This window comes from Lutjanus erythropterus, chromosome 3, assembly GCF_056507025.1.
Source record: "Lutjanus erythropterus isolate fLutEry1 chromosome 3, fLutEry1.hap2, whole genome shotgun sequence".
NCBI lineage: Eukaryota > Metazoa > Chordata > Actinopteri > Lutjaniformes > Lutjanidae > Lutjanus > Lutjanus erythropterus.
Genome location: NC_139319.1, coordinates 22905524 through 22977248, shown reverse-complemented (window position 1 = coordinate 22977248; position 71725 = coordinate 22905524). Strand labels below are relative to the sequence as shown.

At 38.6% G+C, this 71725-nt stretch overlaps 5 protein-coding genes across 8 annotated transcripts; 3 read left to right on the top strand and 2 right to left on the bottom strand.

The window, feature by feature from the left end:
• The first annotated feature begins 28394 nt into the window (after positions 1–28394).
• On the top strand, positions 28395–43930 carry gtf2e2 (general transcription factor IIE, polypeptide 2, beta). 2 transcript variants are annotated; one of them, XM_084715460.1, is made up of 8 exons: positions 28395–28619; positions 30598–30758; positions 39350–39432; positions 40107–40214; positions 40757–40939; positions 41096–41189; positions 42877–42992; positions 43193–43930. In XM_084715460.1, exons 2-8 carry the CDS (start codon positions 30599–30601, stop codon positions 43310–43312), a joined length of 864 nt encoding a protein of 287 aa, XP_084571586.1. In that variant the 5' UTR covers positions 28395–28619; position 30598; the 3' UTR covers positions 43313–43930. The 2 variants fall into 2 exon arrangements, with proteins under 2 accessions (XP_084571586.1, XP_084571585.1); XM_084715459.1 differs by having other exon boundaries at positions 30594–30758.
• Positions 33794–35207, bottom strand: smim18 (small integral membrane protein 18). Its single transcript, XM_084713139.1, has one exon. The coding sequence runs from the start codon at positions 34280–34282 to the stop codon at positions 33959–33961; it is 324 nt and encodes a 107-aa protein (XP_084569265.1). The 5' UTR covers positions 34283–35207; the 3' UTR covers positions 33794–33958.
• Positions 43931–44309: 379 nt separating the features above from the next.
• LOC146330028 (dynactin subunit 6-like) lies at positions 44310–47441 on the bottom strand. The gene is made up of 7 exons (XM_084715458.1): positions 47007–47441; positions 46739–46803; positions 46497–46602; positions 46264–46349; positions 46105–46152; positions 45828–45970; positions 44310–44653 (listed from the first exon to the last, which is right to left on the bottom strand). Exons 1-7 carry the CDS (start codon positions 47033–47035, stop codon positions 44561–44563), a joined length of 570 nt encoding a protein of 189 aa, XP_084571584.1. The 5' UTR covers positions 47036–47441; the 3' UTR covers positions 44310–44560.
• A 148-nt stretch (positions 47442–47589) lies between these two features.
• hgsnat (heparan-alpha-glucosaminide N-acetyltransferase) lies at positions 47590–58961 on the top strand. Of its 3 annotated transcripts, XM_084715455.1 has the most exons (19): positions 47987–48005; positions 48482–48546; positions 48884–48999; positions 49122–49258; positions 50283–50401; positions 50501–50570; positions 50864–50933; positions 51511–51614; positions 51901–51977; positions 52068–52098; positions 52456–52616; positions 52915–53030; positions 53261–53382; positions 54395–54521; positions 54701–54787; positions 54946–55023; positions 55205–55275; positions 55870–55982; positions 57418–58961. In XM_084715455.1, exons 3-19 carry the CDS (start codon positions 48919–48921, stop codon positions 57597–57599), a joined length of 1746 nt encoding a protein of 581 aa, XP_084571581.1. In that variant the 5' UTR covers positions 47987–48005; positions 48482–48546; positions 48884–48918; the 3' UTR covers positions 57600–58961. The 3 variants fall into 3 exon arrangements, with proteins under 3 accessions (XP_084571579.1, XP_084571581.1, XP_084571580.1); XM_084715453.1 differs by lacking the exon at positions 48482–48546 and having other exon boundaries at positions 47590–48005; XM_084715454.1 differs by lacking the exon at positions 47987–48005 and having other exon boundaries at positions 48040–48546.
• Positions 58962–59956: 995 nt separating this feature from the next.
• On the top strand, positions 59957–70149 carry rbpja (recombination signal binding protein for immunoglobulin kappa J region a). The gene is made up of 11 exons (XM_084715452.1): positions 59957–60046; positions 61893–61931; positions 62206–62301; positions 62433–62598; positions 63962–64136; positions 64244–64381; positions 64899–65011; positions 65223–65363; positions 66984–67139; positions 67298–67401; positions 68072–70149. The coding sequence occupies exons 1-11, from the start codon at positions 60027–60029 to the stop codon at positions 68424–68426; spliced, it is 1503 nt and encodes a 500-aa protein (XP_084571578.1). The 5' UTR covers positions 59957–60026; the 3' UTR covers positions 68427–70149.
• Positions 70150–71725: the final 1576 nt, after the last annotated feature.

Below are 71725 nucleotides of genomic sequence, written 5' to 3'. Positions count from 1 at the left end.
GTACGGCGTGACAAAGGTCTCATGTGATTTCAGAGAAAGCACTAACAACTTGACCAGGAAGCCTGATTACTGTAATCTTTGTCATTTTGATTCTACAGAGAACCACAAAAAATAATTATGATTGCTTTAATTCTTTAACCATTATTTAAAAAAAAATCTTAAAAGTATAATAGTATTCATTTAATTAAAAAACAAGGAAAAACATGTATCTGCTTGTTGCATTTGGTCATCTGGTGGATGGGGTGTATTTTTCATGTATGTATGAAGCCTCTCTAGAGGCTAAATGTGAGTCCTCTGCTCCCAGATCATTTACTGACTTTACATTTACATTGATCATTATTGATTGCATAACAATTCACTAGCAGTATATATTTATCCTACCAAGAAGCAACACACTATTTCATCCTGCGATGGGATAGTGTCATCACGCCTTGGCTTGTGCAGCTAGACAACCTGATTTCTAAATTAATTTTAGAGTGTAATATTCCTTTTTTCCGCTGCTTTACTGGTTCTATAGGTTTTTGTAGATATACAGATAACGTTCTGAACACATTCTTCATCTTACATACAGTACAGTTATTACATAAATTAATCAATGTCATAATTGTTCCTCACGAAATGACAGTTCTTGCTCTGGTCTTTGCTGAAGATTAGTGTCTGCTACAAATTAAAGAAACAGGAAGCTGAATTCACTAGAACTGCAGGCAACAAAACAAAAACAAACAAACAAAAAAAAAAACCAAAACAGTTTTCATTTGCAGCAGCAGGCGCCACCAAAATGTTAAAGTAGCAATGACTGCAGAAAGGGATCCTTCATTAAAACTATCCAAATTGGAGAAACTTTGTAAACATCCTAACTCCTCGATAAAGACACAGAAGTCTTAAGAGTTTCCCACACCTTTAGTATGTGAAGTACTTTCCCAAACTCTGAAATAGCAGGAATAGCTGAAATAGTTGGATATGAGACAATGGAAATGTCACAAAGTGACAGAAATACACACCATACACACAGTCAGACATGACAAAAACTCAGTAGATTGATGCTGTTATTAGCCTGACTGTGTGTGCGCCTCTCTCTGCATTACTCTTTTGTTTTCTATATCCATCCTCACTTAATGTAACTGAACCACCTTGTGGGTGTCTGAGTGTAACCATGGAGATGAACTTGAATGACCCTATCAAAAAGAGCCCTAACCTTCGCCAGCCAAGCCCAGCTGGCAAAGAATAACAATATCAGCAATTCCGATCTTCTACCTTAACACACACCCAAACCCGCGTGCCCTGTGCACACAAACACACATGCCCTCAAATACACACACTGATAAATTGCATATGCAGAAAAGGAGGGAGAAAAAATGCTATATGTGTTTATTCATCTCCCATACCGCTGCGGCATAAAGAAATCACTCCCCAACACCCCTGCACCTGACCTTCAGTGTTATTAAGGAGGCTTCTTTATTCCTGACACTCTCACAGCTCTTCCCCGAAGAAAGCAATTCATCCATTTTCCAATAACTTACCACCCTAGGCAATTATGTCTGTTTTTCTGCCACCTCTCTGCTTCTCAATAAAGTGCTCATAAATGGGAGGGCAAAGATGTGAATCAAGGAAGTGATTTTGAAAAGATTGCTGGGTGTGTGAGGAAATGAGACAGTGAGTGAGTGTGTGTGTGAGGGAGAGTGCCAGAGAGATGGTTGCGTTAAAAGATTTGTGAAGATAGCAAAAAGTGAAAGTGATATTAAAAAGCAGGAGTTAAAAGGAGGGAGCGAGTGGAGGTTGGGTGGCAGAAGTTGTGAATTTGACATGTCTGAAGCAACGAGGCTGTGTTCAGTTCAGCTGGGTGCAGAAATTGCTTTAGCAATGCATGCAGTCACAGAAAAATTAAAGTCATAGCTACATTATGTCTCCCACATGGATCTTTTATTGGCTTGCCTGGCTGACAGATGCACATTACTGTTTCATTTTTAATGATTCAAGTCATTAATAACTCAAGCTACCTTAATTATAACAATAACTTGCATATTTTTCAGCAATACAATATCAAACAACATATTTGTATTCAATAAAACATGCAAACAAATAGACTGATAATGAATTAATTCAAACACAACTAATTCAGTTTTACTGGCTGTCAGTGATACATCATCATTGGTGAACATAACAGTAAATTTTGCTTTTTGTCTTTTGTTTGTCATTTCTAATTTAATAAACATGACAGAAAACAATTACCAAGAGCTGTATGTCAAAATGCATTTATAAGCCTAAATCAATTTACATATCATTAACAGGCGAGCTGTGCTCCAACAAATCAATTAATGATTGATTTTTTTTATTTTCTATTCTTAAAGAGAAACCTATAGTTTTGAATCCAACATGCATGGCACAATTTGTATAATAACATATAACACTTAAAAATATAATTTCAGTCATGGCCTATATAGGGTCTCTAATGCAGGAGCTTTATGTGAAAATGTGACAAAATAAGAGCCCTGACAAAAGCAAGTAGATTCTCAATTGAAGATGAAAAAAGCACTGAGCATTATCTGCGATAAAATTACACATGTATATGTCAGCATTTGGATACAGATATGTCAAGTCAAGTAAATTTTATTTAATAACATTAAATTATGACAGTTATCTCAGGGAACTTTTCATATAGAACAGGTCGAGACCCAACCCATAGTTCCCATCAAGAGCAAGCACTAGGTGACAGTGGTGAGGAAAAACTTCCTTTACACAGGCAGAAACCTCGAGCGGAAAAATAAGAAAAATAAACTGCGATTAAAACGGCCCCTGCTGAGGACCCACAGCCTCCATACATGGGGCGCACGCTCAACCGACTGATCTACTCAGGCATCCCCACTTCAATAAATTTTAATTTAACCACCATTCAAATGATGATGGCTACAGACACATTACATCTGTCAGATTTTACTGCAAGGGACTGAAAACCGAGCTCCTTTTGCACTTACTGCATTGTTCTACACCAAGCTGCTGAGGATGATTTGCAATAAATGCATGAATTATGAGACCACCTGTGGCGCATGAACAAACACATGCATACTTTTACCACATACAGTTTATTTCAGTTCTCTGTTCTCTCCGTGACCTGAAAAAATGGAAAAATCCTGTTCATTCCTACCTTTGTCTCTAACACCAGCTGCCACATGTTGTGACAGTGTTTCTTTAAGAGACCTGTTAGCCTCCCGGTGTTAAAGCTGACTGTGAAGACAGTGCTTTAAATGGCCAAGGTTAATTCCATTCAGTACAATTCAATATATCTTTTATATCCCTCAGGGTAATTTGTATAGAGGCTAAAGCGTGCCACTGAAATCACAACACACTCCTTCAGTGCTTAATTATAATTGATTCATTAATTGATACATTGAGACACGTTTTCAGTGATTAATTCAATTTGCATTTAAATGGTGCAATTAAAAAACAATTAGTAAAATATTTTTTTAAAACTACCTTCATAATGAATAATTTCACTTAATTGTTCTGTTTTTAAATAAATGATTGAATTTTAAATGGGTTTTAAAAAGTCTTAGAAATTCTACATTTTGACACTGTCATCTCTTTTTCAAAAAAGGCAAAAACCACCTCATGTGAGTGGAAAAAGCTTTTTTGCAAAATTGTGGTATTTCAGATTTTGCCATTTCCATCAACCTTCTCTAATGTGATATTTTATCTGAAATTAATTAGATGTAGGAAATAACTAAGTACAAATGCTTTGTTACTGTACCTCAGTAGAGTTTTCGGGTATCTGTATTTTACCTGACTATTTATTTATCTACTACACTTTAACACAAATATCTGTACTTTATACTTGTTACATTTTCTAAACAGGCCCATTACTGAAGTTTTAGTGCATTTGAAGGATGATTTTTTTTATTATCTTTATTTTGCATCAATGCACACCGCTTTATCAACACTGAGACTGATTTCAGCTTAAATGGACGGGACAGTCACACAGAAAATATGATTCCTTGGTGTATCTTTCAATGCATATCATGCACAACAGCCTGGATTCTGGCCCATGGAGAAAAGGTCGAGGTTCAGTTAGTTTTGCACAGACACAGTTAGTAGAATTGTCCTTCAGAGACTTTTATACTTTGAGTGCATTTCAGAACTTGTATATTTTCACCTTCATTTGAATAAAAAAGTTCATTCAGTTCAGTCTTTTTATTTTTTCATTTTTATTTTTCACAGATGTATCTGAACTTCTACATGATTAACGAATGTATATGCTCTTGCTGCCTCCAGCAATTACTGATGAAAAATTTGAACTCTAGAGAATAAAGCATCCAAACTCATTCAACTCATCAGCAGAAGCTTCTCAAAACACTTATTCAGCACATATTAACGTTTAATTCATTTGAAATATTGTACAACAGACCTATCAGCAAACAGCAGCCTTGTATCCTGCACAGCCATAATCAACTGACCATCAAAGATATTAACAGACTGAGTAAAACTTAGTTGAGCTGGATAGATTGAGATTTTGTCATTGAGTGGCGTCTACACCAACTTTGTAAGAAATGGCTTCTACTTTTGGAAACTGTTGGGGAAAACTTTTTCATCAAGCATTTCATTAAAGGAAAATGCTAATTGTGGGTGACATATTCCTTTAATATTTATCTCTTGCGTCTTCTCCATGGTTATTTTCTCATTAGTGTGCTGCTCCCACTGCATCTCCCTGCTGCCCATGTCTCACTGCCGGTTTCACCTCCCTCTCTGACAGTGGCTTGACTTGTTTACAGGTGGACCTCTCCAGAGAGACTAATAATACCCTCGACTGAAATATCACTGCTGCCTACACCAGCGCCACACAGCCACGCTCAGCCAGGGAGAGTGAGACGAAGAGAGCAAGACAGACTGAGGGAATAACATTTGTGGTGTTAACTTTGCAACCGGAGAGAGGAAGTAGGCAAGTGTGAGAGACACAAAGAATGAAGTTAAAGGGTGACTCCATCTGTGTTCTCTTCCGGATTTTTCGAGTGTGAACACCCACTCAGCCATGGGAAAATATTTTTAGAGGGGCGTGGGAAACCTACAGAATGATATAAAAACTTCAAAAAAAGGAATTAAGTGGGTGCACGTTCAATCATGGGGAACACTGAGGGGGGTCATGTGACTTCATGCCAGCTTTCAAAAATGTTTCATCATTTGTGTCAAAACTCCAAAATGGCAGCGTGCATAGATAGAGAGCATTGATTCAAGTGTCGCTATTTTGTGTTGTGTGTGATTTTAGAAAAAAAAAATCAATTTTAAAATTCAAATTTAAAATGTTCCTGTTGAACAATAAGAATTATATTTTCCCAACTTTGATAATCAGACACTGAATGTTTGTAACCTGGAGGATACATTATTGTCCAAATAAGGACATAAAATGGGGATAATCGATATGTTTTAGGTCTATACTTTACAGATGATCAATATTATAAAGGTGAGAAATATTGATTACTTTTTATTTTTCTCTTAAATGTGTATGGATTAAGTGTACACATATTTTTGCATTGTCACTGGTCAAAATGCTGGTTGAATAACTATTGTTAATTTTTTTTTTTACCTTTTAAAATGCTGTGAACAAAACACAAAGTTTAAATGTTTATTTTATAAAAGTTGGCACATTAACTTAACTAACACAAGGTAAAATGTTCAAGGTAAACACCAAAGAGGCAATGTATCCAGGGAGACAAGGAATTCCAGGGAGAATAAAGGTCATATTTTGAAAAAAATAATGAAGTTTTGTTATTCAAGCCCAGATACATTAGAAAATATAACGATTAATTAATTTCCCACAATATTTATATGTGCTTGCCCATGTCAGGCTTAATTTTCATCAGATTCATCAATCATCAGTTGCTTTATAGCTGCAATGGGGAGATCCAAACAAACTCATAGGCTTGACACATGTTATTACAAAACAGATTTTTTCGATTTGAAGGAAAATCATACAGCATTGCATTGTGTGGTTAACCATTCATATACATGTAGTGTTATATAAACAGTCACATAATGCAGTCATGAAATGAAGAGATTCACAGGAACAGAAGTGCTCAAATAAGTATTTTCATGTAACTTTCAGCTTTATTTTCAGTCTGTCTGCCTCTTCTTCTCACACACACAAACACACACTCACACATTCACACACACCACTTTCATGTTCCCTCCATCCTCTCATCCAAAGACACCAAAGTGCCTGGTGATAGCTGGGACTTAGCTGGATGGATATTTTAGACCCTGTGTGTAACCACGTATGTGTGTGTGTGTGTGTGTGTGTGTGTGTGTCTGTGTGTGCCTAAGTGTTTGTTTGTGGCTGTAGGTTCTCATACTTATACACACATATATACACACACACAAACACACATATAGGACAAAATATAGACAGCAGTGAATGAGTAGTTATGGCGGTGTCTTCTGAAGGATCTGCGGCTGCATGTGCTCGACGTGCTGCGGAAGCACCAATAAAGAGGGATGAAGGGGAGTGTGGGAGGAGGCAGGCATGCTGGACAGAAGCAATCATCTCCTCATAATGACTATTAAATCTCAGCCAGAATGGAAGAGAGCTTGATTCTCCACATTCAGCCTCCATGGCCTGAAAGCTAACTTTAGATGATTGTCTTCATTATGCAACAACACGCACTAAGTTCCTATTACCATTCTTCCTGATAATCTAAATATTGTGCAGTTTAGCCGACACTTTGCCCATGTTGCAATTAATATTCTCACAGCATAGACTACTTAAAGCTGCACTCAATCAATATTTTTAGCCACAGTAGCGGCGTGGCTCTAGGGACGGCAGTTGGATTGTCTTTTGGCCAGTCTGTCCACCACTTTTGTCCAGACAAAAATATCACAACAGTTATTCAATGGACTGGCATTAAATTTTATACAGATATTCATGGTCCTCAGACAATGAAATCAAACTTTGGTTACACCCCAACTTTTCTGCTCTTGCCACTGTTAGGTTTTGAGTGAACTTTCTTGGCTGGTATTAAATGGATTATCATTCTAGTTATTAAGGGCTGCTGGGGTGTCATGGGAGTTTGACCAACTGGTCTACAAGTGTTTCGTGGACTTGGAGAAGCCCTACAACTGTGTTCCCTGGGGGATCCTGTGGGGGGTAAAATCGGAGTATGGGGTACCAGTGTAGTTACTACAACCCATTTGGTCATTGTATAACCGAAGTGTATCTGTATTCTTGGTACAAAGTCAACATGTTTTGAGTGGCTTTTGAACTCTGTCAAGGTTGTCCCTTGTCTCCGATCCTGTTTGTGATCGTCATGGACACAATCTCAAGGTACAGCCAGGGTGAGAAGAGTCCAGTTTGGGAACCTCAGAATTCTGTCTTTGCTTTTTGGCAGTGTGAAGCAGCACTGATAAAAGTCAGCATCTCTGTGTCTGAGGCTATGGTTCTGTGAAGGAAAATGGTGGATTGGTCCTTCCAGGTAGGGAGTGAGTTGCTGCCACAAGCAAAGGAGTTCCACTACCTCGGGGTCTTGCTCTTGACTGATGATAAAATGCAACGTGAGGTTGACAGCAGCAGTGATGTGGGCATTGTACCAGTCGATTCACGTTCTGTTCCTCACCTACGGTCATGTGTTTTGGCTATTGACCAAAAAAAAAATCACAGATACAAGGAGCCGAAAACAAGAAATGACCTCAGTGTAGAATTGGTGGTCCTTTGCAAGTTTTCTGGGCCCATCCTACTGGAGGGAGGAGAGGTAGACCCAAAACTTGCTGGATAAGCAAAAGAAAATGGCTTGATGGACGGACTTTGGTTTATGACCAAATACCTGCAAAACTAATGATATTCCCACCAGCCTCAGTTGTACTTTAGTTGCTAATGATAAAGCTAAAGCTAAATTAAGATGGTAAACATGATGTTAGACAGCACCATGTTAGCATTGCAATTATGAGCAACTAGCATGGCTGTAGACTCTGAGTTCTGTTATTGTCATCACAATGGATCAGTGACGATGCTCTACAGATATAATGTTCAGGGTTCCACTTGTAGTGGCAAACTCACAGATAGACCTAATTATTATCACCCAAATTTGTAGCTCGCCTCATAATCTACTAGCCCACAAACTCCCATTTTATGTGTCCAGCAGCAGAAGGCACCTGTCTTGAACAAGAAAGCTTTAGCAACTAAAGCTAGTGAACAGAGTGGACCATCAAGCAAACTAGACACAGATGTTTTTCTCAGTCGGTGGTAAAAACAGCTAAAAGGAGAGTGAATATTGGACTTACATTCATCAAGTGGACAGAAGCACAACTCAGAATGAATGCTAATGTTGCTAACATGCCAACAACTTTATAGGGTGATAATGTCAGATGAGTTTACAGCTTGTTCTGCTGACCCCAGTTTGCCAAGACAATCAATTAATGCACCTTTCAGGACAGTAAGCCATCAATGATTATATTTTGTGATCAAAAAAATTTATGACAAAAGAAAAATTCTCATTCTCACTCATTTATTCTCATTTTGTTCTATTGGTACAGTCAACATGTTAGTTATTACACTCTCTAATTTAAACAAGCACAGAGACACATGGATAGAATATGAATCTGTCTTTTTTTCCCTCCTGTTTTCTAAAGGGACAGCCTGTAGATTACCAATAATGTCAAACCTAAACAGCCCATTAAGCTACCCTGTTTGCCTCATTACTGGAGATGATAAGAGGAGAAATATGTGAAGTATTGTATCAGATTGGACTTCATTTTTCAATTGGTTTTCCATTTTGGCCTGGGAAACACTTATAAAAGGGGAAGAGGATTATGAGAGAGGCTGGGAAAGTAATGTGCCAGCTGATATCACGGGAATTCCTGAATAAATTAAGTACAAACACATGCACGCGCACACACACACACACACACACACACACACACACACACACACACACACACACACACACACACACACACACAAATAGCTGACCCTTATGGTTCCCACGACACACAACACTCCACCCTAGAACATAAGGGGAATTTACAAATAAATATTAGTGAGTTGGCCCAGAATAGAAATACATAAGTGGATATGAGTGGTTTTAGTGAAACTGCTGTTTTAGTCATTTTATTAACAGGTGATTAGCAGTACTCCTAATGTAGTAATACTAAGAATAAAACAATGATGTGCCATGGATGACTCACTCATTCTTCTAGTGAGTCATTTAACACAGTAGTTGCCAGCCTTTTTCCTTAAGGGAACCTTTTTCTATCACTGAGTAAGACAACCTTTGACTGACATTTATTTGTGGATATTCGTATTATTTTCAGTGCATAACAATAACAGTACAGAACAACTGATAGACTGTACAAATAACCATGTACAGTTGATAGTTTCACACATACTAAATGTGCTTCTTTCTGACAAGTTCAGTGTTTTCTTCTTCCTGATGCTTTATGCTTTATATCCTGAAGTATAATCTAAAATTTTAAAATTAACAATTTAATTTAGTTTTCCCTGCAAAAATGAATGAAATTCTGAGATATAGGCATACGGTATATATTTTTTAAAAGTTTTCGTACACCTCCTGAAATCAAGAAGGCCTCATGGCCCCCTGAGAAGCTTTAGTGACCCCTAGTGGGGTTTGGGACCCCCAGGCTAGGAAGCAGTAATAAGCAGTTCAATCCATAGGAGTGGTCTTTCTCTAATTTCTTTTCTTATTGTCAACAAATCATATGAAAAGAACAAAACCAATCCTGTGCTAGTCTGTCTCTCAGTGCTTGCTGACTGCCCTATCCTGCTCGTGCCACTCAGGTCTGAGCCCATTCATTCCTGCACACAACCCTGCCTCTTGGAAATCATGTTTATATATTAATAAATTGGTTTCCCAATGATGTTGTGCTGGCAGTTGTAATCACTACAATTATGTTCAGAGTCAATTTTATTTAATTTAATAAAGTCCTACATTTATGTAGCACACAGGAATGGCAGGGAGGTGGTCAGGCTTTGACATCTGAGACTGGGATTCACATCCTGAATCTTGTGTGTTTCTAGGTTAAGGAAACATTGTGGCTTCCATTAAAAGTTAATATACACATTGTCTCGTACTTCAAGTCACTGCAGACTTGTATAAGGCCATGAATGATCCATGATCTTTCACTAACCTTAACCAAAGTACTTTTATTGCCTAAAGATTTTATAAAAACACACATTTGACTACTTTTATGCACAACACACAAACTTTTGAAAAATGCTACTAGTTTTTTGCTCTCTACATAGTGCTGGGGCTGCTCTGGTCAAGGTCACCGATGAATTAATGAGTATACCATCAGCATAGGCCTGTATTCCATATTAATTCTCAGCTGAGCTACAAAATTATTTTGGAATCAGTGATGCGATTCTGGATTGGTTCATCTCTTATCTGTCAAACAGGTCCTTCTGTTGAGTGAGGCGATGGGTCATCCAGGTGTCGGTTCTGGCCATAACATCGATTTTCATTGGTACATTGATGATATGCAGCTGTATGTCCTGATAAAGCCTGGTACTGTCAGTGTATCCTGTATTATGTCCCTCCTCGTGAATTGAGAATTGGCTGTCCAAATATTTCCTGCAGTTGAATGACTCCAAATCAGAAATAATTATAATTACCCCTTCTGGACCCAGCACCGGCAGTATTAACAATCTCTCACCTAATCTGGTTGCCTTATCTGATGATGTCAAAGGTGAGGCCTGTAACTTCAGCGTAACTTTGTGAGTCAGAGTTGTCTTCTGATTCTCAAGTGTCTAAAGTGGTGCAGTCCAGCTGAGACATTTAACCAAGTTCAGGTCACCCCTTTCCTCTGCAGGTCTAGAAAAGGGCATCCATGCTTTTATTTCCTTTGGACTTGACTGTTGCAATGCACTTTATTCTGGTTTCAGCAGGTGAAACATCCAAATACTGCAACATATATATATGTATATATATATATATATATATATATATATACAAAATGCTGCTGCTAGGCTTTTAAGAGCGACCCCGTCACACTGATGCCTGCTACCTGCCCATTTTGGAACTGATTTAAAGCTCTGAATGGACAGGCTATATGTCCTATATCTGAGATCTTCTATAAGCCTGATCACTGCTTGAGATCCTGTGGCAGGGCTCTCTAATGGTTCCAAAGTGTCAACTTGTCACTAAAGGTGACCAGGCATTTGCTGTCTGGGCCCTTCAGCCATGAAACTCCAGCAAACACGTCTCTCATATGGCTTGTAACTGATGGTATTTGTTGTAAATGTTTGAATTACTTTAGTTTGTATGATACTTTATGTTTTGGACTTTAAGCACTTTCAAACTTTTTTTTGAAAGATGTCATATAAATAAAGTTATTATTATTGTTGTTATTAAACACAAATATAACTAAAAATGTGTTTTTCTTGTGTTTGTGTCCTCCACAATGTCTGACCTTGACTATATTGACTTGTATCTATTTCATGTTTATCACTAGAGAGGTGTTTACACATCCTGAAGGGGGAGATGTCTGTGCACATCCCATCTGAATTTCAAAAGCTCCTGGATAGATATGGTATGTAACAAATTCTAAACCCAATTGCTGTCTAATATGCTTTATGCAAGCAAAAAAAAAAAACCCCAGAAACCTCCGGTTCAGAGCAGAATTGTCAGCACAGAGAGCGAGAGTTAGCATTAGCTGTGTTAGCCAACAAATGACATATATGATGCTAAGTGCACTACACACCATTATGATGTGTCTGCTGATATCCAGTGTGATTGTGTGTAGACTGATATAAGTCTACCACTGACCTTTTCTTTTGTGGCATTTTAGCCATTTGCACTACTTGCAATGCCCAACATTACTTTGCAGGGGCAACACTGCTGCAGCAAAACATGACTGTAATTGCTTTAAAGAAACAAAGACAAGCCACAGTGTTTTTTTGTCAGCTGTAGCAGAATGTTAGTGGGTGTCAGCACTGTGGAGATGGGCACAACAGACTCCTCATCTGAGTCTGCGTCTGACTGAGGCTCAAACACGCATGGCTGAATCTCACTGATGGTTCCTCTAACACTTGCCTTGTAGTGGTGGTGAGCAGGACACAAGGCCAGGTCAAGATTTTTATTTATTTTATTTTTTACTTTTTTATGTGGGAAAACCATGTTAAACAAAACATTAATCAGAGGATTTAAAACATTTTTGGAGGGGAACTTTAATAATACTGTAGTCGTCTCCATTAGCATTTCCTATTATGCTGCTAGAAAACATGATCTAGTCAGAATACAAAATTTAAACGCAATAATTCTAAAGCATTATTTGTTGTGTATTAACTGAGGTGTAATGTACAGTGAGCAGGTGGTTAATGACACACTCACTGGTTATGACACAGCTACTTCCTAAAAAAGTAAATAGTTTTACAAAAAATATTGATTTAAAAAGTGATTTAATTGCTTCCACAAAGTCCTCCAGAGTCTATGATCAGAACTGCATCCATAGCAACAGTCTGTGATTCATACCACCATTGAACAATATAAAGGCTAAAGGCAGTTTGCAGGAAACACAGTTTCTACTGAAGATGTTAATCTTTAAAAGCAGGTTGCAAAAATCTAGTTTAATTTAAACTACAGTAAATGTGTTTTGGACTACTTTCAGCAGGCTGGTGTGTGTAGGATTGACTCAAAATAAACTACAGTGTCCCATGGTCGTCATGATAATGGGACGTGTCACCCAGTGCAACAGTGTGTGTTTTTAATAGTTTTGGACAACAATAGGCCTTTTTCACAGCAGACATTTTTCCTTGTCTAATACAGGAAAAGCAGCAGTGTTTGTAATGTCATTAACATTAGCTTTGTTCTATCCAAGTGTCCCATAAGCCATGATAATGTGACATTGAGTCAGAATGAACAAAACCAGGAGCCTGAAACAAAATTGAATCCAGCCACCATTAATGTTATTATTCATACCTGCGCTTTTCCAGCTGTGACATGTCAAAATGTCCTCTGTGAAAAAGACCTCTGGACATCTATGGCACAGAGGACAGTATATCAGGCTTTGGGCCATACTTGTTAGTTGGATTTATTTGTTTCTGTCTTTTCATTACATTAGTTGACAATAAGAAAAATCTAGAATAAAACCAACCTTATCGTTTAATGATTCTGTTTCTTGCAGGAAAAGACAGATATTTTTAACATATACATATAAACCATTAGTTCCTTATCTGTTTCTTCAATGATGTAAAGTAATTATATTCCCATGGTAAACTTTAAAGTTGCTGTGCCTCTAATGTGGCATTTGCACAGTTCTGTTGCTCTAATAATGACAGTTTTTTGCAGTTTCTAAGAATTCAGACGCCATCATTATGGCTTCTGTCTATGAGTAAAACAAACCTTTCGTGTTATGATTGTCATAGAAACTGTTACATAAACTGCACTTTTGCTTTATTTGTGCGACCCCCTGCCTTCAGTACCACGACCACTCCCAGTCACCCACAGAGTTTGAGTCTAAAAGCTGTAAATATGCACATTTTTATCAGGGTGTACTAATGGAATATAGAAGCATTTGATGCATTTGAATTGTTTTTCATAATGTTTGTGCAAATGAAAGCTTATAAACACACCTCAGGTGCTTCTCAATATGAAACGTGTTGTTTGATCTGCTGTGCAACTCATATCACTCTATTATACTGGCTAAAATTTTTGTGAAAATTGTACTTTAGTGTGGTGGCTAAAGGGAAAATCAATCTTGTATTATACCTGTAATTCTGGACAGCTTAATCAGTGTTTGTAATACAAACAACTCTCTCTCAAGAGCCGACCAAATAAGGCAAGAGAAGGAACCGAAAACAAGGCAGTGAAAAGAGCAGAGAAGGAATACATCAAACATCGCCTGTTTGCAGTAGTTCATTGTCTCATGTTTTGCACACTCCCGGCGAGCAAATATAATGTGCTTCTGAAAAGTCCCCATGAAAAAACAAACATTAGCATAATAAAGCATTGCTCGACACATACGTTTTCTGTTTCATTTTGGCAATGATGGTCAGCATTCTCAAGCAAACACTGTGGCTCAGCTAATTGTTTTATTATGCCGTAAGGAATAGATTAGGACCGACTGGTGACAGACTGTAGGCGGACAATGCTAGCCTGGATCCAGCACCATGGATGGAGCACTCGTTTTTGTTTTCACCCACATTAGTCACATGGGTAAGGAATAAATTTGAATGAAAGCATAAATGGGGATTCATGTGGCTAAGCCAGGCTTGTTGATTGTTCATGCTGAATTTTAAAATGTTATTATACATGTGTGAACTAATTAGACCAACTAAAACACCTCTGCCCCACAAATCCAAAATATCTAACATTGCAGTATAAGGGCTTCTATTCAATTAAAGGGACAGTTTGGATTATTTGATGTGGGGTTGTATGAGGTACTTATTCATAGTCAGTGTATTAACTACAGTAAATGTCAGTCCACACATCCCCCAGTTTGGAGCAGCAAAGGGGAGTTCCTGAAAGGAAGCTAAGGAATGCACTGCTGTGGACAGGATCAGCAATGAAAGCTATTTTAGCCACTTAAAAAAGGCCCACTTAAAAAAAAATTAGAGCAGTTTAAGTGTGTGCTATATTTCTAATATTTTTACTGCTTTAGTTATTCATCAGACAGCCTTTTCTGATGGGAAATTGTTGTTTAGAAACCAAATATTGCTCTTTCCAAACCAACCAAACTCAGCAGGCAAAATCAGCTGTTTTACCTCACAGAACATGGGCGTTGCTGGAACACCACTGCTCTCTGAATGTTTGTGCCATTGTATGACTTTGGTGAATTGACCCTATCCTTTTAATAAGCCGAAGTCACACAATAACAGAAACAAGCTAAGAGATTGAGGCAGCAGTAGACCAGTAACTCCCATGTTCTGCGAGGTAAAATGACTGACTTCACCTATTGAGTTTGGTCAGTTTTAGCAGTATATTGGTTAGCTTCTTTGCTGGTGTTCCTCTTAGCTTCTCCAAAGCAGGGATGTGCCGATCGGCATCTATTGTTGCTAATACACTGACTGTGGATAAGTACGTCATACAACCCCATTTAAAATAATCCGAGCTATGCCTTTAATAAAGTGACACTAAAAGCCAGAGAGACGCTTTCTCATGTCCAACTTTAGGAGAGTTGTTCATGAATATAAATCAAGACTTAACCATAAAACACTTGGGAAAAATATATGAAAATCCATTTGAAATTTTGTGGTAAGCAGATGTTGTTTTGAAGACTTTGTTTGTGAACTTCACTGCACTGCGGACGATGATTATTAAAGATGCAATAAGAGAATAGAGAATGATGCAGAAGAGAGAGTTACATGCAAAGAGATTGTACACACAAACTTGTGCATCACACACTCACACACACACACACACAAACATCAGTAGAAATGATGCGTTTGAAGGGCTTAACAGTGGAGATTATCATGACACACACGCAAACACATACACACACATAAAGTGTGGGCCCGCTCCTCAGGAGTTGGCCCTTCTGTGACATTTGGAAAGGGCAGGAGGAGCATCACTCACACACACACACACACACACACACACACACACACACACACACACACAGCTTTGACCTCCACGCCATCAGGTGTCAGCATGGCCCCCCCATACAGAAGCTCAATACTCAGATTAACATCAGGAACCGGGATTAGCTTGCTCCTGCAGGGTTTGGACAGCACACACTCGTTTCACCTGGCTGTCCTATAGCACTCGGGCGCCACCCACGCAACCACATGCCACACTAACGCATACATCTGGTGGTAGCACGCACAAATGTACTGTATGAGCACACACACAGATAGGTTAAGAGTTATTGTTTGGCATTTACTAATGACGGCTGACATTAGGGAAAGAACCTAGGTGAATGAATATAGTCACTGAGGGTCCTCACAGCTATAGAAACGCTGTATAAGCATTAAGCATCCACAAAATCTGAGTGAAAATAAGCTTTCAAAAACTATTAGAAAACACCATTCAAAAAACAGCACATTTTGCTGTTAAGATTATTACTCAAGACTCAAGACTGTTCTTTGACAACAATCCTTTTACCTCGCAGGTCTCTGGAGTTGTTGGACCTCCACTGCCTCTATCTGACTTTGGTGTTTTAACACGTTATTTCTGATCTGAACTAAAGTTACTTGCCATAGATTGAAACAGCAGTAGACCAGCAACTCCCCTGTCCTACAGGGTAAAATTATGTTGGCTAAGAACTCAGAGGCTGATTAGACGGGAGCAGAGAGGTTTTGCTGCATGACAACCCAGCAACTGACTTGGATTTTTTTTTATGATAGTTCTCTAGAATTTATTGCATAAATGTCAGAATAAATGTCTGAGCACAAAAATATTTGGATTAGAACTTTTTAATATTTGCTATTATGCACATGAGAACCTAAATTTCATGGTTGGCTATTGTGGATTGTGGAGTTTCCAGAGGCTTTAAAAAAAATAGTATCTGGGCTGCCTTAATATTTTAAGTTCACTCAATCTAAAAAGAGTTGAAGTAATTTTGTACTGATTTGGAACAAATAAACTTGCCAAGTAAAACAAACCTGATTCAGATGAACTTGAGAGAACATGTTAAATCAACAACTCTTCAGTCACACGAACAAACATTACAAGCAAATTTAATTTCCGATTACAGTTTACAAGTTTGAAGTTCTTCATTTCACACAACAAACTTAAGCCTCAGCTCCGAATGAACTGATTAAATTTTAAGTGTGAGGGGCTCAGAGACTGAATTCAACACTAACCTTCATTATGGTTTGCAGTGTTTTCTTTACTGTGATAACAAGCAACCACGAAGGGAAGTAAGGAAACCATGACGCTTCAAGCTACAAAAAAGAAGTTCTCAGGAGAGTTTAAACTTTCAAACAGAGCATACTGGAAAGTCTGCTCATATGCTAATCGTGTTTCTTTAAAAACATAATTTAATGAGTTGATTGCACTCTGTACAATACATTCATTCAGCTCATTGTTTCAAATCAAAAAACTACAAATTAGAATAACTCATGTTCAGAAGTTCTGAAGGGTTCTGAAAATACATACTAGAAGTTTTTAGCTTCATTAACTAGAATAAATAAAATGTGTATATTTATGTTAAGTAAATGAGAAAAAATTAGTTTCCACTAAATTCCTATATAATTTTTTTTTTGTGTATTAACATGTATGTGTTTCAGAGCAAACCAGTAGTAAAGGGATGGAGAGCCTTTAACCCTTACTGTATAATCATGAAAATCCCCCTTCTCCAGTTACATAAACAGTAGAATAATGTATTATGCTTCTCATCATCTCACATTCACAAGGCTACAAGACTCATTCTGGGAAATTATTTCTGCTACAAAGTACAGAATAGTTGAAAAACTGCCTCAGCAACAAAACTCTGCCCCATCCTTGAGTGTCTGTCTTACATAACGATGCCTCACCAGCCACCTCACAGCGAGTGAGCTTGTTCAAAATCCTTAAGAGGCATCTCTTCCTCTTTCTAAACGGTCAGATTTAGCAGAGGATTGCCTGGCTTGACCAGAGCACTCCTCACCAGTCAGTCAAAATCAGATCATTGATTTCTTTGACGCGAGGTTTGAAGAGAGGGCACGCTAAAAGAAAAAAAGTGTCTGAACAAAGCCACAGACTGCTGGCCTGGTTTAGAGCGTAACAGCATGTCAGACCTCTGCGTCTCCTCTATTAGAGATGCTTTGTCCCATGATCTCCTCTATTTATATTTAACTAGGAAATCTGGATGCCTCTGCAGCCACGGTGTGGTTTTCATTCTGAGAGGTTAGCAGATGAGCTACAGCTCTGAGACTGGGGTCAATACAGCAGGTTTGGCTGTTTTTATCTTCTCAGTCTGTCTGAGAGGCTGCAGCTCCTCTGGTTCGATGAGTCACTCACCAGACTGCAGCACAAAATAGTGCTCTTCTACTGCCACCTTGTGGTGACTGTAAAGGCAGAGTTCGACTCTAAAAGCCTAAAATGATCTCATTATGGTAAAGCAGCATTTAGCACTTGTACTTTTTTTTAAAGGTAAGATGTTGTAAAATAAGCTGTTGATGATTAATGATTAATGTTAGACATAGACATTTATTTATTCCTTTATTCTCAAAGTGAATACTTAGCTCACTGAATCCACTTTAATACCATATCAAATCTAAATAACTGAGAATTAGTGATACATGCATCACACTTAGCTAGAAAAAGAAGCTGATACATATATAATGGAGTGTATACTATGTGGCCAAAAGTATGTGGACTAATGGGAGAGCAGAGATGACAGTATAACTTTGCTCTACTTCCCTCTTTGCACAAAGATGCATTTATTTAGGGTAACCATATTTTACTGTAAAAAACATACACATGTTCTCTTCCAGCACCAGCCATTTTAAAATTTTGAATAAATATATCAGACACAGTCAGATTGGAAACTGATATGGCACATTCTCTCTGTCAGGACGAAATAAACACAGACATGGAATAAAAGTAAGGGTTGGATGGTTCATACATGAAACAAGTACTTTATATTTCTGGCATATAAATAATGCTTCAGTTAGTCCTCCAAGCAAATTACCTCCAAGCAAATGGTTGTATGAAATCCGTCCAATGCGTCAACCTCTTATGGACTCTCCCTCACATAATACAGCCTGACATGATCTGAAACACACATCTGGACCTGTGACACCTCTGCTGGTCTTCCTCACCCTGGACATTTCTTACAAATATAATAACCAAAGGAATAATTCTTTAAAGAAGAAATCTGTGATATATATATTGCAATAAATCATAAAATGACCAGAGTACAGTGTCAGAGATTAAGGAAACATGTTAAGATGAAATACCTTCTTGTCTGACATCAGCACTACAGTCATGGTGTTTACCTTTGAAATTTCTATTCAAGGCTGGGGCGAAATGTCCATTTATCATTAATTAGACTTCAAATGAATGCAGGATGTTCACTGAATGAGTGAGTGTCTGGTTATGAGTCGTAAGAAATCATTCATAATCTTGTATAAGTAGATATTTATAATGGTTAAACTGAGCAATATGTTAATGAGGTCTGGCAGGCAGTGAGACAGGTAGTCACTGAACTCAAAGTGAGCTTTTGTTTCCAGGATGATGGGCCTAACTGAACACTGACAGACAAATGACAGATATAAACATCTGATGAACTTACAGTGGAAGACTCATCATTGCTTGTTATTGTGAATTTATGATGTTGCTTTCAACATTACCCTAGCAAGTACCAAAACTAGCCTAGCATGATCAATTAAACTGATACTGTTTCTTTGTTTGTTTGTTTGTTTGTTTGTTTGTTTGTTTATAACTGTCAAAAGTGATTGGATTGGGCTGATTTTCAGCTGTGGACTCAATGATGGGATGTACCTCCTATGTCCCCGACTTTCCTGTTGCCAGAGAATAGGTCCATTTTGCAACCTTTCGCCTATACTTTCCTCCATCCTCTCCCCTATTTTGTGGTTGTTTTTCATGGTTTGAGCTGTAGCTCCAGTAGATGGAAATCTTAATGCTGCAGCATAAGGTCATATTTTAGACAATAGTGTGCTTCCAGTTTTGTAGGAACAGTTTGGAGAAGGTTCCTTCCTCTTTCAACATGATAATGCCAATGTGAGCACAGCTTAGTCCATAAATAAGTGAGGGTAAGAACTTGATTGGTCTGCACAGAGCCCTGCTGACCGCAACACCTTTGTGATGAAGTGGAACGCCGACTGTGAGCTTTATCGCCCACCATCATTGCCTGACTTCACTAATAGTCTTGTTGCTGAGTGAAGGTGAGCAAATCCCCGCAACCAGGTTGACATTTCAAATCATTGTGGAAAGCCTGGAAGTCCAACCAGGCACAGGGGGTCAGCTTCAGATAGATGCCCTATATATACATATATACACACACACACACACATATACATATACCATATATATAGCTGTTGCATTTCTTTGTCCTGTTTAAGGGGACAGTTCACCCAAAAATTAAAATACGTATTTTTCCTATTACCTGTAGTGTAGTACTCTTCTGTGGAACTAGATGGCGCTCAGCTTGTGGCGCTCAAAGTAAAGTGGCAAAATTCAACAGCGATGCCTCTTTCCAGAAATCATGACGTGGTTACTCAAGATTATCCACAGACCTGCTTGCGAGCATTTTCTTTTGCTTTCCAAGAAACTATACCATATCACTATGCATCTATTCATGAATGAGAGGTTACAGCTCAGCTGAGGAGAACATTAATCTAAACATTAATAAGCTGAGATGAGAGCAGCCTCAAGTCACATCCCTGTAAAAGCTGTAAAAGCAGCCAGTCAGTATGTGGATCACTTCATTACAGGTGTGCTGACTGTGCCTGTTGAGAATCAGAAAAGTGTTGTAATGACGGTGTAACTTGGTGGTTCCCAAACTGTTTCTGGTCGGCTCCCCTTCAGAAGCTGAAAAAGTTCTCGACCTTCCTTCTAATAATGGACCTTGTAAACAGCATAAAGTAACATAAGAAGTGGAGCTAGCTCTTCTCTGCCTCCCTTCACTCGTAGTAAATCGTTGCTGGATTAAATACAAACAGCTATCAAAGTAGAGTGGCGCTGTTTTGCCACAGGTGCAATTAGTTCATAATAAAGCCAGATTACTAAAACAGCAAAATACAGTGTCTTAATGATATTAAAGTGTCTGAAAAAGTGTCTGAAATACATTACCTGAAGTTTCAATACAGTTGTATATGTCATATATGTCTGCTTTGTCCAGTTTGATGGAGGCAGACTGAAAGGACACCTATTTCTTTAATTTTTTCAATGACTTGACATTGCATAATTCATGTGATTGATCATAGGATAGTAGCCAGAAATAGCTAAAAAGTGACACAGTTTTCTTATTTTAGGGATTTAAACTGACAGAGACATTGGCATGTGTATTTACCACCAACCAAATTACAGCAGTTGTCTTCACCGGAAAAATGAGCGGAGAAGGACGCAAAGTATTCATCCATGAGCACGAGTCTCTCGTCCATGAGAAGATGCCCACTTCCTTCTCTGGGGTGATACAGTTAGCCGGTGTAGTTCAATAGAAAGGAATTAGTTCTGACATGAGACTGCTCACAACAAGGTCTGCGGATTATCTTGAGTACCTGTTGAAGATTTCTGGAGAGAGACATTGCTGTTGAGTTTTTAAAAATGCATTTCTTTGGCACTTTGAGCACCACAAGGCAAGTGCCATCTAGTTCCATTATATTTGAGAGAAGGCAGACATCTTTGTAGCCGATATCTCCAAAACTCAGCAACCAAAACTATCGAAATGGATAAACAGCACAACAGATAAGAGGGAAAATCTGTATTATTGATTTTAGGATGGACTGTCCCTTTAACAATATTTATTATTTACAGTGTCCTTATTAACTAGGCTAACAACTGAATGAATATTTCTCTGTCCTGCCTTATATTTTGTTAACTAGTGGCCTCTGCTTCCCTGAAGTAAAGGTTGTGAAACAAAATCTATATCCATGACACAATCAACACTCATGGGCACAGATTACATACACCTACACACGATGTACAGCAGCACACTGAGTTCTAGCTGCCTCCTCTGCCTTTGGTTTTAGGTCCAACAGCAGTTCAACCCAGACACCTGAGAATACAGCAGCACAGACAAATGTGAGAACGAGACAGAAGGAAAGAGAAAGAAAACAAGAGAGAAACTGTGTGTGTATGTGTGTGTGTCTGTGTGTGTGTGTGTGTGCGAGTGTGTGTGCGTGTGTGTAGGTGTGCTTGTATCTGTGTGTCCGTGGGCTTTCTGCTGTGTACATGAGGTACTTTCAATTCAGAACCTGTGACATCGAACTGTCAGTGAAGCCCAGAAGTGCTGACAGGTGGTACACACACAGACACACACACTCGCACGCACACACACACACACACTTCCTCATACTGTTGTAATTGAAAGCTGTCACTTCGAGATTTTCTCCTCCACAGGGATTTGCGCTGGTTGGCTGCGGCTCCAGGATTTCACTCGTCTCTTCTCTTTGATATTACTCCTCACCTCTAGATTACAGTGCTGACTCTCTCCTCTCTCTGTTACTGTAGTACATAATACACCAACTCCCTCTCCCCCCTCTCTGGCAGACGCGCACAGACTTGCTAATAAATGACCATCACTCACAGTTTTATGTAGCCTGTGAAAAACAACAAAGCAGTTAAGAAAATGTAGTGACTCCTAAAAGAAATCTAATTCAGCCTCCAGTCTAATTGGCTGTGGATGCTTCTACCTTGGACTCTCCCAGGTTGCTGTGGCTTGAATGTGACTGCAGTTGAAGTGGCGGCGAGGCCGAGCCATCCGAAGCAGAATAATTTATGTTTGTCACTTCATAAGTCTCGCTATTCTCTGATGTCTAAATCTTCTCCTCCTATCTTCCATTCTCTTTCTGCTATGTCTAAACAGTGTAATTCATTCATTATGGATTAGGCCTTAAATTAGGTTAGCACATATTTAATCATTCATGTGGACTCACTTCTTTGACTGGCCTGCTGAATCATTAATTACGAGTTTTGGAGATGCTAATTTGTTCTATGATCCGCATGAGCATCTGAAAGTCGGATGCCTGTTTGTATGTTCTGCTCTGTACCTGCACGTAAAGAGGTTTCTGAGTACTTGCGTCCCCTCGCCCACAGACACACACACCCAACACACCGGAGGTCAAACTGACTTTGAATATCAAGATCTCAGACTATTGAGTTAAGACCAGAAACGTCCCGCTAATGTACATAAATATGCACACGTGCTCTTATTCAAATTTCATATCCCTGTGGAGTAATAATGCACTTTATATGCTACAGAGTGTTGTGCAGTGTATAAAAAAACTTGTGCAGGGCTTTTATAAAGTGAGAATACAATACACATCAAAAACTAAATCCAACAAAGTAATCACAGAGCTGTTGCACCCTGCTTACTTTACCATACTAACGTCCTCATAACTAATGCATGAGGGATAACCAGACAGCATACGGCTTGGACAAAGGAAAGCATTTTCTCTCACAGTGTTTAAAAACCAGTTATTTGAGCATGTGCAGTATCTGTGTCTGTGGTGTATGAATTGATTAATTACTATAAACCTTCTTTAAAGGCCCTGAAGGTCTGTTCTTTCACTTTATTTTGAATGGTAATTTCAGTATTTTCAGACCTGGGCCCCTGAGTGCAAAACATTTCAGAATTGGTCCAGTAGATCGCCTTGAGAACGGGCTGCAATGGCTGCAACTAGAGCTGCAATGGTTAGTTGATTAGTCAATAGAAAGAAAATTAGGTGTCAGTTTTTCTGACAACTGCTTAATCATTTTGGTCATTTACAGGGAGGTAATAATTGTTAGTTGCATCCCTTGCTGCAATGTAATCCTTTGGGGCAAATGCGCCCGTCAAAGTGCGTCAACTAAAAGTGTTGTTCTGTCACTCAAAAGTGTCTGACAACATTATGGAAAAAGATCCTTGCAGAGACAGACACAGGAGTTGCTGGTCTACTACTGCCAATGTTGGTTAGCTTGTTTGTGTTATTGTGTGACTTCGTTTTCTTAAAGTGTTGCTCTCGATCCAATTAACATGAAAAACGTGTTAAAAAATGAAAATAAAAAAAGGCTCAGGGGCCTCATTACAGAAAAAAAATCTTAATTTCTTGTCTTATCTTAACTTATTAAGTTTCAAAGATAGAAAAAATCTCCTTAAAAAAATCTTCAGTTGGCATTCATGCTGCCAGGGCTGTATCTGTGTTTACAGTTTTTTCCTGACTACTTGTTTCCTTGACGACAGCTGTCTTACTTAACTTGTCACTGATTTATTATCTTCAAATCTGTCAAAGTCTAAATAAATTGTCTTGGCAGTTGATATATACCCATTAATATTAACATGTTTCTGTAACTGCAAAAATCTTAAATGTCGTCCTAAACTGAAGATGATAGAGGATTCCAGACTTAGGAAGTTTTTTTGTAACGAGGCCCCCAGTTTAAAAATACTGGAATAACTGTTTAAGGGCCAGTGTGTGGGATGTGGGGCAGAGAGCTTGCAGATTGCTAACATTTTGCCTCACCTGCCCCTTCCAAACGGCCATAAACTTCTGTTAATGTTACACACTGGAACTTTATGTGACACATGATAGATTTCTGTATTTCTTTTTTTTTTTTTCCTTATTGGTTTGAAATAGGCAAGCCTCAGGTGGAAAGAGTAATGTCACACACCTCCGCTGCACGTACCAATAGAGATTTTGTAACTTTTAAACCAGAATCTGACTGGATTGAATCAGGTGGGTTTTTTGGTCGCTTTCAGTCGAATCTGATCAAACAACACCCACACAGATGGAGAAGATTAGCTGAGTTTTTGAGTGTTGGGTTTTTTAGGGTTTAAATACGACAGCCTACCGAACGTGAGAGACCGCAGACACCGATAAATATTATGGAACAAAGGTTTGATGCACCTCACCACACAAAGCAATTGAATTCACAAAGAAACCTCTCCTAGAGTGTGTTCAAGCAAGCTGTGATATGATTCTTTATGCTAATATCAAAGGAGCTTTCGAAACAGGTTACTACATAATTCTTGAATAAAATGAAGGAGCATCTTTTATGTTAAATCCTGTGCCAATTAATCCATGCGTGAAAGCTTATGCATGTGCAGGAACTGAGAACTAATTTGGGAAAAAAATGTCCTCTATTCTCCTTTTAAAGTTTGAGCTAAACGCCATGTAGGTCCAGCTCTACTCTATGTATCTTATATTCCACACTCTGCTGCTCCTGAGTGCTTAGCTCTCTATTTGCTTTAGTTACTTGGCTATACTGCAGCCTTATCTCACCTCTTCTCTCACCCGAATATACCCAGTGGTGGTGTTGCCTTCCCTCCTCAGTCAGCAAAGTCCAGCTCCAGTCGGCTGAACTGATCTACTCAGTTTCCTAACAGCCGTCTCTGCGGTGTGGACGTTATGGCCTTTAAACTTTCTCCAGCTTCACCCTCCCGAATAGAACATCTTTGAATGCAGTGAGTAGTGACAGTAAGGCTAAATTATATTTATTGATCTATGTGCTGAATACATTATAGCCGCCGCCATGGCCAAAGTTGCACTATAGGCACATAATAATAGTCAGTTCCTGTAGGGGGTGGAATCTTTCTTTGAAATGATGCCAGAGGACACCAATGGGCTTAGAAGTGCTGTAAGGGCCTCACAGCTACACTCCTGTGGGTTCTGCCTCCGCACAATAATCCCTAGAAAACTACAAAGCCACAGAATCCGTTCTGACACAGTGGGTGACGGGGTTTTCATCATTGCAATCTGTTACTTTCCATGCAATCAAAGTGCAGATGTCACGATTATTATCTCGACAAACACAGATGTTTTATGGCACTCAGGTTTTTGATGCATTTTAGATGTTTTTGCCTTTTTGTTTCATCCGTTTTGTACTCTTGAAGAAACATAATCTCATTTTTACATTTATTTTATTTTATTTTTGAACAGTTGAAATAACATAAAGAACATGAATTTCACTGTTTAACAGAAGCTGAGAAAACTAATCATTTCAAGGTAACTCACTTCACTAAATTTTTGAGTTTTGAATCAATCAAGTTATTACAAAGAACCTTCATACTTTGTTCATTTTGGAGGACCCTGTGTACAAAAGCGGTAGGGTTTCCACCATAATAACTAACTACAATATCAGAAATACAATGATCTAAATAAATATCACCTCCTGCTTCTTTTTAATTGGCAGCTGAACCAACTGGGTCTTGCTTTTGTGGAGTGTTGCATGTCTGTGGTCAGAAAACACATTTCTCAGGGCTGAGAATGAATTCTCACACACGGCTTTAGAGGCTCCAAATGTTAAGGGTTTCACATTCAATATGATAGATACTGATTAATAAAACACAAAGTTCAGTGCCAAAGGCTTGCACTTCTTCTGGGTGGATGGATGGAAGGCTCAGCTTTTTTTTCCTCTTTACATTGTTGAAATCGGATCTGTTTGTGAAGTTGTTTCCCCTGTTGTGTTGTGGTATGTAGGGAATATTACAGACCAGGTAGCATGAAAGCACTGGAGGTGGACATCTGAGAAAACTTAACAAATGTAGCTGCACAGTCTCAGATATGGAGAAAATCAAATATTTTTGACCAGGTACCCATTGAGAGAATTTTAAATGGATGATTATTGGTGCTTTCACAGAATATTAATACAATGAGATTTTTGATAAATAATCAACAGCAGTGTGGATATAATGACTGATTAGGTAAAGGCAAATAATAGAACAGTCTGGTCAATTCAGAAAATTTCATCACTTCACTGTACTGCAGCTTTTAAAACCAGGAAAGACAACATTTATGCCATATCATGATATAACAATCTCCAAAATCAAAGATGATATGTAGTCTCATATCACAATATTGAAATAATATCAACATGTTGTCTACTCCTCACTCGTTGCTTTCTTTGTTGCCTTGTTTCTGTATGTCTGTCACATGTTTTTCTCTCTGATGTCCCAGCACTGGAAAGACCACTCATGTTGATCCTCTCCAAACTTGCCCTTAAAATCCTTAATGTGCAGTTCAGACGGCTCAGACAGCAACAGACAATTTCTCCACTTAAGATTAACCACTTTTAGTCAGCCAAACCTGTTTCTTGAGAGGAATAAAACTGGGTTGAATTCATCTACCCTTGAAGACCAGAGATGATTCACTGTAACACTGACCTTAAGCCTGCCTGAAACATTCATTCAGTAACTGGACCCACTCCTACACTGGCTCACAGGAAGGAAGAGGAACGACCTGAATGTGCACGTGTGTGAGGCAGTACCATACACGCGCCACAGCATGGCGCTCCTGTGCCATTTACTCTCTGGAGACAACCAGCATTTGTCAAGGTAGACAAGAGGCAACTTTCAATGTCCTAGACCACAGATGTGATAATAAGAGGTGCTGAGAAGATATATATATTCTAAATGACTACTCTCAACAATATATCAAAATAATAAGATTCAGTTGTCTTGCAGTTTCTTTATTGGAAGTCAGATTTTTCTGAATGAAACATCCTTGTAATGAATTAACGTGCAATTGGGTTGTAACTGATGTTTGTTTTGTATAAATAAATAAATAAACAGGGAAATAAAATGTAACATTTACATGTGGTAACAGCAAAATATGTCAGAGTATGTCAAAGCCTGGTGCAAAGCCATTAATGCTGTTCCTTCAAAATCTGTCTCCTGTATTTATAATGTCTTTATTCTTCAGTTGTTCTTACAATTATTACATTTCAGTGGGTTAAGTATATTGTATCATATATGTTCTCTTATTTATCATCTAAGAATTTGTTTTCAGTATTTGCTCCTCTTTTATCATACTATGGTAGTATATACAGTGGTGGTGATGGTTGCATTGCTGCAGCACTCACCCACACCACAACACCAGAATTCCAGACCTTCTCCCTCTATTTAAACTGTTAAACACATTTGTATTGCTTTGCCAGTTTTGACGATGCCTGTATATATTATCTCTGTGATTTTTTTTTACAATGACAATAAAGTATTGAATTGAATTGAAGAAGTACTAAGATCTTTGACTTGAGTAAAAGTAGTAGTTCCCAAAGCCCACTGGTGGGCCGTGAAGACCCTGCAGGTGGGCCTTGAGAGCTCATGAAAAATAAAAATTAGGCTGTAATTTTACAAGTTTGAAATGGCCATTTATGAGTAATCAGAACTAATAAAACACAGCCATGGGATTTAAATTGCATGTTATTTTTCATTCATTTTTTATCTGACCTAGTTTAACAGGTGTTACACTATTTTTTGTGAACTGTCACATTAACACTGGAACACTCATTATGCATAATGGATCCTTTCTCAGTGTGATATAATTATGGAATATTGTACTCTATTTTCATCACTGATATGTAAAAGCATATTAATGTTGTAGGTTGTCAGTGTGGAGCCAGTCGTAGATGCTTTGTATTACTACTGAGTAGGTTAATAGTATACTGGATCATATTATATGAGTGTAAAATAAATATAGGGAAGTAAAAAGTACAATATTTCCCTTGTAAAGTAGCATAAAATAGAAATACACAAGTAAAGTACAAGTATGTCAAAATTATTTTATCTGTAGCACTTATGTAGTATAATACTATACTAATACTAATACTACTACTACTACAAATAATAATAATACTATACTATACTATGATATTATAATACTTACGTAGAATAATTTAGTCTATTGAGTTACTTTCCACCACTAGTATGACCTAACATAATTCCTTGCCTTTTTCTTATTTAACTATGAATGTTGAGATCACCAAGTTTGACCTGTGAGGCTGTTTACAATCCAGTAGGGGGCGATAATACAACTCAGATAGACGCCAACCGCCATTAAAAACCTAAAGGAAGAAGATCAAGGCTTAGCTGTCGACATCCGACAAATCGAGCGAGAACGGAAGTGAAGCATGAGGAAAAAGGAGATATCTTGTGTGTGAAGTTAGTCAGCTAACGTTAACTTATATTATTATCCCCAAAGGATCGAGTTAAAGCGGTGATTAACTTAAGTGGAGAAAGTGCATCTGTTTGATATCTTCGGAAATTAGATAACGTAGTCCTGTTGGACTAACCCGTCACTTTCTCTGAGAGCAGGAACAAAGTGTCAGGTATGTGAAGAGGGATAACGTCCAACAAATCGACAAGCTAACGCTAACTAACAAGGCAGCTGTCACTCTGTCGATGCGCGTTATTGCTTGTGTTATATTCTGTAACCCATATAACTAGAACAGTCAGCAGCATTATATGATGTAGATAGCGTTAGCCGTTGCTATTTTGTGGGTTTATATTATCACAATAAAGCAGCAACGTTAGGCTAACTTGGAACAATGACGACGACCGTTAACTAGTTAACTAGTTACTTGTAACCCGACTGGCAAACAGTTTGATAATGTAACATGTTAGTGCTAATTTAACGGTTACATTGTGGGGGACTTTTCCCGTTTGATGCCAGTTTATAAAGGGAGCTGATAATTCTTGTTCTTACAATATTTACATGGCTTCCCAATTTAGCTGTTTGCTGGACATTTATAACAGTTCTTGAGTGGTATAAAGGGAGATTTCAGTTGCGAACTGTCTCCATTTATTGCTTGGAAACCAAACGGTCACAGCAGGCTAACGGCCGAACCCCTGACCCCTCAGGCCCCATAACGAGCTTGGATACACTGATTGTCAGATGGATTGTGTCTTGTAGAGGAGCCATTTGTCAAAATGCAGACATTTTGATATTTTAGACTGGCGCAAAAAATATTTAAGTAGTTAAATGTGTCTCCAATCATATGAACAAAATACTTGTTGGTGTGCAGAAGTAACGAAGACCCCATGTGGACTCTGATGTGTAACTAGAATAGGGGTTAGAGCCTCTAGGCTATATAGACGAGCAGGGTTGAGGTGTAGTTAAACTACCCTTTCCAGTAGTTTGGTGTTAGTGTGACTACGTTCAAATCCCAATATCTTTTTCATTAATTAACTACTTTGGGTTGTGTAATTAAGGTAGGTAATTATAAACTGCATATTCATAGTATTTTTATGATGTTTTTTGCCATACAGTATGGCCCAGTGCCACAGCTCATTGCTTGTGGTTGTCATTTAATCACCTACTATTTGATTAAAATATGGTTTATGAAAAAGATGTCTGCAATTGAATGCTGTGAATTTTCCTAACAATGTAGCATTTTCCTGATTCCACCCCAATAATTGCTTTCTGTCTTGTACTTCAGTGATTCCTAAAGTGTGGGCCGTGAAGACCCTGCAGGTGGGCCTTGAGGGGTCATGAAAGATGAAATTTTATAAGTTTGAAATTACGATTAAATATTTGCTTTTATTTAAGCAATCTGAACTAATAAAATAAAACCACTGTATTTAAATTATGTGTTATTTTTCATTTATCTGACCTAATTTAACAGGTGTTACACTGTTTTTGGTGATTTCTCACATTAATCAGAATATATCTTATATCTAGTTGTTGGTATGATTGATGTGGTGTACTGATCAGATCCTAGTTGTGAATAAAGGTTTGGGTGGGCTGCAGAAGATTTTCAGATTTCAAATTTGGCTGTGGCATACTTAAGTTTGGGAATGGCTGTTCTACTTCAAACACATCCTCAGGCTGCCCAAGTGGGAATTGAACTGAGTGTCAGTTCAGTTATACCTTCATGTAATAAATGACTTTTTGACAGTAGTTATTATGCAGTTTAACTTTTTTTTAATTATTATTATGAAATAGGTACTAGTTTGGTCAACACTGTTCAGTAGCACATTATTATCCCAGATCTCCCAAACAGGTTAATCCAGCTATAGTTAGAATGGTTTCACCCTTTTCCATATCAATGTGAAAACAGTTCTTTACAGTTCTTTACGATCGCCTCATACATGATGAAAAGTATTTGGTTTATTTGAAATGTCTGTCTTAACAGCTTGGCTCTGTTTGGAGCAAGACTAGACATCTCTGATGGATAACTTAAATTCAACAAATCACACAAAGATTTCAGACCAAAGGGAACTTTGGAAAGGGGAACAGTATCACCTGTTGCTTACACTTATCTTTATTGTTGCTGTGTTTGATATGTCCTGTGTCCTGTCAGCCAGGATGGATCCAGCTCTACTGAGGGAGAGGGAGCTGTTCAAGAAAAGAGCTCTGTCCACTCCAGCTGTAGAGAAGAGACCGGCTGCCTCAGAGTCTGGATCACACAAGAAGAAGAAGCCCAAAGTTGACAAGGAGAGCTCCTCAGGGTCCAAACTCAGTGCTGGTAAGTGAAGAGGACTTTGTTAAAAATTAATGATTGTTACAGAAAATGACCTCTTCCTGGTGTTGCAAGTAGGTTGTGTATAGTGCTGCTGACATACAGTACCAGTATAACACATGATTCTGGTGCTCATCACCACTGTACCTCTAAGTATTGCTAGGAATGCACCAATCAACATTTGTCATGATGATTTTATCATCAGAGAACAGCTTGAAAAATAAGATTATTTATTTTTATTAATAACTACTCTGACGATTGGATGTGTTGCAGTTTTGTATGTACATAAACCAAGTGGAATGATATTCTTAAGATTTATATTCAGGTAGTAGACAAAATATTAAGATAGACAAACAGGAATGTAAAATGAGATTAACTTTTAGTTCCCTTTTTTGCTGCTCACAAATTAAATGTTATACACGTAATGTATATGCAGCAGATTGGTTGAATAAATAATAAGTCATAGGAAAAAAATAAATAAAAAAAACTATTTTGCCTGATGAAGTGCTGAGGATGTATCAAGGAGTCTCACAGCCTGAGGGGAGAAGCTGCTCTGTAGTCTCATGGTATGGCAACAGATACTTAAAGTGTATTTTTGGTCATTATTTTACCAGCATATTCTGGAATACACAGGTGTATTTTCAAATATTCTTGCATACCTTGGGTGTTTAGGGACTCAGCACTTGTATAACGCAGATTAAGTCATATGTTAAGATGATATTGCTTGTAAACCTTTCAGAAAGTATTATTCATAATAAAAACATGATTGATGACATTATTACAATAATTTAGGCTATAGATGCGGAGCAGTATGTTTTTCATGTATTTCGGCGTAGCCTACTATTACTATTACTACTACTATCTTACACACAGACTGCTGTAATTTATCATTGACTGACACCTACCAAACCCAAATTAGACAGCACAGTCATCCCAAGTCAGTGTGTTGCTTGTGGCCATTGGAACATTGTTGTTTGCACTGGGTGCATTGCTCCACTGAATGTGGATGGACAAGTGGCATCTCCAGCTTTTTTGTGGGAGTTCTTTTGTTTCTGCCTCTGGATAAACTGGCATTATAAAATAGCATTCATCTGCTTCTGGAAGTCATGACGCCTCTTCCCTTTCCTCTGGCCATGACAGCTGAAAGCCAACCTTTTCCAGGAAAGTACTATTCTTGTGAGATCTTAGCTTCCCAAGTTTGAAATTTGGCCAGAAAAAAATAACTACTTACATATTCATGTCAGTAAGGTTGAGGCAATTATTCAAGGTTGTCTGAAAAGTCCTTGCTTCTCTTTGCACCGCTACTTGGATGGTATCTTTTTTGCCAAGGTGGTCTGCACAACTTTACATTAAGCAAGACTTTCTGGGTCTTGTTGTCTTTTTGGATGGTATCCTGTCTCTTTCAGAGCTCATGATGTCTGACCTAGCTTTGTCATTCTCATGCTCCAGTTATGTTTTTAAATGATCTGATTTATAAATGGAACAAAAACAAATTCCTTTTCATCAGTAGCCACAGGTACATCTTCACTTCCAGAGCTACTGTCATCAAACATCAAAGAAAATACACCTCTGCACTAAACCTGACATTTAGGTTCTGCAGCAATACTGTGACAGTAAGCTGATATAAACAGACTTTATCAGCATTGTGTTTGTATTTATTCATAGTAACAGTGAGACATTGTGAGGCCAAACAGAGAAACACAACATTACCTGTGATTGCTTGCATTCAGCATGCCATGAATAAGAAAAATCATGTAACATTCTTACACACCTTGGGTCTCTTGCAGCCTTTTAACTTTTGTTTTTAGAGTTTTTTAAAAATAATTTTTGATGTTTTGACACCAGTTTATTAAAATTAAATAGCTTTAGAATTTAAAGGGAAGGCCTGTAAAATATGAGCATCAATAAAACACATTTCTACAGTTTAGACTAGGCTCTAGCCCAGTAAACATTATATGTCCTACCTCTCGTATTCCCTTTATTTGTCTGTTCTTTTAGCAGAAAAAAAACTGGTACATAATTCAGTGACAATTTATTAGGCATTTTGTGGTAAGGCATATGAAATCACACATTGTGCTCGATATGACATGATCAATTTACATCACTGCAGTAATCAAGTGTCACTTGTCATGAGATAATATTGCAATGCTAAACATGTTGACAACACCGGCATACAGTTTACTAAAGAACAGAGAAATACAGGCTTAATCCAAAGCAACAATGGTGTCCAACAAAGCTTGATCATTTAATTGTTATTTGTCAGGTCCTCTTGGGAAACTGTTCAAGTCTTTAGGGTTGGACAGCATTTTCTGTGTCTCATAGAAGCTCCTTTGCATCCAGCAGGTCACAAGTATGTGCAGTTCTAACAGGGCATGTGTTGTTGACCAAGATTTCTTGTTTTTTTTTTTTTTGTTTTTTTCAAACGAACTGATATTGGGTCTGAGAAGTGTTTCATTTTAACATTGTTTTTCAGGCCATACTATTGGTACTATTTCTAGTGCCATTGTTACTAGACTACTTGAGTGCTCTGTCCTTCTGGTAATACTTTTCGTATAAAACATGGCTATCAGGGTCAGCCCTGTGTGTTGCGTAGGGATGCACCGATTTCCTGGGTGAGAATTGGCTAATATTGACCTTGTTGACTGCATTTGGCCTATTGGCCCATATGATGACGTTACCAGTGGCAGTGGCTAATGTTTATCTGTTGTCATCAGTATTTTGCTAACTGAATATTTTGTTGGTTATTTGTGGTTGGACTCGGGTGACAGTAGCTGGCATAGCCAGCTGCTGCTTTGGAGAAGAAACCACTTGCTGGACAAGACTGTGGTAGGACATAAGAGTAAAGTGCTGTGTTTTTTATGATGAAGATTTACTTGCTTCCCTTGCTCTAATGAGAGAGTAATTAATAACAAAAACAAAATATGTAACCACAGGAAAACATTGCTATTGTAATTGCAAATTGTACTTTTAAATATTGGTATTAGTCCAGAATTTCACAATCAGTGCATCCCTAGTGTGAAGTATTAGTGAATGTAGAAGTCTTCTCACCTTCCTTTTTTACATTGTTCTGTTACCTTTTCTTGTCTCTTCCCTCTACATTTTCTAAACTGTGAGCTAAACCACTATTGGGCAGTTTTGGAAGTTCTTTTCTTGGGGCATCAAGGTCAACGAATGCTGTGCTATTACCCAGTTCATCCGCGCTGCCCCTATACCACTTCAGTGTGGGATTCCGGCTCCTTGCAGATGCTGGTCATGAGCTTGCTGCAGCTCCCTGGCCCCTCCTCCTGTAGCTGTTGATGCGTCTTCCCTTTGGCACAGCACCCACAGTCCAGTAGCTCATAGAGCACGGCCAAGGCAGCCAGAGATAGGACAGTGAGGATGAAGAGCAGAAGGATGATGAAGCAGGCTACATTCCAGCCATCGTGGAAAGGGTAGACCTCCTGGACCTGCAGGGAGACATGGGAGAGAGGGGCCGCATCTGGGTGCCTTGGAAGATTGCTTGGGTGTATAGTGGTGGTGATGTTGGCCATGATTTCTGGTTTGAAAACAGGGAAAAAAGACAGATTGTTAATGCCTGTGACAGTGCTTGGTGCTGGGTTGAACTGCAAGATGATGAGAACATTAGGGAGACCAAATTAGAGAGTGATTGTTGTAAAATACTTGTTTCCATGGTGAGAGAATCATTATAAAATGAAAGTAGTAGAAGAATCACTCTTTAGGGAATTCTCTCATGAACTGGGCTCTGTAGTGCTAAAAATGAGTATTAGAAACAAAATTAAAAAAAAGAAAAATCTCCACAGAATTTCATTTTCATTTTTACACAGCTAATGTACTATACAGATATAGTCTCACCAGAGACCATAGACAGAATGGGGAAGCCATTTCCTCTCCTAAAACCATCAGGGCTTCTCTTTTGAGTAATTTGCTGTAACGAGATTATGATGGTACGACATCATTATCAGTCACAGAGGGTATCATGTTGTAAACTGGGAAACTGCAGTGTCAATTGTACACAAAATAAACCTTGGCCTGCAGAAAGGAATTTTTTAGTTAAATGAGAAGACAATATGTTATTAGAGCAAAAAGGTTATTTTGCAAAAAAAAAAAAAAAAAGAGCATAAACCCTACTGAGGCCATCTGCTCAGAACAAAAATAGACTTAAAAGCCTGCAAGAAAGGGATAGCTGCACAGTGAAATGTGGCACCTACGCTTGGTTTGCAGCTCTTTAGCCATAACACCTGACAAAAATGTTGGAGCTGAGGAATTGCAATTTAATGCTGAAGTTAAAACATGTTTTGCAAAGAGCACATTGTCAAGCCATTTGTCTCTTTTCAGCTATTTTTTCACATATTCAGCCAAAGCCTACCATTTTAACTCCTCGGGGAGGAGTGTGCTGAGGTCCCACACACACATTCACACATGTGCACATACATGTCCTCAACACACATACACACACTGAGACCAAAGTGAACCATAGAGTTGAGGAAGAGGAGCATAAGTACTTCTCTTTACATGACGCCAAGCCTGAAAGTTTGAAAGGACCATTTTGAGTACATTTCTTAACACATCATGTAACTGTCACTTGGTTTCTAAAAAAACAGTTGCTTTCATGTATCTAGGGTAGATATATGGCATTTTAGTTTGACCTGAGAGTATATTTTAGTGTACTCAGAGAAATAGGTGTGTATTCTTGACGTGATTGTAACTGTGTTTTCCATGTTACCTGAAACTGTAATGTGATAGAACCCATTGTTGTACTAGCTTCAGTTGTCTCAAGAGTAGGGATGGGCAATATAACAGAAAGATTTATCATGATGAAATTCAGCTGATATTAGCAGTGTAATTACATATAATTACCTATTTTTAATAAAGACCAAGAAAAAGGTGTCACTTAAAGTGATATTTCACCCAAAAAGGAAATTTCATTTGTTTCGAAGTCCTCTGACATTTTCTTCTTTGTTGAAAGTTTGCAAAGTCAACTGTATACGTAACAAGTCACTATTTCTGAGCAGATCTCTCTGTTGTCTGAGTTGCGTCCAGGAAGCATGTAAACAGATGTGAATGTATCGCGAGATCTCTTATATCTCGTGTTGTGCCGTTTGGGCGAGAGCCTGTGTACCAGCTTTAGGCATGTGCACACGCATCTGGTCTGAGAGGCTACAGTTGACATTTAGGCTAAAACATGGTGACAACAGACATTTTGTGAGGTTTTGTGTTCTTTTTTTTTACATTTTAAAACTGGTCACCGTTCACTTCAATCTTACTGGATTTGGCTGCAATGCTGTTCTCTGTTGAAGCTCCAGGAGAGTTTTGTGAACTGGAGGTTGAGTTGAGTAGATATTGAGTGAATTTTCATTTTTGGGTGAACTATCACTTTTAGCTATAGTCTTAAACTGGTGCCCGTAGAGCATAATACAGTATTTTATATCTTCAGTAATGTGGGAAAGGCAATATAATTTTGTTTTTATCTGACAAGGAGTTAAAGTTACCTTACATTACTCACAAGTATTATCATAAAAATACATGTGCCCATGTCCTTTACAAAAATGTTATGGTGCAATTATTTTGTCTTCTGGTAATAATGTTATTTCAAATTTAAAGTGCAGATTTGGTTTGGTTGGGTCTCAAAACAATATGGGCCTCCATGTGCTCTATGAAATAAATGATTTGTAAAGTCTTGTTAGCGTCTGTGGCTAGTTCAAGATAAGAAAATACATATTTCACCTTTCCCCCATCCTGACAAAATATTTACACTGTGACAGTATGGTTAATGTCAGGCTAGTTAAGGCAGGAAAATGATGACTATCAAGGGGTCACACACAGTTAACTACATTTACTGTCATCTGGTAATTAGTTATTAGGAATAGACTGGAGCACATGTATTTACAGTGTCTACAGAATGTGGTGAGTGTTTTGTGGTATTTTCTTTTCAGCTGATGTAACTTGACTCCCTGCTCCCTCTTTAGTATCCTCTTATTGCAGATACAGCTCATAATATCAACTTCACTTCAACTCATTGCCATGACAACAGCCTCTTTTTACGAATTTGTCTTGCCTGATATTGTCCCCCGGTCCCCCCCATTGTCTCTCTACTCCTATTTTTTTTGGCAGTGCAGTCACACATATAATGACAGATTGGCTCCCTACAGCATCTGTTATCTCACCCCTAAATGAGCCCCACCCCAGCCAGGCTCTCTCTCAAAGGTGTTGTAGAACCAGACATTGCTCTCTGGCCACACACACACACACACACACACACACACACACACACACACACACACACACACACACACACACACACACACACACACCAAACACACTTATACACTCCTAATGCCCCTGGCTGGCTCCTCACAGCTGTCAGTCCCTCATTGATTTGTCTCAAGAGCTGCCTTTTGCACCGAGTCATACATCCCCACAAACAAGATGCACATAAGTGCATACATACAGCTATAGGAACACACTCACACACAGAGTTTCTGATGCTTGATATTCAAGCTGCGAGAGTGCAGACAGGCAGATCCATGTTTATTTAATCCAGTGCGTGTTTGCCCAGTCTTGGCCTAAATCTTACAATTGCAAAATGCCAAGAGATCTTTGTTATACATACAGTTGCTTGATGTGCACTTTTAGGTTTCACTAATGCAGAAGGAAACCGCTTCAAATAGATCTACTGCTTTTAAAAATGCATGATTTATCCTGTAAATGCTCGATTATTCACATGAAAAACCTGATATATTCATAGCTACACAGTGAGAGCAAGAACAGCCCACAGCCTGTAGCTTAAATTGACACTGTGGATTGTTTTGATCTGTTGATGCCAAACACACACATTATTCTGATGATGCTCTTCTGAAAAATTTGCAGACTCACCTGTGTGCCTGGCTTTAGAAGATCCAAGTCAACAGATGCACTCTCCTCTTTTTGGTGCTCCACCTATCGCTCCGTCTCCCACTCTCTCCCTCCTCCGCACTCACTCCTCGACCTGTTTTCCTCCTTGGTTCTCTCATGCACTCAGCCTCCGTCGCTGCTCGTGCACTCGCTCGCTCCCCTCCGCCACTCCTTGCAGCTCTTCATGTCTCAGCTGAACAGCACGGGCTCCTCTCCATCATTGGCTGTTTTCTCTTAGCCCTGCCTCTGCACCATTCGCCAACCGGCCTGTCACAAATCCACTGTCCTGCCCACAGCACAGCTCACGGCAACAGAACCTCCCGCCCACACCATGAATCATTCATGAATCAGTGTCTGTTTTCAGCTTTGATTGGCGAGTGTAGAGGCCAGACCTCAGACAGTCTGCAGGGGGGAAGCAGCATTATTGGACTCCAGCAGAGAAGAGGACCAGCTGGCTGGACTTCAAGTCATTCTGATCAGATTACTTTCCTGCATTTTTTTTAGGATATTTTGTTACTTTAAGGAATAAGCAGGGATAGATTGTAACATTTTTAAGCACTAGACCTATAGGCCACCAAGCACCAAAATTTGGTGGCCAACATACATTTTTGCTAGTTAAGGCTATTGAGGCACACACTGTAGTACATTATGTCCTTAGATGTGCTCAATTTTAGCAGCTTAAACTCCAGCTTCCATTCACTGCTAAATTTTTATTGCTATTTTGTTTTTTCATTGTGGACCTTTTGTGTTTCGGTTTCTTCTGTAAGGATCCCATTGGCTTAGTAAACCCATACCAAAACGTAGCCAAACACATTGATATCCAGCTGGTGATCTTGCAGTTGCGATATTATTTGCAATATTATAGGGGATGTTAATTGTTATATGTTTGTTCTCATTTTCATATTATCATTATGTGTGTGTGATTTATTTATTTATTTTTTGCAAGGATCTGTACCAAACAAAAACACTTTCTGCAGTCTGTGGAATATGACGGTTAGGCCAAGACATGTCTGCAGCACAACAATATCTACTCACCCCTGTGCTGATGTGAGGATGGGTGAAGATCTCCAGTTCACAAAACACTCCTGGAGCTTCAGTGGACAAAAGCCATAGTCTTTCTTAAAAAATGAAATGATCTAAATAGAAATCTCCTACTTATTCTTTTTAAATGGCTTAAATATAAACTCATTGTAACTTTGCCTGGGAAAAATGTAACACAGGCTTGTTTCATCTGATTTTTTTTTACTCCTGTGAAGTTTTCTTCACACTGTAGTACCCAAAATGACTTTTTCCAAAATGACTAAGCCTTTTATGAAAATGAAAGTACATATTTGTGACTGACTGGTTTGAAATAATTACTTCTTCAGTAGGAATAGATGGACTTGAGCCTGAGTGCCATAGACAGGACAAGTCGGAAATGACTGAGAGATGAACTAAGGCCATGTTTGTTTTGGTCCTTTCTTGGGATTTGTTGAACATATGAAAAATGAAGAATAATGTATGCAATTAAAATGTTCAGTGGATTTAATAAAGATTAGTGACACAAATAATGGAATTTGTGTTTTGTCTTGTGATGGACACAACCATCTTATCAACAGAAAGCAGTAGCTCATGTCTGTTCATATAGTCTGCTGGTGTCATGCTTTAGAATAAATAATATGACATTTAAATGCTTTGCTTGAACCTTTTTCTCTTTTTCTCCACAGAGTCAAGTAATGGCAGCTTTAATATCAAGGCGAGCTCCGGGTACAAGTTTGGCTGCCTCGCCAAGATTGTCAATTATATGAAGGTAAGCCTCTGGAGAAATTTTGGCTTTTTTAAAAAAAAAGGAACATTCATCAGCAAATTGTTAATGATTATTCATCTTTGAAATGTTTGCCTTTGCAAATGAACACCGTTTTAGACAAAGATGTGTTTCAGTCTCCTGTCAAAGTTGATTTGAGCTGTCACAATAGCATCCACTTAATTGCTAGATTTTGAGCTTGTCATCATCTCCATCAAAGCTCTTGAAAAGCTTGACTTGTTGTCTGTTGTGTCAGCCCAGTGAGTCAGTTGTGTCCGCTGCGTAACATTTGGTTCCCGGTCTTTCTTTTTCTATGTTAACAGCTTGTTTATCATGCTGTGGCTCTGCAGAGAGGCAGCCAGGCCCTGTCACACTAGCTGTCTGACTCATCTCTCGCTGCAGAACTCAGACTCAAGTTGACAGATTTCCTTTTAATGTGTGCACTTTTTGTGCCATCTGTTGAATACACAGAGCTTTAAGCTGGGTAAAACACACTGACAGTTGGATGTGAGGCACAAAATCATTGTAGACATTTGGCTAAAAACCCTGTCAGAGGTGTGGGGTGAAGAATTACTTACATTTTAAAATAACTGCTTAGAATTTTTTTAAATACTTGGTTGACTTCTTTATGTGTGTGTTTTTTAATGTAAATTTATGTGCTTTTCTGTTCTATGCTTCAGACGCGGCATCAGGCTGGTGATACACACTTCCTGACACTTGATGAGATTCTGGATGAGACCAAACTTCTTGACATCAGCATGAAACAGAAACAATGGCTCATGACTGAGGTGTGTACGTTTTAAGTGTTGTACTACTTCTTATTTATCATCAGGAGTATACTTATCCTTGTCCTACACAGTTTCAGTGACCTGACTGCCCCACAATACTTATTCTCAGTCAGTCATTTGTAGGCTGATGTGAACCACAACATCCTGAATGTTGCAGAAGAAGGAAGCTACTGAGTGATGATGGTGATAACATGCATCATACAACGTTAAATACCTTGTTGAAGATACTCTTGTTAATAGTAGAAAAAATGAAAACATGTACATGAGCTGAAGAAAACAACTGGATCGAATGTAGTAAAAAATTGGTGCAATGTGTGCATGTTTCTGAAGGTGAACAACACATCGTTCATCCTCTTTATTTTTAAAGAGATAAAAGACACAAAAAAGGAATGAAAAGTAAAAGAGGTTTGCAAACTATTATTTTTTTAAATTCATATATTATTTATATCAGAGAATTGTTTAATTACATCTTCTAGATGGTCAGATACTTAACTAGAGGCTTAAACCCTGACATCTGCTCCTTCACTCTCTGCCAATCTCAGGCTTTGGTAAATAACCCAAAAATTGATGTCCGGGATGGGACTTATGGCTTTAAGCCCAAGTACAATCTGAAGGACAAGAAAGCCTTACTGAGGCTGCTGGACAAACATGACCAGCTGGGCCTGGGTGGTGTGCTGCTGGACGACGTAGAGGAGGGGCTTCCAAACTCAGCCAAGGCCATCAAGGTATAATGCAATAAATATGATTTATGCTAAAGCTAATGTAATCCTGTGCAAAAATGCTGGTTAATGGAAGGGACATATACTTCTGTTTCACACCTTTGTGTGATGAGTGAACACTGTACAGTATGAGCAGAGACTGTAGCTGTCATGTGTTCACAGGCTTTGGGGGATCAGATCATCTTTGTGACAAGACCAGATAAGAAGAAGATCCTGTTCTACAACGATAAACACTGCCAGTTTGTGGTAGATGAAGGTGAGCATAGGCCTGCGCAGCCTGTCTGTCTGTTACTGTCTCTGCATTTAAAGTATTTAGTTTCCATTAGCTGTTCAAGTCTTCACACAAAAATGCAAAACACTAAACTTTGGCTCTTAAGTCTTTAATACCAAAACATATACTTAAGATTTGAGAAAAATATCCAATAGTCAAAACTGAATAGCTTTACACATGTTTTTGCTTTGAGTTGAGCACAATTATGCTAAATATGAGCTCACTGAACTTCATGAACCAGTCAGAATGACAAAGGTGTAGCCTCTCCCAACAGGTAGGGATGAAATGATAAGTTGTTTCACAAAAAACTGCGATAAAATCCCTGGTGATTCGTAATACTGTTTCTAATTTTCATTATTATGATAACTCTGTTTGATTGCCCTGCTTTAAAAACTCAGTAAATACTGTTCAGCATCAACTTAAGTTAGCAACAGTCTCTCAGACGCAGGCACAGCAGCAACGTTGGTTTGTTTAGTGTCAATGAAAACACACCTCATAAAGAACATGATGCAATTTCAAATGGTTGACAGGTTTTTTATGTACACCTTGGTGATGATTGTCTTTCAGGTGGGTGAGACAGTTTGTGCATGCCCACTCAGCCCTCATGTTGCATTCATGTCATGCCAGAATTGTTGTAATTATGAGATTTCGACTTGTAAGTATTGTTGACATCAACATTCAAATTGCAGTTATGTCTGGGAAACCAGCCAAATTCCATTGTTCAAGGTGATTAACCCCATATTAAATGGATATAGTGTTATATTGTCAATTGCACAGTGTTTTTAACCCTTGACCAATTATACGACAGTTTTGAGCTGTCCTGTGATGTAAATACTTGCAGGCTGTAAAAAGGGAATATTTCCCATCTGTATCATTCATCCCCTATGACATGAACATGGCATCACAGAAGGTCTGATCAGGCAAAATAAGTGAAAACAGCTCTGGACCGTAGGTATGAAGAGTCTTTAAAAATAATGTAAATTTAAAAAAGAGAAAATGAGAATGCTTCACAAAACATCTGCTGAGCATAATAATAAGACTTTCTTTTTTTGCATGTAGGGTTATTTAATAGTCTGGCATTGGACTGCAGATGAAAGTTAGTCAAACTTTCCTATCTGTGGCATATTTACATTTTAAAATAAGATGTAAATATGCCACAAATATACAAATTTTAAATAATATGTAAATATTAGAAATGTGCTGTTTCTGATAGATAATTAAAATATAAATGGCTGATAATGATGTGTAGTGTTTTAGCATTTCTGCCAAACATTTTAATATAGAAGAAGAAGAAGAAGCACATTTATACTCACTGTTTTTTATGATTTCACTAGTGTTTGTTTAATATTGTGTGTTATCTGACCTCCACCCTGGACACTGACAGCAAAGTACATCTGTCACAAAATAAGATCAGGGTGGTTTGATAATATTTACAAATTGCAATGTTTATTTCACTTTACTTTAACATGTATGTTTTTCTTGGCAGAAATAATTATGTCTATATCAAAATCAATTTCCAAGCATATTTGGACTTTAATTTTGTCCATTTCATTGACGCCTGCACTTAAGTAATTCATAATTCTGACCAAATATATGAAACATCAAAAACTTAACTGTGTCCAACTGTTTGATCAGCATATTTCCTGCTCAAAAACTTGTCTGTCAATTGTAGAATTCCAGAAACTTTGGAGGAGCGTTCCAGTTGATTCCATGGATGAGGAGAAGATCGAGGAGTACCTGAAGAAACAAGGCATCTCTTCCATGCAAGAAACCGGACCAAAGAAAGTGGTCGGTGTCCCCTGATCCCCAATTATCAATATACATTTTAACACTGAATGTTGACATTTGCAAACCTCAGTTTATTACGCATCTTAATCTGTTTCTGTGTTTCTGATCCCCAATTATCAATATACATTTTAACACTGAATGTTGACATTTGCAAACCTCAGTTTATTACGCATCTTAATCTGTTTCTGTGTTTCCCGCAGTTACCTGTACAAAAGAGAAAGAAGCAAGGTGGGCAGAGGAAGAGACACTTCAAGACCCACAACAACCACTTGGCGGGCGTCCTGGAGGACTACTCAGATGGTGTTCCTGTTAAGAAGTGAAATACTTTCCCCTCACTGCTTCATGCCCTCAGAGAAGGGATGTAGAATCTGTAAATCAGAACTGGCAGGAGATGGAGACCCTGACCACACTACGATACAAAGACTTTTTCATGTCAAAAACAATTAGCTTCTTTTCCTTTCTTTGCACTCCTCTCAGTGATCAGTGGTCTTGAATTACATGGAGTGAATAGCAACTGTGTTGTGGAATCCTTTTTAGTTTGTTTACTGATCAGTGCTACCTGAAGAACATTTGAGGAAAAGAGCCTTGAGACCATTTAGAAAACCGAATGGTGCTGCAACCTCACTGTTAAAATGTAAAGGTTGAAGTGTGTAAATACATTTTTCTTCATTTTATTTAGTATATTGCAAAGAGGTAAGTGTGCGGACGGTTTTATTTGAAAGGACATCCCCTTCATCCTTTCAATGGGATTGCAGAAAGCAAGCTTGTGTTGTGAGCTGCATCACATTGAGGTCTTTCATTCAGCATGAAACATCTGAGAAATTACTTCTCATAGAATTAAAAAAATAATAATTCTTTCACTTTGCAGTACCATGGCATAATGGTTTAAAATTCAAAAACTTTTTCAACTTATTTTAATAAATGACACTGTTACAGGATACTGCTTCGTTGCTTGATTTACATGCACTGTATTGACAATTCTGTGTGTAAATGCCAACATTTAGGTGTTGTTTATAAAATTCAAATTGAGAGTCAATGAAAATACTAGAGCCAGACTGATATATATGATATATACAATTTCTATGTGAACAGCTCGTACTGTGATATATATAAATGTGTCTGAAACTCTTTTAAGTAAACTACCTTAACAAAATTAATACACACACAGTCTAATGACTAGAAAATACTTGCAATATTACATTTACTGTTGGTTTTCAAAATGTGAATATATGCTGAAAACATTCTACTAATCTGTCTGTATTCTCATTGCACATTCTACCTAGTGAGGAAATTACCAGTAACCACTGCACAGCATCAGTATTTTCAGGTTATTTAATTAATCATAGAAAACAGCACACCAGCACAGCAAGAGAAAGATGAAATGCTTTATCAGCCATTGCAGTTAGAGTAGAAAACATTTATCAGTCAGTGAGAAAAAGTCCTGATGAAGCAGATACATGTTATATAATTACTATATATACATTCATGCTTATTTGTCCAGCAATGCCCATTTAAATAAAGGTTTGCTAGTCATTTACAATTCGAGTTAAAAACTAAAAAGTTAACTTTTAGCTGGCACCGTGGCCTGCTTTAACAGTTTTCTTCAAATGATGGTAGTTTGGCAAAATCTTCATCAGAAAGTCGAGCTGAAGAGTCTGGGGCTGTACAGACAACAAAACATTAAAACAAACGTTAAACTGAGGACATAGAGGTGATTTTTAACAATGCTGTCAAACTCAGACACTGGCCATGTTTGGAAATATTGCACTACTTAAAACCACAGTAGACCTGAAACACTTAAGATTTATAGCTTTGTCCTGAACAGGTTACCCAATGGAAATCAAAATCTGCTCATAAATTATGGTAGAGGTTTTTTTTTTTTTTAAACTTATGCTGCCCAGAGTCCCACTCTTCTTCCTTACATGCAGTTGTAGACAGTAATGTGGAAACTCATAGGATCACCTAAAGGTACCTGCTGTGTTAATGTTAATGGATCCATTTTTAAGTTAGTGGAGGGACATAAAAGCATAGGGCCTGGCTTGTTCCAACTTCAATTTGTGTTTATATGTGCTATGTATTTCACAGTTACTTCTAATATTTATACATGTAGATTTTCCAGACAAATGTAGACACCTGTCCCTGACCCAGCATGTTCTGGTATGTTCACATACAGTAGTATGTTAATATGCCAGTTTTAGTTGATTGCATAGTAATTATCAGTATAAACAATGTCCATTTAATATGCCTAGGCAGTTCGTTTCTTGCTGGCATCACAAAGACTACCACCAACTACAGCATCCAGTTACCAAAGAGTTAAGTACAACATAGAATTAAACGCAACACCTCTGAGTCTCAACAAAAACAAAAAAACAGATTTAAACGGTCCACCTGTGTGCACATAAAATAATGGAATACTTTGATTTTGAAATTGCAAAAGCTAATCTCAAACATGTTTACACACCAAACATTTATCAGTAGATCAGAGCAGTCCATCTGGCTATTTTGCTCCTGCGTCACCCCTTTTTGTGTGAAAACAATCACTCTAATTTGACTGGTGGTCAATACAAATTCCAAGGTCTTTGCCAGCTGAAATACATAAGATGAGAAAAATCATATCATTGTTTAGCTATTAGGAGCCTAGATTTTGTGGCAGCCAGGTGAACAATCAAGCTATGTCTTTGCTAATCAATGATCTATGATCTAAAGTCAATAGGGGTTTGTGAGTGTCTGCCTTGATCAAAGTGGAAGAACAACTCCACCAGTTGGTCGGATGTGGTATATCCTGACTAAATGGCATGGTAGAGAGAAGTGAAGTGTGGCTGTTCTGATCCATACCTGTGGTCTCTCTGTCTGAACCCGCCTCATACATCCAGAGCCGTAGATGACCGTGTTCTCGGGTATGACTTCACAGGTGTTGACCTGACAGAAGGCTCCAATGATACAGCCACTGGTGAGGATCACATTCCTACCAACATCAGCTAGAGAACAAAACATGGAATATTTGATACAGTGAGTGATTTTGCTCATTTAAATGCTCCATCCTTCTCTACAGATATGGTTTGCTCACATACAAACATACACTCAAAGCCAAACAAAGATGCAAACATCTCACCTTTGGATTCAATCACATTGTTGTCCCCAATTTTCAGGGCTTGGGATACTGTTAGTTTTCAGCTAAGGTAAACTTTATATTTTTGATCGAGATTCATGCAATGTTACAATAATCATCTGACTTATAGATCAAGGCTGGTCAGGGAAGCAAAAAGGATACCACATCCAACTTCAAACACATTGTTCATGCCAATGGACATGGTCTTTGGTTCCACTTCAGAGTCTGGAGTGATGTTCTCTGGGTAACTGTAGGGCAAAGCAAAAATCTGCAGTTATTATGTTGCAGGTACAGATGATTTCAAAACAGAGACAGACCATATTATGCAAAGATCACTCAAATGTGTAACAGTGATACACGTGTTATACATTGAGGCAAAAGGAATCTTGAATTACCCATTTATGATCAGAGCTTGCTCCTCGATCAAATTCCCTTCTCCAATCACGATGGGTCCTGCCTCTGCAATGATCCGAGCTTTTGGGTGGACTACTGTCCTAGGGCCTGAGGAAACGGAGAATTTAAAAGGGTAAGTAAAGTTAAAGTAGTTAAGAGTCAGATCCGATGTAAGGCAAAGAAATGCAAATTTTGTCAAGTCAGCAATAAGTACTTGCAAATGACCCAAAGCTAAACATCGTACCTATGGTGACATCTCCTCTGATTTCACTTTCAACACAAACCACGGCTCCAGCGGCTATTTTGACACTGCAAAAAGAGAGACAAGACATGAGAGAAAATAAGATGAAAAGGTTAGCTACCGTTGCTAGCTAACCACTTCACTTCGCTGTTTAAACTACCTACATAGTTAGTTAACGTTACTTAACTGTGAATATTTAATCATTATTTTGTTAATTATTCATTTGTAGCTTTGTGGTTACATGTCACTGACGAGTTAACATTAATGTTACCTTTTCTGAGCGTTTTGTTTATCTGCCATTGTGATAGATGAAGTCCGATGGGTGGCGCCGTCGATTCACTCGATTATCGATTTGGAATCCTTGCTGTCACATCGAGTGCGCATGCGTCAGTCGGCTTATCTAGAACAGGACCTCCAGACACGCGAAAGATCTCGAGAGAGTGATAATTTTAATCCAAACCATGTCTATTCCTAACCATAACCAGATGAACCAGATGTTTCTAATCCTACCCATAGTTTACCTACAGCATTATAGTACACAATAGTTTGGCACAACGAGAAAAATGAATAAACGAACACAAATATCGCGAGAGTTCCAGAACTTAAGGTTCCCTTGGAGGCCTGACTCTGGATAAAATGCATGGATCTGTCTTATGTCAGCGCGCTGGCGTGATGAGCAGCTCTGCACCTTTGAACATCTTTTCCAGTCTGTAAATATAATCACAAAGAGACGAGACGCTTGTCAACACAGTAGAGAACTATTTAATTGGTTAAATTACATTGGATTAGCTGAAACAATGAGCGTTACCATAGCAACAGACACTATAGCCCTATACATGACCATAGCACTCCTCCTTTCATACTAGTGATGTGGGAACAGTTCGGTTTACGTTCATCACACAAACATCACACTAGCCTGTTATGTTAGCTTCACTGGTTCTTCTCAAAACAAGTTTACTTCAGATACAGATCTAGAGGGATTGATCTATGGGTAAATTAGTAACTCCTTTGGGGGCAACGAACAGGTAGCGTTAACTATGTACTTTGTCCCTCATGGCTCCCCATACAAAGTCAAAACAAAAAGAGTCGGAAGTGGTTATGGCAAAGGGGAAAATAAAAAAGAACTCCAAAAGCACATCTTCAGTCATCGGTGTGAAGGCGAAGGAAAAAGAAATGACACAGCCAGAGACACATGACATGTTTTCCCTCGCCGCCTTTGTTTTGGTTGCAGCCGTTTGCGTGGTGCCACTGACAGCTGAACTGTCTCCCTGTAAGTACCCAGAGCTGTGGACAAGCGAAAACTAGCGGCAGGATAGTGCTTCGTTGCTAGGTTAGCCATAACGTTAGCACATTAAATTCAGCACAACTTTACACCACTTTCTGTTTAAATCGCCTTGAAGCAACGACGCCATCTCTCCAACCATCTGTAGATTCGCCACTATAGCTATGTAGGTTAATAATTTCATTATTAAGTAATTAATATGTGAGATTGGAGCTAACTGTATATAAACGTTAATTAGCACCGACTCAAGCAAACTGTTGTCAGTCCATCAATCAGCTCCAGTCGTTTGAACTTCCCTCTCTTGGGGGTAGTTTACGGATTAATTCAGCATGTGACCATGGGGCTCAGCAGCCATAACTCCAGCTCTCTCACATGCCTTTCTCTTCCAGACAGCGATGATAGCTGACTGGCTGTAGTTTGCACTTACATTGGGCATTTTTTCCCCTCTCTGGCAACCCATCTAGCCACCACACTTTGGTATGGAAGAGGTTTCTCGTCAATAACGATAACAGTGGTCGAAAGGTTTGAGGTAAGTTGCAGAAAGCTCGTTGCACAGCTGTAGCCTCAGCACAGCCTTTACGATATGATCTCTCTGATTTATACAACATGGCTGTCAGCACGTAGCTGGGATTATTTTACGCACATCACTTGGTTTTAACCAGTGCAGCGGGAGACATGCTGCTATGGTTTTCTTATTGTATGAATAATGCTCAGAACACAGATGTTCAGTGAACAGTGGCCTCACAGTTGGGTGTGGTCAGCTACCCTGTAAGATGAAGCATATTTTCTGCATATTTTCAGCAAATTGATTTGTTGATGGATTTCTACTGATCTGCACAACGTGTAACTGCTATGTCTTACTCCAGCTGGCTTCCCTCATCACAAGCACATACCCCTGAAGATGGATGAAGCATTTCTGACAGTCAACAATGAGCTGGACACAGATGTGGTGGTGTCCTGGATGTCTGAGCACTGCTACAAGGTAGGATCACACACAGTAAATATCCCCATTCAGTTGATTATGAGGTTAACATGACTTGTTTAAGGTGAGGATGATGCTGATGATGATGCTCAAACCTGGACCCTTGTTTGCTTGTGTGCTAGTGTTTATACCAGCAGCTAGGGGTGGTACCTGCAGGGAACAGACCTGGCCAGCCCAGCTCCATAGACTTTGTTGTGAGCACACAGCATGAAATAACACTACAGCTCAACAGCACTCCTGGCAACATGGAGCTCTGCACGTAAGTGAAACAACACAGACATGTTTCTCACACACCAGAACGGATGATAGAATAATATGAACATTTCCTATTATGATCATAGTGACCAAAATTATCACAGTATTATCATGGTATTGCAAAAACGTGCTGAAAAATGTTAAAAAGCACTGCTACACACATGGAAATCATGTCACCAAGTTTTCTATTAAAAACCTCTCAGTGATTTGAAACGGCATCTGTGATGTCAGTGTTTTGTTTTGTTTTTTGATGCAGAGAAAATCTTTGTTATGTGCTGCACCTGCATCTGGCAGACTGCTGCTGACTTTGGTTGATGCTTGACAGTGTTTCCACTCTTAATGTAATTTAGACATCTGTATTGGCAAACATCTGGAGATACAATACATGTGATATTGTGATTTTCTTTTTGAATGTAATTTAGGCACACACAATATGGTATTTTAACAGACATAAATTCCATATATGTATTTGACATTTGACATTTGACATTTTATCAGTCCGAGGGTGATGAGTCCACTAGCTTTGTTGTTCTGAAAACTGCACAATATGATTTTCTTTTCAACTGATACGATAATGAATAATTACCTGCTTCTCATGGCTAATACTGATAAGATAACTAATAATTTCACACTTTTGTATTTTAAAAAGATGTTCTATAGTTTGTGTGCACTTGAGGGCAAGAAGGCTAAGATTTAGAGCTAAGATTGATGATTTAATTACTGCATAACCCAGAACCAAATCTAGCATCACTATTACAACAAAAACAAACAACAGTTCTGCCTCTTTAAATGTTCACTTGTGTTTTTCTTCTAGTAAATTACGTTAAAAACTCAGAAAAATGTACTTTAGCTTTATAGAGTATTTATTGGCTATAATTTCATTTACTGAATAATGAATAATCTAAATTTCTGATTATAGTTCAATAACTTATATTCCACAATGTTTATTGCTTCCCCTTATAAAAACATATATACCAATCAATATGGTTGGTTTGCTATCTAGTTACTGTGTTGTTTGTAATTTGTAGGGTTCCATTCCACTTCGGGGAGCAGGGGAACTACTCTCTGTGGGTGAAAAATCTCAATGACTCTGCAGTGGTCAACTGCTCTGTAGTGACTCAGGCAGATCCCATCAACAGCTACATACGTGAGTCCCGTATAAATGTATGGAATGGATGTTTGTTACTTCCATGCTGTGCAAAGAACATGCTACATTTAGATAAAGCGCCTCTCTCTCTCCACACAGCAATCCTGGTGGCTTTTCTTATCTTTGCTGGACTGGCCTTGGTGTCAGCCATTGGAAAAACATTACTGGGGTAAAATAATTTTTATTGCTTTGTTCTTATGTGATGAGCTGTGATGAGTTTCAGTCATGCTGATCTACACAGTATTGTGCACACATACGAACAAAACAAAATCACATACTGCATTGAATCAATAATAGCCTTTGTTGAGATATTTGCTGCTGTGCTGTGACATAAACCTCTCTTGCTAAGACTATTGCCAAGCACAGAGTCTCTGCTGCTGTATTCTTGTGTCTCAAGTTTGAACTGTGAGCTTTTGTGTATCAGAGAATTACTTCTCAACTGGCTGATTGCTTCTCATCCAGGCTTGATGTAGTGAGGGGCATCCTTTTCCGAATTGCCGGTCCCTTGGAGACGGAGAGGCTCATCAACTCTGTGAGTGTTTGTGTGTAGGGCATTTTTCCAATCATGGAGTGTAGGACATTATGTAGCCAAGAGGGTGCTATAACTACAGTGAAATAAGTAAACAGATTTTTATTTATTAGTGTTCATTTATCATTTTAACACTAAAATAATGAGAATTTTTTTCAAGCTTTTTGAGTGGTAGCTTCTAAATGCTTTCAAAACAAATACATTGTAGCACAAAATCCTTCACAGGCTGCATGTGTCTACAGGGTATCTACAGGTCCTTAAAAAAGTCTAAAATCTAATAATCTAAATAATGGGCCTTAAATGTCTTAAATACAACAGCTCTTATACAAACTGTGTATGTACTTTTTTGCCAGTATGGATATGATGTAGGTCTTGCAGTCGTAATGGTCTGAAAAAAAATCTTTGTAAGTCTTAGATTTAACTTGTTGCAACCTGCAAAAGCCCTGGTCTTTTATTTTTTTATTTATTTTTTTCCCCAAAAACTCATATTGGTCCTGTCCACAAGGGAACTGTATTAAAAAAAAGTTTGAATGTTTTCAATTGAAAAGGATTGAATTGATATCTAACTTTGATCATTCAGGAACTGGGCTCCCCTGGCAGGATAGTGGCACCAGTTACTGACAACATCCTCCCTCCACCGCCCAGCCCCAGCAAAAGGCTGCGATCTCTGGACACATTCAGAGGGTAGGTCCCCTCTTCTCCTCTCCACTGCAGCTCAACTTGCTCAAAGAAAGATAAGACCCGAATTACTGCTTGCTCTGATCTGACCTTGTGCTGCATCATGTGGTTCTCACTGCAGCATGACATTTTGGCATCTGACACTGGAACTTGCATTCATTAATGAGCCCTTACTAATTATCTTAACACAGATCTGATGACTTTAAGTTGTAGTATTGTTCTTAATGTAGTCTCTTGCCTGTAGGGCTCAATGCCTTTCAGTAATGATGCATTTTTTTCTATTTCCTGTCAGTCTCTCCTTAGTCATTATGGTATTTGTGAACTATGGAGGGGGACGATACTGGTTCTTTAGACATGAAAGCTGGAATGGTGAGCCTCCCAAATTACTCATTATTCAAAGATCTTTGCAACCTGTTTCTGTATTGACCCTGATTTTGAATCTCATTTATCTCCATACAGGCCTTACTGTTGCAGATTTAGTCTTCCCCTGGTAAGCTTAATACACATTAATTACACATTAATTTAAATATACAGTAGTAGTATTTTTTGGGGATTAATGACACCATATGTATATACTAGTACCTGCACCATAAACCCATTCAGTTGAATTTAGACATGATATAATTGTTCCCCAAGGCATTTTGTGCTGGTATTGTGTATTTTTGTTCATTTATTATGAGCTAATTCTGTCTGCAAACCAAAATATTTTTTAAAGGCAACGCAGGCTTGGACTCTCTTAATGGCAGTTGGATTTGACCAATATCATATTTTGAATGAACCTTAACTATTTTTTTCCTACTCTTCTGTTTGTCTCTTTTTCTCACACTCCGTGTTTCCCTTCCACCAGGTTTGTGTTCATAATGGGGACTTCCATCGCCCTGTCAATCAACTCCCTGCTCCGTGCAGGCTCCACCCGCTCCTCGCTGCTGGGGAAAGTCGTGTGGAGGAGCCTGCAGCTCTTCATCATCGGTGTCTTCATCATCAACCCAAACTACTGCCAGGGACCATGTGAGGATAATCATGCTACTCTGATGCAGACTATAAAATCTCAAATTGTTTAGATTAATTCAGTTTGTGTCAGTTGTTTTGGCTCATTTTTCAAAAGGGGCTTAACACTGTTTAAACTGAAGTGCTCAGTGAGCCATGTACAAGTAGTTATTGTAATGACTGTTGACAAACTGTAACTCAAAGGTAACTCATTTGAGAATTGAGCCAAAGCAAATGAGAAAAACTGTAATACACCACCTTCTTTGATTTGTGTTTCTGACTGCGTGTGTGCTCACACTCCGCCTCCTCCACTCCACAGTGTCTTTGGAGAACCTGCGGATTCCAGGTGTGTTGCAGCGCCTGGCCTTTTCATACCTCGTTGTAGCCTGTCTGGATCTGTTGGTGGCAAGAGGTCATCTTGACATCATTACAACGGTCAGACAACACCCCCATTTTATCCTCATTCTTCAACTTTCTATTAAGTGTTCATCTCACACAAGAGCTACCTGAAGTAAAATTGCCATATCAACTGTGGATGGCATAAATTACATCTGATGTTCTGACTTTAATCTCTTGTTAACCAATCTATATACAAGTGTATTTATGCTACAAATGTATTTTGAAGGAAAATGAAAGTGATTCATTGGCATGTTAATGTTTTCCAGGATGCTTGGTGGTCTCCTGGTCTTGACATCTTGCTCTACTGGCCAGCCTGGCTGTGTGTGCTTCTCTTAGAAGTCCTCTGGCTCTGCCTCACCTTTATACTTCCTGTACCAGATTGCCCAACGTAAGTCAAATATGGCGTATTTGTGTCTGTCTTTGCATCCATATAATAAGAGAAATGCTCAGCAAGCAGTAAGACTTTGTCCATTTCTGTCTTTGGTCTTTTATGTGTGTTTGTTTGAAACACAATGGCATCTCAGTCTGATTATCACACTCTGCTTTTAGTGCCAATCACTATCTTGCAACATCTGAATCGTATGCCTCTGAGCTTATCATTTCCTTTTATCAATGCCAGCATGTTTTTCTGAGAGTTGCACACTGCAAAATAATGATGTCAAACTGATGTGTTTATGATGCTGGAAATGTGCAGTCAGAAAGAGGCATGGCAGAGAGTGAGAAACCAAAGCGTTGCTTCTTTTCATGAAGAAAGATGACAGCAGTGCTAGTTATAATGTCTGTAAAGTGATCATTTCAAGAAAAGTTAGAAACATCAGCAGTATGCTGAAACATCTTTCCAAACAACATGGGCTTAAATTCCAAGAAGGCTTTCTATTGACCTCTATTTGACATTATATGCACGAGTGCCACTCCTTCCACACCGAGGGTTAATGTTATAATAACATTAATGACCCCAGACAAGCTTAGCAGATTTTTTCTTTGACTAAGAAATCCTAAGTGAAAATGAGTGCTGTACAAATATTATCTCATTTCATCCACTTTAGATTAATGCAGACTGTTGGCTACAGCCAGTTCAACTAAAATTGGTCAGGAATCCATGGGGGAATCAATAAAGAACTGGGCGGATTAGCAGAATCGGTAATGGCATTGGTATCAATAATATTGTATCAACTACCGTCTCTATCTCGACACAGATTGTTGCAGTTTAAAATTGAACAACATTGTCCATCGTTGAGATGTGTGTAGAGAATTGCACTCTAATCGCTTTGCAGTGTAAGCTGGAAGTTGGAATGTTCTTACAGTGTAGCAGAATGGATTGATAAAATAAGAAAAAAATCAATATTTATCAGTTGATAAATTGATTTATAGCACTAACATCACCACACTCTACTGAACAGGGGCTATCTGGGTCCAGGTGGGATCGGGGACATGGGCCTGTATGCTAACTGCACCGGTGGAGCAGCTGGTTTCATTGACCGATGGCTGCTTGGAGAAAACCACATCTACCAGACTCCCTCATCACGGGTGTGTGATCAGCTAAACCATCCAAACATACTAACAGTGGTCACATTGAGTCTTTTTATGACTTTGGATGCCAAACTTTCATATCAGATTTCTCTCTGAAGCTCAAAACTGTTGACATTAAAGGTGATGCAAGAGTAAACTGTGTCAGAACTTAAAGTATGTTTTCTATTTGAATTCAGGTGATTTATGCAACTCATATGCCATATGATCCAGAAGGTGTTCTTGGCAGCATCAACTCTATTCTCATGGCTTTTCTTGGATTACAGGTTTGTAATATGTATCTGTCTGCTTCTCTCTTCCTTTTTGTGTCTTGCTTTTATTTATATTTCTCATGTCAAAATCGATAATAACACACAATAACACATTGGAACATCCAAAGGGAGTCAATTTTTAGTGTCATAATTGTATGTTTAAATGTCCTCAGGCAGGAAAGATAATCCTTCACTACAGAGATGTCCACACGAGTATAATGTCAAGGTTTCTTATATGGGGCCTCTCATTGGTAAGCACATTATCTTATTGGATATGTCCACATGTGTATCACTTGCTACTTCAAAGTATGTTCAATGAGTAATTGTTTTGCTAAAAAGGATCACAGTCTTAATGTTTGTGAGCTTTACTCCATACACTTAAGAAACATTTTTCTTTCCCGAGTGAATAATGAAGTCTCTTGTGACACACAGGGGGTCGTATCAGCTGTTCTGACCAAGTGTTCCAGAGACCAGGGCTTCATTCCTGTCAACAAGAACCTTTGGTAAAGTTTGCTTTAACCTTTTTTCAAATGGAAAATGTGAGCTCAGCAATTGCTTTTTGGTATCTGTTGACTGAATGTTTGGGGAAGTAGCTGCCAGGAGACAATGTCAAAGGACACTGCAAGAGTTTGTTTATGGTTATGCACCACCCTATCTGATATCTTCCTGTAATAAGTCTCTTGTTTTATGCTGTTTTTTAGTACTTGAGTGCTGTACTACTTTATTGTGGCTCTGGTAGATTTTTGGTACCTACTACATTTAATGTTGTCGATGTCCATTGACATTCTCCCAGCTTGATGGTTTTTATCAGTTGTAAAAACATGCTGTACAAGATCCCTAACCAACTTCACCAAGGCCAAGCTGGTCACCTGTTCATGCCACTTGAATCATCCAAAAGATGATTAACCTTGCAAAGCCACTTCAAATAGTGGATTTGAAACAATTACTGTTGTTGTGTCTTGTATGAAAGTAGCTGTATAAAGTTAGACTTCTGAGAAATAATAGAAAAACCTCACACACCCACAGGGATATCCTTGATAAATATTTGCAGTAGAATGTCTTTAACGATACTGTATCTGTGCTCATTTCACTTCTAGGTCTCTGTCCTATGTGACAACACTGGCCTGTTTTGCATATGTTCTGTTAGTGCTGGTCTACTACACAGTGGATGTGAAGAAGTGGTGGTCTGGAGCACCTTTCTACTACCCTGGTGAGCAGTGCACCGTATTGTCAGACATAAGCGCGGGATTTGTAGTAACAGGATTTGTGTCTAACAAAATTATGGAAAGGATCCTCACACAGATAGATCTTTTTGATGAATATAAGATACATTTTTGTTTTTTATTTTTTTTACCAGAAACAGCAGTTTTAATTGCTCTCGCCAAACCTACCAGACTTCATTCAACGGTAATTTTATGATTGTAAAACACACTTCATTCCAACTTGACAAACAAAATAAAATTCAACAAAATGTTTCGGTTTGTTTTTCCACTGATCCAACAAATAAACCATTTATTCACTGCATTAGATGTAAAAATATTCTGGCCATACATGCTGTTTCTCCCCTCTGCTTCTCTGGTGTCAGACCTTCCCTCTCGCTCATTTTCTGGTATTTTCACATCTAATGCTTTGACCAAACCAGAGCTGGTGATAGTTGGAACAGCGGAAAGATGAAGACATTTTTGATATTTTGTTACTGTCGTGTTTGAAAGAAGAAGATGATGATAAAATTACTTAACGTTTCTGTAAATGGAATCAGCTCTTTCTGGTTAGACAAAACGTATCTTATCTTTACTAAAAAGAAAAGGTCCATCTCTGTGGTGATCCTTTCCATAATTTTGACAACACCTAGGGGGTTTTCACACCTTCCTTGTCTGGTCCAGTTAAAACAGGCCGTGGTCTGTTTGCCCATTTAGTTCGGTATGTTTGAGCTGGTGTGAAAGCTGTCAATCGAACCCTGGTGCGGACCAAACAACTGGGCCAAGTCCACCTTAAAAGGGGGGGTCTTGGTCTGGTTCCAAACAGACTCTGGAGTTCAGTTATGGTGGGAAAGCAAACAAACCAACCACAGGATTTTATCATAGAAGATGTGATTTTAGCATGATTTCAAAACCTAAAATATTAATAAATCCATCTACTCATTGTAAAATCTATCTATAAGATATATTTATGAAATGCATTTAGTAACACATATGCATTTCAGTGCAGGTATTCCCCTGATTAACGGGTCAAAAGCTGTTTAAACTGCTGTGCTTATGTCCTATTCCATGTGCTTTGTCTGATTAAGAAGTCTGTAACAGTGATCCCACAATAATATACCCCATACACACACACACACACACACACACACACACACACACACACACACACACACACACACACAAATGGGTAAAGGGCTGATGCGCTCCCTCCCTCCCTCTCTGAACAAGGTAAACAAATACAGTCCAGCTTAAAAAAAACAATATTACCTTTTAAGTCTACACAATTACTGTCTAACTTCTTGTACAGTCTGTGCATTGGGGTACAGAGAAATTATATCTTCCAAAATTAACAAACTTAAATTCCTGTTTTAGTGTTGGGCTGTTACTTTGAAAATCTCTCTAACCCTTGTGACCTTTGCTCCACTCTGGTGTACGTGATTCCAGGTATGAACTCCATCCTCGTGTACGTGGGCCATGAAGTGTTTGAGGAGTACTTCCCCTTCCGCTGGCGAATGGCCAACAGCCAATCCCACACTGAGCACCTCACCCAGAACCTCGTGGCTACTTCCTGTTGGGTCTTCATCTCCTACGTGCTTTACAGAAAGAAGATTTTCTGGAAAATTTAGACGTGGAGCCAGACAACAATACCAGAGGACGTTGTTTACATCACAATTGCTGGACGTATATGTGTTTCCTCTTTCAAACAGCACCTCTTTTTTTGTTTTTCAGTGTTTTCAACTTTCAGCCACTACTTTATAGGATCATAGATCATATATGTTAAAAGACTTTTCCCAAAGATCTTGATATGAAGCAGCTGACCCCTGCTAAATATCTTAACTGACTCAGGAAGAACTTGTCCAAGAATAGTTTGAGAATTTGAGAACAATGAATACTGACATTGTTAATCTGTTGTGTGACTATGTGTTATGTGTGGTTTTCATTCCTCATCTTGTACCACAGACTTCAGCAGCAGGTTTTTTGCAGTAGCGGTTTAAGAAGCCTTGTTAACTTCCCCTTGGGAGAAACCCTGCTGCCATCTTAAGCACCGTCATGTTCCTCTGAAAACTGAAGTGGGTTTTTGTGAGATTGACTCTTCAGTACATAATGTTCACTCAAGAGAAAAGGCAACCAAGAGTGCGATGATCCTTCGTCATTTCCACTGCACAGTGGAAGATGGAAGTGATATTTAAACAAGGGGAAACAGTACGTAGAGGTTTTAAAATACGCAAGTTAAACCTCTGAGGTGTATTGTTCCTTAGTTGTGTGTGTCTAGACTTAATCATCATTTATTTGTAAGCCTCTGCTCCCCCTTCACTCCGACGCTGCTCCCTCACTCAGCATGTGTCCAGGTGTGTGACATATGATGCCATGTGTTACCAAGTGCTGAGGGAAGTGAAGGAGGGCATGTCAGGCGACCATTGAAACTCACTGGAGGGTGTTTGTTTTGCATTTTGGTCAAATCAGAAAGAAATCATGTGTTTATCTTTTTGATTGGGTTTTCAAAACCAGAAGTCACAGAGGTGTCCTTTTGTGCTTTGTTACACATGCCCCTTTTTATGTCAATTTAGGTAGAAATTATTTGCCATTCTCTTGTCAAAAGTTTGCTATTTTTGAGTTGCCATTTTTTCACATTTTGTTAAATGTGTTAAGAATTTGTAGGAAACATTTCTACTGTATGTTGTCCATGTACAGTAATATTTGAAATTATATAACTGATGATGTTATATCACACTATAAAGACAGTGTTGCCATTAATCCCACAACATAAATGTGCCCCTTCTGCATCTGGTGTTTAAATTGTATTACTACACATTTTGCAAAATCTTATGTTCAGTCTGTAGAGAATCGAAATGCTGTGAGAGATTCTGCAGTAATTGTTCATCCAGTACTGTCTAATGAAAATAATTTAGCCAAACTTTTATACATTTATTTTTTATATTCACCATTTGCAAATGAGTTGATGTAATAAAACTTATTCCAAAATATTATTGCTGCTCTTTGATTTTGACAGTGTGTTTTATTGTAATTTTGGAATATTTTTTTCAAATCTGTCTTTAGGCTTTTAAAGCAGTGGTTCTCAAATACAGGTCTGTGGACCCACAGGAGGCTGTGGCACTCTGCAAGGGAGTCTGAAAAGTTTACAGATTAATTTATTTAAACTATCATGATATAATTTTTTTTTGTTTTTCACAAAAGGCTTTATAGTTCAATCAATAATATTTTCATTTTAAAAATAGAAATAGATAGATTCCAGTCTAATTTAACAATATAAGACTCTAAAATATAAATATAAATAACCATGAAGCCAGTCAGGGATGCGTCACCCATTAATATTGGAAACCTATGTAGAAGCTTTTTCTTTTTGCTTTCTGATTGTTCTTGTTTATTCTTTCACATAACTAAGTAGAAGTGTAAAAAGAAAATAAAAAGGCCATGTCAAGTTCCTCCAGTATATGACATACATGAGTATATTTTCTGTTGTAAGCGGTCCTTGATTGAGAACCTCTGCTGTAAAGCACCCTGATGTGTCTCCAAGAGTAACAGTTACTATAGTCTTAAAAGTCCATATGAAGAGTTTATGTAAGAATATATAATTCTAGTGTTACCCCTTCAGTTTTTTTTATCTCAAGGCTGTGTTTCCAGCTCTTCAACGCAGAGAGGTGTAGTTTGCCTTATTGCTCAACAAGGCGTGGGAATCGTGGCTGCCTTGTGAACAAAAAAGCAAGTTGTGCGGTTTCCTCCTCTTCTCGCGATATAATTGGCCCTTTTTCATTCATGTCTATTGTGAGAGTTTTTTCATTCTCGCGAGACTTTCTAACTTTCCCACGCCTGTTGTTTTGGCGTCTGCCCTCTGCCCGTCGCCACTCCTCCCCCCCTCTTCTCACCCCTTTGGCCCGTCACACCTCCCCCTCCATGCTCTTTCTCTCTCTCTCTGCTTTTCCTTCCAGTCTGATTCTTCTGTTGTGCCGTTGGCTTTGCTGAGGGGACTGGGGGAGGGATCTCGCGATTGTTGGACTTCTTTTTTAGGGGGTGGGGGGGGAGTTATTTGGAAGATGGCGCCCGTTGTCACGGGGTAAGTGCTAAAATGTAAAGCATAATTATATTTGAAAAGTTTTTTTTACCAAACAGTTGCCAGTTTGTAGTGTTTCTGAGTGATGTTTTTGGATGTTAGCGCTGTTGCCGTGGCTTCAGTTAGCTTACCCCTCACAATGCTACTTGTGGCTTGATGTGGGGTCTGTTGTGCAAAACCATTCTTCGTTGTACCGCAGCTTCTCTGCCGTTTGTTGAGTTGTCGCACGAAAATGACTCAATTTCCAACTATATCAGAAACTTTTTTGTCAGGCAACAGTTTTGCCTGCTGGTTTAACTAGTTACTTTTTGTAAACTGTTTCAACAAATTGAGTACAGCAACAATTTAACATCTCTACAAGACAGGTCAAGACTTGGATGACACATTAACGTTATAGAAGTTGCTTTAAGTAGTTATAGTAGAGTGCGTTGTTAGATTAGTTAAGCATCATCCTCAGCATAAATTTATTGGTTTATTTTAATTTTAATCCAATCAAAAAGTAGCTCAAATAGAGAGTGATCAGTTCATAATATATTTTTATAGGCTAGTAGTATCTCTGTACCAATGTACTGTTAAACTCTTAAACTACAGTATTGCTACTATTAATGTGAGTAAAATCGTGGTTAATAGGGCTGAGCGAGATGGACAAAATTAAATATATTATGTTTGAGCAAAAGCCTCACCTTCATCCCTCGATGACGATGATAATTACACATTTTGTATTTTAAAAAGATGTTCAGAACCTGTAATTTATGCACATCTGAGGGTAAGATGCTGGGTAAATGCTTTGACATGATAGGTCAAATATTATTGCAGCCTATATTTATCAGCTTATATACACTAATACCGATATAGCTGTGGTAGATTAATATCAGCTGATGATTTATTGCCTGGTATTTATTATGCCTCCCTAATAAATATAATATTAGATAAATCTCGTTTCTAGGGAACAGGGTTCCATACTAATATAAATTCACAGATGTGTAAGCTTAAAAAAGACAATGCATAATAAATTCAAATTTACTGTAGCTGCGAAGCATCCTTGAGCCCAGTTGATGTAAGGTGAGGATATCAACCCAGAACTAATAATTCAGCATGCATAGATGGTAAGGTTGTTGCTCATCCATCATTTCATGTCAGTCTTATTATCCTGCCTGATATTTGGCTTGCAACATAGCAAAACCAGACAGTGTTCAGTGACTCTTTTCTGTACCAACACTGTGCAAATTGATGACAAAAGAAAAACTAAATCCTATTTTGTGTGCTGAGGATTTTTGTGGTATTTGCTGGGTACTGAAGGAGCTATGGAGTGTTTTTTAAAGGCTAATATTGTATCTAAATTTAAAATCCTGGTGCATGCCTGGGTATTTGAGCTTTAGATTTAACATATTTATGTTTGCCATATGAAGAACGAGAAGCAACACCATCTGTGATTTCCTGTTTAACAGGAGTCCTTCAGCTTTATTATTTATTACAGCTTTTGCTGTAATAACCTGAAAAGACACAATTTCTAAGCACGCAGTCCGGATAATATAAATTATCTGAAAGGAATAAGCGGTTACAGAAAATGAATGAATTAATGAAACCCAATTAAAACACTATATTGTATACCGTCCAGCAGCTCTATTTCAAGTCCAGAAGTCTAGAAACAGTATTTACAGACTCATCTGAGTTCGTAACCCAATTTGATTGTACAAGTGCCCCTGCATTACAGGTGTCACTGACATTGTGTCACTCTCAGTAATTTTCACCCACTTACAGTCAAACTTGTTGTTTTTATCCTAGCTGCATTACTTCAGCTCTAAAACCACGTGTAAACATCTTGCACCCTGATGTTTTTGTTTTACAGGAAGTTTGGTGAGCGACCTCAGCCTCAGCGTTTGACAAGGTAAAGACAAACACTCGGTACTCCCTTCACAGTGCAAACACCTGACTTTTATCTTATTTATTTTAGGGGGTTTTATTTCAGTGGCTTTATTGTTAGTCTACATTTTTAAGTCCTTTCAGCCTTTGGGTACTTTCATCACCTTTGGGTTTGTTTGTGACGTATGTGAAATGTTTGTAAAATGAAAGCTAAATGAAAACAACTTGATTTAAATAGATTGTGGAACAATTTGTATGCTGCTGTCAAAGCATTAACATGTGTTTCTCCCCCATTTCAGGGAGGCTATGAGGAATTACTTGAAGGGGAAAGATGATCAAACGGTGCTCATACTACATGCAAAAGTTGCACAAAAATCATATGGCAATGAAAAAAGGTTTGTATGGCACTGTTAAAAGCTGCTTCCTTTGAAATTGTGAGTGTTTGATGAAGAAGTATATGCTATTCAAAATACATGCATTTGATCCCTTATATGTCTTTTGACCTTTGATTGCTTGTGTCACTTAGGTTTTTCTGCCCTCCACCATGTGTGTATCTGATGGGCAGTGGCTGGCAGAAGAAGTTAGAGAATCTGGAGAAAGAAGGTTGCACAGAGCAGGAAGCCCAGCCCTGTGCGTTCATTGGGATAGGCAACAGCGAGCAGGAGATGCAACAACTCAATCTGGAGGGGAAGGTGGGTTGGCATTTATAACCTTCGTTCCAAAAATGTTGGGACATTGTGTAAAATGTAAATAAAAGCAGAACAAAATGATTTGCAAAAATGTTTCAACATATATTCAATCAAATACAGAACAATGACAAGATATTTTATTTTAAAACAGATTGACTTTATTGTTTTTTGTAAATATACACTATAGGGTCATGTTTACCACTGTGATACCCACCTTTTCTTTGAACAACACTCAGTTGGCATTTGGCAGCTGAGTACACTAATTGTTGAAGTATTGAAGGCAAAATTCTTGCTTTATATACGACTTCAGGGTCAACAGTCAGAGTACCCGGACAGACTGTTGTCGTATTGTGTGCTGCATAATTCACCACTCATTTTCAATTGGAGACAGGTGTGGACTGCAGAAAGGCCAGTCTGGTACCAGTCTTGTTCTTTCAAAGCCACACTGTTGTAACACATGCACAACGTGTCTTCATCTTGCTGAAATAAGCAGGGATGTCTCTGAAAAACCTTCTGGATGGCAGCATATGTTGCTCCAAAACCTGTATCTACCTTTCATCATCAATGGGGCCTTCAAAGATGGATGGTTACCATCATCCCCTCCCATACCACCACAGATGCTGAAAGGCTTTCAGTCTTGCCCCTTGCATGCAGACATGTCTCTGGACTCTCGAATCTTTTAATGATGTTACGGATTGTAGATGGTGAAATCCATAAATTCATTGCAGACTTGTGTTGACTATTTTGTTTCACTATTTTCCAATGCAAGTTTTCGTAAAGTGGTGAACCTTACTCTGTTTGTGAACGACCAAGCCTTTCAAGAACGCCCCTTTAAAGCCCAATAGTGATACTGTCCCGTTACTAATTAACCTGTTTACCTTTTGAATGTTCCAAACAGGTGTTTTTTGAGCATTCCCGAACTTTCCCAGTCTTTTGTTGTCCCTGTCCCAATTTTTAGAAATGTGCATAGTTTAGAGTATCCCAACTTTTTGGAATTGGGGTTGTATAATAACACTGCAGTGGTTTTGTTAATAATCTTAACTTTTCACATACTCCTCCCATACTAAACTCAGTCTCAATACACAGGTTTTTTTGCTCTGCTTCACCACTGATGAACCATGCGAAGTAACCGCAGCATGAAATGTTCATCTGCTTTGCTTTGCAGTTCCTCTGTTTGTTGCCGCAAAACCCTGGTAACCATGTCCGTGCTGTAGCTGATATTCAGGTCCTCATGTTTTCTTATTGCACCATAGCCACTAATGAACTTGCTCTCAGAGGGACACAAGAAGGAAGTGAAAGGGACAGACAAACAAAAACACACACACACACAGAAATCCCCTAACCTCTGTCTTTTCCCTGCTTGTAGCACTTCTGCACAGCTAAGACGCTGTATATCAGTGACTCGGATAAAAGGAAACACTTCATGCTGTCTGTGAAGATGTTATATGGGAACAGTGACAACATAGGAGTCTTCCTCAGCAAGAGGATCAAGGTCATCTCCAAGCCCTCCAAAAAGAAACAGTCCTTGAAAAATGCAGATTGTGAGTTGCAGAATGTGTCAACACACACACACACACACACACACACAGACACCAGGTCATGTAAGGATCCTCTCTCTGACTCACCCTTTGTCTCTCTTTCTCCCCAGTGTGTATAGCTTCAGGAACTAAGGTGGCGTTGTTTAACCGCCTGCGTTCCCAGACAGTTAGTACCAGGTATCTTCACGTGGAGGGGGGAAACTTTCTTGCCAGCTCCCAACAGTGGGGTGCTTTCTATATCCACCTTTGTAAGTCACACATTATCTTCATCTGTGTCTTTTATTTCCTCATTTTATTTTATCCTCTACGGAAGAGTATTAAGGCCAGGCTTAAGGGGGGGAAATGAGCATAGCAAGATTTTTTTTTTATCTTGGGTTTCAAGAGTGAAGTTGAAATGTTGAGAATTAAGTAGAACTTTCACTATCAGCGCTGGAATAAAAAAAAATAAATTAGAAGAGAAGTTTTTATTCATGTAAAAAGGTTTAAGACTTGATTCTCATCAACTTTATCCTCCACTTTTCTATTTTATTCTTGAAATTTCAACTTTATTTTCAACATGTCTACTGTATTTTTGACATTTTGACTTTATTCTTGAAATACAACATTTAAAAATCTTTACTCATTTTTTTCCCTAATTCCCTTATGCTCTTCCATACATCCATTTCCTTTGTTTCCATTTTTATTCATGTTAAACCATACCTGCATAAAAGCAAACATTTTAGTGTTGTTTTTTTTACATTATTTTGTGATGGTTGTTTTGTTTAGTGGACGATGATGAGTCTGAGGGAGAGGAGTTTGCTGTGAGAGATGGCTATATTCACTATGGCCAGACGGTCAAATTGGTCTGTTCTGTTACTGGCATGGCCCTGCCCAGACTGGTATGCATGTGTCTCTGTCAGTTCATATGTCAGTTGTCTATTGTTTGTGATAAAGTGAGCAGTCATACCACTCATGTCTATTTGTAACTGTGCAAATGTGTTTGTGTTCTTTTGCACATATGTACATTATTTGTATACATATGTACACACATTATGTATTTGTATTTGTTGGGTGTTATTTTTGATGGGTGTGTTTGGCTCAATTCCTCAGGTCATTCGTAAAGTGGACAAGCAGTCTGCATTATTGGATGCAGATGATCCCGTGTCCCAGCTTCACAAGTGTTGCTTCTATCTGAAAGATACAGACAGAATGTATCTTTGTCTCTCACAGGAGAGGATCATCCAGTTCCAGGTGGGCAGCCACACACACACACACACACACACACACACAAATGTAATCTCAGATTTTTTTTTGTATTGATTAAAAAAAAACAGTAGATAGTTCAGATTTTTTAAATTTGGGGTTTCCTCTAAAGTTGCGAAACAGAAGGGGCTGCTCATTATGGATGTATTTCTCATCATTCTGTGATTTCATTTTTTTTTTCAATGATCTCCGTTATTTACCATAGAAACACTTGACTCTATAGGTTTATGTTGTGGCCACAAGTTTAGTTATTTCAGCTTTGTTTCTGATAAACCAAGTTTAGGTCTTTAGTTTTACATGACAGGCGAAGAGGCCTGCCAAAAACACAAATCTGACCTGCAGTAAATTCTAAGCACTTTGTTGTTACAGTTGGCAAACAAAAAACAGCATGATAATTTATAGTATACATATATTTTTTAACTTACCCAGAATTCAAGTATGAATTAGTTTAAAGGTCAGTGTATAATATTTAGGATCTGTTGGCACATTGCAGAAATTAAATATAATATTCCTAAGTATATTTGAATTAGTGTATCTGAAAATCATAAATGTTGTGTGGCCTTAGAATGAAGCATTTCTATCTACAGCGGGCACAGCTGCTCTTCCGTGCACCACCATGTTTCGAAAGTTGCCCAGAACTCTACAGAGGGAAATTTTGCAGCCACCATAGTTTTTCCTGTATGCTTGCAAGCAGTATTCAGTTGATTGCAACCTACAACCTTTCTGCTAGATGCCACTCAACCCTACTGAATGGTCCTTTAAGTTGCTGCGTGTATTATCGTTTTGTTTATTATTCATCATTTATTAAGGCTGATGATTGTATAACTTTTGTGGAAATGCACCTTGGAAGTTGTATATAATTTCTCACCGGATGTTTTTATGCACAAGTTTGTACCTTGAGGTTTTTATCCAGACATTTTTTGACACAGTTGTCCGCCTGTTGTACTGATAAGTCACCTTGCAAAATGTCACGCTGATCCAAGCCAGTGCTCAAACTGAGAGTCACCTAACAAGAAGAGAGAGAAAGTGAATGGGAGTTTTATTGCTGTGACCAGTAACAGACATAAGAACTTCTTTCATTTCACAACAACTGAAGAAAAAAAAGATTTCAATATAACCTTCTTCACAGCAGCCATTTTCACATTAAATAGTAGGATAAACACAGGTGTTACCAGTGATACCAATTAAGGTTCCATTCCATTCAGGTTAAGAGAGTGCTGCTATAGTGTTGCTGCAGTGAAAAAGATCTATTGTCACTGGTAAGTAAGAAGGTATAAGCTATTGGTGTGGAACCTCTTTGATGTTTTTTGTCATGAGCTGGGATAGTGCTGCTGTTTCTGCCTGTAAACAACAGAATATTAACAGGTCTGCCGAAAGCATTGCCCACCATCAGGCGCACGTTATGAAATTAGTACCCACATGAGAGGTCTACCCATTTGTTTTAATTAGCATTGCGGGGCAAGAAAACAGAGTCTAATCTTTGTCCCCGTCGTTGGCGAGCTTGTACCTGACACTACAGTAGCTTGCTCAAGTGTGTTTCTCTCCTTGTTAAATATAAAAATGGAAAATATGTTACCGAGTTGTTTGTTTGTTTGTGTTTTTTCCCAGGCCACACCGTGCTCCAAAGAAACTAACAAAGAGAATATTAATGATGGGGCTTCCTGGACTATCATTAGCACTGACAAGGCAGAATATACCTTTTATGAGGGTATGGGCCCGGTCCCCACACCAGTCACACCTGTCCCTGTGGTGGAAAGTCTGCAGGTTGGTACACAGCCTTTTTCTGTTTAAAATATGCTTGTAATGCATTTAATCAGCACATGGCTGCCATTCTGGTTACCAACTAATTCCTCTTTAAGTTGTTACTCATCTTGTAGGGACTTTCTAAAGACATAAAACCTTCTCTGTGTGTCTGTGTCAAGTTAAATGGTGGAGGAGATGTGGCAATGTTGGAGCTGACAGGGCAGAACTTCACCCCTAACCTCAGAGTGTGGTTTGGAGATGTGGAGGCTGACACCATGTACAGGTGAGGGGTTTATGTCTGCGTGTGCACAGTAGTGTTTAGTAGAACTGCAGTGGTTAGTTGATCAGAGGAAAATTACTATTACTATACTAATTACTATTTTGATAATTGATTAATCATTTTAGTCATTTTTCAAGCAAAAATGTCAAGCATTTGCTAGCTCCAGCTTCTTAAATGTGAACTTTTGCTGCTTTTCTTTGTCATTTATGACAGTAAATAAAGATTCTTTTTGTTTTGGACTGTTGGTTGGTCAAAAGAAGCAATTTGATGATGTCACTTTGGGTTCTGGGAAACTATGATGAGCATTTCTCAGAATTTATTTGGCATTTTATAGACTAATCATGAAAATAATCTGCACATTAATGGAGAGTAAAAATAATAGTTGCAGCCCAAGTATTTTTTTTTTTTTTTTTTTTTAAGATTTTTTTTTTGGGGCTTTTTTGCCTTTATTAAGATAGGACAGTTGAAGATATGATGAGAGAGGGGGGGAGAGAGAGAGGATGACATGCAGCAAATGTGCCGCAGGTGGGAATTGAACTGGCAACTGCTGCAGAGGACTGATAGCCTTAACACATGGTGTGCATGCCCAACTGAGCTAAAGGGGCGCCCCGCAGCCCAAGTATTTAATGGCTCAAATACTCACACCCTTTTCTCATCCATCTGTTCCTTTTAGATGTGGAGAGAGCGTCCTTTGCGTGGTGCCAGACATTTCTGCCTTCAGGGAGGGATGGCGCTGGGTGAGGCAGCCAGTTCAGGTCCCTGTCACGCTGGTCCGCAACGATGGAATCATCTACTCCACCGCCCTCACCTTCACCTACACCCCTGAACCAGGGCCCCGGCCCCACTGCAGTGCTGCTGGGGCCATTCTGCGGTCGCACAGCACTTCTTCGTCGTCACCGGCATCTTCATCCTCACCCTCATCCTCGTTGGGTGGGCTCACGGATGGCCAGGGGGCTTACACCAGTAGTGACTCGGGCATGTCATCAGGGGCATCGAATGAGTCAGTGCTGTCATTTGATTTGATATGACTTCACTTTATTATCAGAAAATTCTTCTGAAATGTGCCTAGTGCCCCAATACATAAACTGTTTCACATAAATAACAAAACACATTTAACCAAACAACAAATTACATCGTGCATCGGCAGCCTCTTTTCCATACGCATGTGCTGGCTTGGCTTGACTCGGTTGTACTCGGTGCATCAGCCCAACTCAGCAGGGATTTGTATTTCCATTGCAACAGGGCTACCTGCTTAAAGGTGTGCCTTGTCTTTGAGTCCAGTGGCTGTAAAATGCTGAGTAAAATGAAAACAAAACAGTGAAATAAAGTAAATAAAAATACCTGAAAGTACAAACAGCAAGACAGGAGAGAAACATCAAACTACAGAGATTAAGTTAGAAACTACAAAGGCTGAACATAGAGGGGGGTGTTACTGTGGAAGAGAGGTCACTGCAACCTGCTTTGAGGCAGGTCAGGCTTGCTTCGGCCCTACTCTGGAGAAGGTGCATCTCAGGTGACTTGTATGTTATAAGTGGTAATGTAAATGCAAATCAGCCCAGCACATTTTGAATTGGCCAGTATTAACTGCCAGAGACAACGTTCTTTATGTATACGCACCTCGAAAACATGACTCCAGAATTTGACCCACAGTATCTGAGCAGATGCACAACAGTCTAACCAGTTGAGCTTTGAGCTGAACAGAGACAGCTGAACTCTGCACTGATTACAATCTGCATAACACTTAGTATTATAAATTGGAAAAACAATAACAGGTTTGCTCCAAATGACCATAGTCTCCTAAGAAAGTAAATGGGTTGTTGTACCTTACTACAAACATTGTCTATATGTGCACTCCAGGAGTGACAGTAATACTTATTCTGTGTGTGTTTGTGATTTGTATGTATGCTCTTAATTACTGAGAAAATGTGTGCATGCACTTCCCAAAGAGGCTCATGGACCTGTGAGTAAATGCACACACACTGCAGACTCTGAAACTCTGCAGCAGAGGGAAATGCTAAAGAGAGTAGGAGAAAAAGACGATCTACCTGACTGAATCCTCTCTTTAGCTCCCTCTCGTGGTTTGTTGTGGACATGTCAACAGCCCCACTAAAATGGACCTTGAGCTCCAAGACCTTCACCGAAAAGAAGATGAATCTGCCTTCTGACTCCCACAACAACCTGATTTGTACACGAATCATTTTGTTTTTATATGCCTGTGGGCTTGGAAGTGGTTTTCACTATGCTCTCTTTCTGCCGAGGTCATGCTTTTACCGAAAAGCTTGTTGATCTGTTGTGTGCAAGGGAAAAATGTGCTGTAAGAGTAACATAGTTTTTACGGACCAAGGAATATAATTATATTTTATTCATATTATATTTTATAAGATTTTGCCGAGGTACATTTTGACGTTTTTGTATGATACTGCATAGTCAGTTCACTTTTGTTACCAAATAGAAATTTGTCATGTTGACTCCCATTTGAGTTTATCCTCATTGGAGTGGTCAAGGTGAACATGGCTTGTAGTGTGTCTCTTTAATAGTATTTTTTTAATCTTCACTGGTGTGCTTTGAAACTTGATTGCCAAATTACTTAACAGTCATCTGGCCGTTCCAACTATTCTTCATGCTGCATAACACCGAAAAAGAAATTATCAGGTGAAGGCTAACATGCACACATCTGCCTGCAGTTATTGGCTTAGCTTCCTTAGTTTTTCTAGGTTACTGGGCTTAACTGATCAGTAACAGAATACTTTTTTTTTTTTTTTAATCACATCGACATTTTTATGAGTGTAGTACATGTGTGTGATAATATGTAATACACTATCAGTGTATTCTGGGAGACCAAGGCCTATGTTTTATAATCAGTATGCTGTTTTTTGTGCCACCGTGCTTGAACTCAAATCGAACCATAATCAGTCCCTCTTTTTTCTATGTACACAGCATAGCGGTGTGTAGTTCACTGTAGCAAAGTCAAGGAAAAAGTCAAATATGTCTTCTGACTGCAAATGCAGCAGAACTAAAGAGGAAATTTGCCACTTTTCATGTAGATGTCCAGTCAGTGTAGATATATGCTGAGCTGAGTACACCTGCTGCAAAATGTGTTGGAGCCAGGCGGTGTGCTAGATGAGTATTTTTGTCACCTAAACCTGTTTTGGCCAACAAAGTCATAAACAGGCAAAGTTGGTGATACATAGCAGCATGGGCTCGTGTGCAATGTATATGTAGTACGTATGGTACATGTATGTGCTGCTGGCACACCTCCATGAGCAGAAGAGTCCCTCTTTCTTGGTCAATATAGGACCTAGTGAGGAACTTCTTGTTAATTGACTGCATTTACCATCAACACTGACAGGACATTCACATGAAAATTGCTGAATTGTCCTTTAATCTTTTGTGGTTGCGCTGTAGGTTTTATGCAATCACTTGATTATTTACACAGATTCAAAATCCTTGTCAGTTCTCCCTCTCTACCCACTCTTATATTACCTAAAAAACACTGCCAAGACTATCTGACTTGCTTAAAACATCTGAGTATCCTGGTTTTCATGATGCATTTGTACTGTTCTGTGTGCAATGTTTCAAGATTGACTTTCACGCTTTCATGACAGTAAGGTGAATCACTTCATCTCTTATATATGTTCATTCAGCATGCCTAGGTAGTTTTTGCATCATAACAGTACAGCAGCAAGTCATGATCAAATCCCATCTGAACAGTGTTTGTGTCCATCCTCAGTACACAAAGTCAGATTGAAATATCATCTCTTGATTTGATTTTGTGTTTTATAGCAATTCTGTCACAGCATTTTGCTAAACAGTGTACTTTTGGTATTTCATCAGCATTGTATTTTCAGATCCTGCAGAAGTGGAGGAAAAGTGGCATTTTTGGTCAATCTTTGCTCATTTCAAACTGTATTGGGACTATATTATTTGTTTGTTCTGTGTCTGCATTCATAACTGTGCCTTACTTTGAGGTTTGGCCATGTACTTCACAATATCTGCAGGCCCAGTGTGATCTAAGTCACTACTGCCATGAGGTCAGATGTGAGTTATATCAAGCCTCATCATGTCATCATTCTGGCAGCTTTGTGAGCATTTTCACTGCTCTCGTGTCTATGGAATAAGTGTCTTTACTCTCATATCCTGCCATAGCCATTTTTATTTCCTAATATGATGATATCCCTCCATGTTTTCAGTCTGGTGTATTACACTTGAAATAAATCAATCTGCCAAGGTTCCTCGGTTAAAGGTTATGAATAAAAACAAGCTGAATGTCACTCCTGTATGTGTTGTGGTGGTTTGTTTCACTGAGTGTTCTTTTGTTTAGCTTTTG

Coding starts and splice junctions, on each gene's coding strand:
- gtf2e2 (XM_084715460.1), top strand. CDS start 30,599: ATGGATCCAGCTCTACTGAGGGAGAGGGAGCTGTTCAAGAAAAGAGCT. Junction 40,940..41,095: donor ACTCAGCCAAGGCCATCAAG/GTATAATGCAAT, acceptor ATGTGTTCACAG/GCTTTGGGGGATCAGATCAT. Junction 41,190..42,876: donor CCAGTTTGTGGTAGATGAAG/GTGAGCATAGGC, acceptor TGTCAATTGTAG/AATTCCAGAAACTTTGGAGG.
- rbpja (XM_084715452.1), top strand. CDS start 60,027: ATGGCGCCCGTTGTCACGGG. Junction 62,599..63,961: donor AACTCAATCTGGAGGGGAAG/GTGGGTTGGCAT, acceptor CCCTGCTTGTAG/CACTTCTGCACAGCTAAGAC. Junction 65,012..65,222: donor GCATGGCCCTGCCCAGACTG/GTATGCATGTGT, acceptor TCAATTCCTCAG/GTCATTCGTAAAGTGGACAA.
- hgsnat (XM_084715453.1), top strand. CDS start 47,789: ATGGCTCCCCATACAAAGTCAAAACAAAAAGAGTCGGAAGTGGTTATG. Junction 50,934..51,510: donor CGGAGAGGCTCATCAACTCT/GTGAGTGTTTGT, acceptor TTGATCATTCAG/GAACTGGGCTCCCCTGGCAG. Junction 51,978..52,067: donor TAGACATGAAAGCTGGAATG/GTGAGCCTCCCA, acceptor ATCTCCATACAG/GCCTTACTGTTGCAGATTTA.
- LOC146330028 (XM_084715458.1), bottom strand. CDS start 47,035: ATGGCAGATAAACAAAACGCTCAGAAAAG. Junction 46,804..47,006: donor AAACAAAACGCTCAGAAAAG/GTAACATTAATG, acceptor CTCTTTTTGCAG/TGTCAAAATAGCCGCTGGAG. Junction 46,153..46,263: donor TGTGTTTGAAGTTGGATGTG/GTATCCTTTTTG, acceptor GAAAACTAACAG/TATCCCAAGCCCTGAAAATT.
- smim18 (XM_084713139.1), bottom strand. CDS start 34,282: ATGGCCAACATCACCACCACTATACACCCAAGCAATCTTCCAAGGCAC.